The sequence below is a fragment of the Uranotaenia lowii genome, chromosome 2 (genome assembly GCF_029784155.1).
Source record: "Uranotaenia lowii strain MFRU-FL chromosome 2, ASM2978415v1, whole genome shotgun sequence".
Lineage (NCBI taxonomy): Eukaryota > Metazoa > Arthropoda > Insecta > Diptera > Culicidae > Uranotaenia > Uranotaenia lowii.
This window is the reverse complement of record NC_073692.1, coordinates 360331230-360403318: the sequence shown is the minus strand read 5'-3', so window position 1 is coordinate 360403318 and position 72089 is coordinate 360331230.

Here is a 72089-nt window from a genome sequence, read left to right as displayed (position 1 = left end):
TGGCCGTCGTATTTTGTTTATCATCGCGATTTGGAGTCACTACCTTCTTGTAAGTCGATAGTCCGGCTCGTTTTTTGGCTCGATGCACGGTTGTAGACGAAACACCCAGCTTATTTGCGGCATCTCGGAGAAAGAGGTTAGGGTTACGCTTGAAACTACCGGCCACCAAGGTTGCCGAAATCACAGAAAAATCTGTAATTTCACAGAATTTTGAGCAAATTTTCATCACAGAATCTGTGTCACAGAACACAGAATTTTGAAATTTTCACAGATTTCACAGAATTTTCGAATTTTGAATGGATTTCCAAAATCAAATTAGTTTTGGCCAAAATAAAATTAAGATTTCTTCCTTAGAATTAGAAAAGTATGATAAGATTGTTAATGGTAATTGATTGTTTCCGTCTAAAATGTAAAAAAGACTCAATTTATCATGAATTTACAATAAGATGAAAGGAAATAGCGTCACAAAATCACATCACAGAATTTTGAGGTTAAATAACAGAAAGTCAGAATTTTTTTTCTCAAAAACACAGAATTTTTTTCGGCAACCTTGCCGGCAACTCTCTTTGTCGTCTCAGCGGCTTCCGATTTTCGATTTCCCCCCGTCCAGATTTCCTGGCTGTCGATAAAAGTTCCCCAAACACTTTAATTACATTTGTAACGGTTGATTTGGCAACTTTTAGCGATTTTGCCAGCTTTGCGTGCGAGTAGCTCGGATTTTCGCGATGCGCGAGCAAAATTTTGATACGCTGCTCTTCTTCCTTGGACGGCATTTTGACAACTGAAGAGTGAATTCCAAAATCAAAATAGGAGCAACATTCTACACACACACACCTTCAAAATGAGGGGTATTCAGGTTTTTCAAATGCAACGTTGAAAGAAATACGTCAAGTTGATATTGACCAAATTTTGACCGTATCACCCTTTAGTTATCAACAAGTCACTCAAACGCAACCAATTTGCAAATCAGTTTTTGAGAAATCATTGGCCACCTTTATTTTGATGTTTTTAAACACAGTCATTACTTAAAATACATTTATCCTATCTGTAATGTTTTCTTATGCCAAATGAAGAGTTTTGAAAAATATTCTGTCAATTTAATTCAATGCGATAGAGTCGCACTTGAATCTTAGAGAAGGAATTTTGCCTAAACGTTCACGAGCCAGGTTTTTGAAAGCATTCGATCATACTCAACCCTCTTTTTCATTTCTTATCCAGAAATATAGAAAACCATTCAATTGATTTTTTTTATTTTATTTTTTATCATGAAGAAGTTATGGCGTAAAGAAAAAATTGGCCGATGATACCCACTATCCCATACCAAAAGCAGTGGTATAAAAACAAGCAGCAAAAATATGTAATTCATGAGGCAAATTAGCTTAGTAATTCTTGCTGCGCACTCACAATTGTAAAATATTCTTTCCAGTGAATCAAAGGTCTCACTGTACGATTGTGAAGCTGCAACATGAAGCTTATTGAAAGATGCTGCCTTATTTTTCTCTTGTTTAGGCCTTGTTCACAATGTTACTCTGTTTGAAAATTGTTTCCTTTTGTTTCTTTCGCTCGCAAGGCAGGGATTTTTTATCAAAAAAAAAAAAATAAATGAAACTGAGAATCAATTCTACTGTCATGAATGCTTGTATGTAGGTGTTTGGATGTGATTCAAACTACTGTTGTTGGCGTGATGTAGAATTTGAACATGAAAATAAGTCTAAAGAACTAGGAAATTCAATTACAGGCCTCGTTCGATTTTGGCAACATTCGATTTTGGCACATCCATATAAGCCAAAATCGAACGGTTATTAGAAAGATCATAACCTTATAGTTTTCGCCATAAAAGGAATAAAAAAGTTAGTCAAGCACCATACATTCGTTTTAACGTTTTTATATGGTGATAAAAAACAACAACAAAATCTAGAATTCAATTTTTTTTAAAGTAGGGGAGAGTGGGGTATCATGTGCCACTTTTTTTTTTCTTCATAACTTCTTTATTATAAAGATATAAAGAAAAAATAAATTGAAAGGTTTTCTACATTTTTAAGGTATCTATAGACATTTTTGTTAATTTTTTAAATACATGAATTTCCCGAGTCCTGACTGTTTAAAAAAAAGTATTTTTTTTGGATTTTGAAAAACTGTGAGGAAACGTGGGCCACCAAATCCAAGTTGACTTTGATAACATGTAAAGTTTATGAGTTGACCCAAAACTGGAATTTCATAATTCAATTAGTTATTTTTAAGCAAATTCAGATGAAGATATAAAAAAGACAGTAGTGTATGATCGAATAATTTACAGTGTTCGGCATCGCTAACTGAAAAATTAGCGCCGCTAAATAAATCGCTAACTCATACAAAGTTAGCGATCGCTAAATAAATTCGCTAAATGTGCCAAAAAAGTTATCGCTTTAAGCTTAAAGCGCTAATCGCTAATCGCTAACTGTTTACCAACAATCTAATTTTTCTTTAGTCACGTACTTCCGCTTTCGATTTTTCCAACTCCCCAAGGGCGAGATAATGAAGTTTCAAGTATTTAATTTAAAACTAGATAAATTGATCGTTTTTTCATAAAATTCTATGAGCAAAATCAAAACTCTCAAAGATAGGAGTTTTAACGAGTCTTTGTGTTCTATAAACTAAAACAAACAATTTTCGAACAATATTAAAGAACGAGCAAAAGAACAGAATGTGGAAAATGGGAGCTCTATCTCTCTTCTTTTTATTTAATTTTTGGTTAAATTGGTTAAGATTTATCACTCTGTTGTGGTATGAGCCTACTTGGTTGAATGATTCAACTGAATCAAAGCAATCGAAAGATTGCTTTTAATTCAACCACGGTAAATCAAAAGTTCATATACCAGTATTTCGATCGCAACTTACTACCTTCTTCAGTGAACGTTTTCGATGGATCGATCAATCGAAAACGTTCACTGAAGAAGGTAGTAAGTTGCTATCGAAATACTGGTATATGAACTTTTCATTTACCGTGGTTGAATTAAAAGGAATCTTAAGATTTATCGGTTTTGTGCAAAGTAGATAGTATGCAATTTAGTTGCAAATAATCTTTTGTGCAATTCATTTTTTTTTGTTTTGGCATTATTTTACATAATCCTCATTTAAAAAATTTAACCTGTTTTCCCCTTTTTCAAATTTGCAGGAGCATTGTCAAACGTGAACATTTATACAATTTCTATTTGAACTTGAAACGAAGGCTACAATAGTTATTTTATCTTATTTTTATATTAACTGATCTGTAAAATCTCAAAAAAAATGTATTATGAAAAGTAAATAGCTCAACCCTACTTCAAAACAAATGCTGTTGAAGAGATGTTGAAAATAGTTTTATATTGTTTAATGCCTTTTATTGTTATCTTCTTCTGTAAAAGTTGCTAAAAAAAAGTGCTTAAAGAGAGAAAAATGACACTAAATACATCTTTTCTCTAACTCTAGTACGCATTCCTCCAATGAATCCAATTAAGCAATCAGAATGATGTACAATGTCACTTTGACCTGATTAATGAAAAAAAGTTTATTCGATCACTAAGAATTCGAGAGATTGATACAAATATATGGGAGTTAGCGATCTTCAATTAACGGAACCAAAAAATAGCGGAACTTTTCAATTCGCTAAGTCAATCCAAATTTAGCGGCAAAATTAAACCGCTAACGAAAAGTTAGCGGACTAACTAGCGAATAGCGGATTAGCGCTTTTGTGCCGAACACTGATAATTTAATATTCTTGGCTCGCGAACGTTGCGGCCAAATTCCTTATAATGGATTTTTTTTGTCTCTATCGCATTGGAAAAATTACCAAAATATTTTTCACAACTTCTCATTTGTCATAAGAAAACTTTACAGATAGGAAAAACGTAATTTAAGTTCAAAATGTGTATAAACACACCAAAATATAGGTAGCCCAAGATACCCCACAAAATGTGCCCCACAAGCTATGATTTGCAGATTGGTTGCATTTGTGTGACTTATTGATGTTTCATAAAAATTCCTTTTCCACGTGAAAGAACATGACAAAACTAAGATCACAAGCATATCAGCATATTTTTGTTATGGTCTCCCACGTATGCAATTTTGCGGGTGCTTGTTTACTTAAGAAAGTACAATTTTTTAAGCTAGTTAAATACGTACATCAGTCAACAACATATAGAAAAACATGCTTACGCAAAGCGACGACGATGACAGTTGGATTGAAATTTTTAGTTGGATTGAAATTTAGGGTGACACACGTTTCCCCATGGCTCACATTACCCCACTCTCCCCTACAATTTTTTTTAAATTTCTACCATGTCTGATTTTTTTATACGTATTCTTTCGTATCAATTACTATAAAATAATCTTGATTTAAATTAAAAATAGAATTAACTTCAGAAATGACAAAAAGTGATGAGTTTTTTTTCTCGATACCTCAAACGTTGATTGTTTTGTTAATTGTCTTCTACTAAAAAAAATGGAAAAAACACAAAATTTTTCAATTTTCCTTCAGAATAGTTTCAAATTTTTCCTGGAACATTTCACCACATGCATACTTTCAGAATTCCGCTGAACAACAGTCAAAGTTAAATTGCAGTACAATCGCATTTGACAAAACCAACCCACTCGGTGCACTTAAGGTGAAGTACACATTCGAGAACACCTGTGGCAAATTTTTATGGTCCATTCCAACGAGACAAAGTTCTATATTTTGATGACCTAACCACAGGGCCGTAAATGGGTCCCAAAAGCTGGCGGGATATTTCTTCCTATCCTATGGCCGATTCTATCGATTTGACAAACTCACAAACATTTTTGAACACCTGTCCAAACGATTTGTTCCAGGATTCTGGGAAGGATTCTCGATTCGACGATTCGACACGGTGGACGACTACGGTGTTGATTTGTAAGGATGCAAGTTATGTCATGGTGTGCCAGATGTTCAAGTTGAGAATTTCGGAATGAGTAGCTCAGGTAGAGTTGGAATTTTCATAGAGGTAAGAGAAAGAGTAGAAATTTAATCCTGTTAGCGAGAGCATGCATTTTGAATTGAAATGAAAATTTGAATATCTGTTCATGGATGATTTTACCTTCATGTCAATATCTCAGAATGTAATAGTTATTAGATAAATTTATTTTTAAGCTTACTATCCGAATCTTACTAACATCATCCCAACTGTCATTGTGACTGAAAACAAATAATCAGCCATTTGAGTTTTAAATTTACCATTAACACAGATTCGAAACGAGTTTATAGAGTAGTTTTAAATCTAGCCTGAGTAGAAGTCATTTTTTTTCTAAATGAGCTTCACGACTATCTAAATCTAATGGATTCGTTTAAAGTTTTTGCTTTAAATCTGTTTAGGCATTATTTTGCAAGTTATTCAAAAAATTTCACCTTTCAGAAAGCACCACTTTCCATATCTGTGCCTCAAAACCCATAAATGTCGATTCCCTTCAGATTTGTAAAACAGTCGAGACATTTATGCGAATCGGATTAAGCTTCATAAAAACAAATCAATTCAAGATAAATCCCTCGTTCCCGTAAATGACCAAATAAACAGTTGGGAGTGTTTCTCTGTTTTTTTTGCTACACACCCATGTGGGAAGTTTTCTACTCTGCGTTGTTTATTCGGGCAACAACTTTCGAAGCCAGTTCTAGGATTTGGCATGTGAGATCAAAAAAAAAAAGGAAAAGGTAGTCCTCGATTCGAGCCCTAGGACAGAGCGCAAAAATCCCATCCCATGTCAGAAACCTGTGTAGCAAATCAGTCTGATGAGGATCGAGAGCAAGTTTCGTTACTTTGGGTCTGGGTCCTGTTGTTTCTGTAAATTCTTTCAATGGAGAGAAGGGGATGCAAACAGGCACCCTTCGAATGCTTCTGCGTTTTTTCCCCGGGAAATTCGGTTGCGTTTTTTCACAGCTTCACTGTTTTAGTACTTTGTTTGAACCTAATTTAATTATATCATGGGATCAGTTTGAGTGCGTTCTTGTAGCTGTTTTTTTCAGCCGATTGTTGTTATTGCTATTTCGGGATCGGCTTCTTTGAGATAGTTTTTCTGTTCATGCCGGATGAAAAAAAGGGATGTTGTGTGCTCTCAATTGGACCGTGTAATTTAGGTGAGATCGTAAATAATAACTATTTCGCACTCGGTTCTTGGACTATTTCCGGGAGCTACCGGTTGTTTTTTTTTCTCTCGCTTTCTTCCGGAGGTGAGTTTTGTTTTGTTTCTAATTTATTACGATACGCGCAGATTTCCGTGAACATCGGAATATGGAGCGAAGTATTTTTTGTGAAAATTTCCTTACGACTCTAAGAAAGGTTGCAAATCTAAGAAAACGGAAATTTATTTGACTACCGGTGTCATCTTTACGAGCTGGTTAATGATTCATTAAGGGGTTACTAGCTTCGCAGTTGGATGATCCCAAATGGTTCAAATCAAGCCGGTATTCATAAACCGCCAAATTTATGATCCGTATCGAGCTTCAGGGTTCCCCGGAACAGATCACGCGTACGAGTCCCTATTTTAAACTTAGAAAAGCCTTCTCAATTACCGTTAATCTTCTGCTTCAGTCGAAACTGGACTGGTCGATTGACCTCGATCGAAAGTTACCTTCCCCAACAAACAACGAAAAAGTTGACCTTCCGGATTGCGTAACGACTTGATTAATTTCTTGTTTTGAGATCTCGAGAAACCGGATTCCTTTCCCAGCCCAGAATGTGCCATCAACCCATCAAAGAATCATTTCATTCCAATTCGGGACAGCTTGGCACACAATGTTCACACAAAGTTAAACAAACAAATAAACATCATTTTCGGAAAAATCTCCAGGCGTATGTACGTATCCGGTGCTGCGGTGGAAATCTGCGGGACCTTCAGGCCAACTTTCAAACAGAGGAAGAAAAAATGACAAGCCCTAGAAATGCAAATAAGATAGTTGGATGTGCTTCGGAGAGGTGTCTTTCTAGGATGTGGTCAATTTGACTACCTGAAAGGAACAAATCATAAAACCCGAAGGGTCCTAAAGAAGAGTCACATTTAACTACAATTTGGTTTATCAGTTTGAATTCGGATTCATTTATCAAAAAGGCGGACACTTTTGGTGTGTTAATGATAGGGTTGCCAAAACTTGTGTGAAAAAATGTAGGTTTCAATTTATTTTTACATTTGAATTTTGCTTTGAGATTTAGACCTACAAATATTCATTGTGATATAGCTCAGTTGCATCCTAAGCCGATTTTCGCGACAAGAGTATACATCAAACGCAATTGTAACCGGATAAGTTAGATGTGTCAATTGCAACGTTGAAATAATGTTGCGGATTCCTTGAAGATGGTAAACCGACTAAAAGCTAAACCAATAAAAAAAATACAAGTTAGATGGTGGCCTGGAAAGGGTATTTTGGAATATTGTTGTAGTCATGTAATGGGTTGAGATAAAATATTTCAAAAATAATCTATTTACGTTTTCAAATTCCTAAAGTTTAAGTTTAAAAATATTAACCCTAGATTTTATGATTTTTGTTTTCTCGAAAAAATTTACAACAGTGCGCAATGATGAATAAATGAAAGGAAAATAATGAAAAAAATATTATTTTCACTTATCTCGGGTATCAATACCTTTTCGTTCTTCACACAAGACAATTAGAAATAAATGCTTGCTATCATTTTTTTTTTGCACTAATCATAGTTTAAGCATAAGAACCTCGCAAATCTAGTTTCTTGGACACTGTACAATTTTGTCGTTTTTCTGTCGGTCGAAAATTTTCTTCCGGAGAAGATACTTCAAAAATAAATTTGAAAAATATGATTCAATTCTGATTTTATGTTGGAATGACCTCAAGTGAAGAGAAAAAAAAACGTGAATTGATTTAATCGATTAGTTTTCTACGTGAAAACAATGTTTTTTGAGTGATGGAACTAGGGCTGGTGCTGGGCCCTCCAGACTATTATTGGGTTTTACTTGTAGAGTGAAACTTCGGGAAGGATCCGGTTTGATAATAAGCTAGGTAAGTGTTTTTCTTTGTTATTTTTCTCTAAACTTATTGATTCAGCATTTCAACTGTTATTATTGCAACTGGTTCATGATTGAAAGGAAGTTTTCGAACTATTTATCGGGAGCAGATTAAATAGTTTCATGGAAAATTTTCATTGGTAGGGTAAAACTGTACTAGACGCACCAGCTAAGCAAAATTGCTATTTACAGCGATACCAATCATTTAGGAACCAAATTGAAAGTTGACGACGATTCAATGACGAAATTTACGTATTATCGAAAAGAAAACAATATGATAAAAACACGATTCTAACTATATTTATTTAAAAAACTAAAACAGCTAGAGAACTAACCGCGGGGCAGAACGCCAAAACTAGTGGACAGAACGCACCAAACAGGAAGGGTGGTAAGAAATAGAAGAATGATTATACGGAATGTTATTATTGAAACACCAAATGTTTAATTACATGTTTGTCGTTATAAATAAAACGCCTTCAAGTAGGCAACGAAATTCAATTTTTTTTACTGATATACACCCTTAGAAAATCCTACACAAAAGTATGTGAAAGGAAGCCAAAACAACCCGTAAGTGCAGGAAGTCACCAGTATGTAAAAATGGTGGTACGAAAAAGTATGAAACATATGCTGGTACATACAAGTACGTAGAAAGTACGCAAAAGAACGCACAGCTCTGTGAACTTAAAAGTATGTTAAAATCACAAAAAATTAAAGAAAAATCAAAATTCAATTAAGGAATTAAGAAGCAGGAATATTTTCTTTCAAATTGCCTAAAATTTGGTTCAGTATGATAATTTATTGTCCATCAATTCAAAAACTAATGATTTTGAAGTAATTTGATTTCATCATTTCCGGCCAGTTTTTTTTGCAAACTTTCTCCGGTTCATCCAAGAAGTCCGTTTTTTTCGGGGATTGAATTGGCCATATCATGATGAAAATCAACCGGATGGGATGGGCACACCAGAACATCGATTTGTTTGCTTGAACAGGTGTCCTTGAGATTCAACTTCTGGGACAGGGTGTGATTCAACAGTCGACCGGGTGTTGAAGTTGGACATCCTATTAAAACAAAAATGGTTAGCAAAATTCTTTTTTAAAAATAAAGAAATATTACCCCTGCTTTTCAATTTGCTTGGTTGCGGCCGCAACTATGCTTGAATCATAAAGTGTGGAATCGTCTGATGATAGCGACAACTACCTAAAATTATGGAGATGAATTGAATAACACATATACACCAGAAATGAATGTTACCTAACTTACCGAGAGATACCGGAAAATTTCGAAGTTTTCACAGACTTACAGACAGTTCTGCATAAGTTGTTGCGCGCGAGTAGGATGTGAATAACAGACTGACTCCCTGGTGGTGCGAGTGAGAAGAAAAACGCCATCAACCACATTTTAACTGCAATTTCAGTTCTTTCTACAGAAAGGGTTTTGTAGAACAGAAAGAACTGATAAAGTATGTAATTTCTGGAACTCACTTCTACGTAAAAGTTGTCGAACTTCAAAGTATGTACTTTTTACATAACCAATATGTACAATTTTCTTAGAGTGTAGTGATATTGCGGCAAACATGGCGGCGGATAATTTTTTCGAGTCGAATATTGGTGCACCGCTTTAACTCGAACAAGGACAAAATATGTTATAATTTTGCATTGTTATCGTAATTTGGGAGTCAGCAAATAAAAAGAATGGCATTTTGTTTTGAAATTCGGGTTTTCTCAAAAGTTAACAGCATTCAAAATTTGAGCGTAAAACACGTGGTCTTTTGGGCATTCTGCCCCAATTTTCATATAAGTGATTTTTGATAAAATTTGTAAGAAGTTAATAAAATACAACAAAATATTTATAGTCTTCCGAAAGTGCACATGAGTGGAAAAACGCTAAGCTGTAGTTTGATCAGATTGCGCAGGCTATTTTACCATAAAACCCTATATGTTACTTATGAAAAAATAACTAGATTCACGCTGATTCCATTAACTCCTCTGTTTCTAAGAACTAAAGTAGATTTTGTGAACTTTTCATCTATTGAATGATGAAAAATCTTGTTTGCTACAATAAAAATGAATAATAACATCATTCGAAGCCGTAGGTTAGTGTATATTTGAGAAAGAATGACATGGGCCATTTTACCCCGCTGGTGCGTCTTGTACAGTTTTCCCCTATATTTTACAAAAACTTTTGTACGAGACTAATTTTAAAGCCGTAGGTTAAGGCGTTTTCACAGAAAACTCTAGAATGTATGCAAATATATTTTGGATGAACTTAAATTTATGATTTTTTTTCTCGTACGGCTCGAGATTTCAGCAACTGTGGATTTTGTGAAAAGATCTTAAAAATTTTATATTAATAATTTTGATCACTTAAAAAGTTTAGTGCTAGAGGTGAAATATATTGGCCCATGATCCATTGAATAAATGTTTATGGATGTATTATTTCTGCTATTTTTGATATTTGTTTTTAATAAATCTTTTCTTTTTTTACTAGGCATATAAAAGAAAAGATAATTTATTATTTTCATAGCTGTAAGTAAAGGAGAACAAATTTTAATAACTTTGAGTTTGACTGTTCAATTTTTAAAATAAATTAAAAAGCTGAATATATTACTCGAATTGGTGGAAAAAATCGGAAAAAGTAATAAAAAATATTGATTATTCAAAACATTACATAGTGCTCTTTAAGCAATGAAATTCTAGATTTTTTTAATGTGAGGCAAAGGAGAGCAAAGAATCAAAAAATTTTCAAAATGGCAATAATCATAGAAAAACTATTTGGAAAAATTTGTGTCTAAATATTCTAATACATTTAATTTTTATTTTAAATAACATTCCGTCTTCAACCATTTAAGCCCTTTTGCAGTGTTCGGCACAAAAGCGCTAAACCGCTAATCGCTAGTTAGTTCGCTAACTTTTTGTTAGCGTTTTAATTTTGCCGCTAAGTTTTGATTGATCTAGCGAATTAAAAAGTTCCGCTATTTTTTTGTTCCGCTAATTGAAGACCGCTAATCTCCCATATATTTGTATCAATCTCTCAAATTTTCAGTGATAGAATAAACTTTTTGTCATTAATCAAGTTGAGGTGACATTAGGCATCATTCTGATTGAATGATTGGATTCATTAGAGGAATGCGTACTGAAATTAGAGGAGAGATGTATTAAGTATCATTTTCCCCTCTTTTACCACGCAACAGAGGAAGATAACAATAAAAGGTGTTAAACAATATAAAATTATTTTTAACATCCGTTAATCAGCCTTTGTTTTTAAAGTGGTTGAAATATCTACTTTTCACAATACAGTTTTTAAGAGATTTTACAGATAAGTTCATATAAAAATAAGATAAAATCATCATAGAATGAATTGAAATCGTTAAGTTGTTAATAGTTCATAGTAGCCTTCGTTTTAAGTTCAAACAGAAATTGTAAAAATGTTCATGTTTGACAATACTCCCACAAGTTAAAAAAAAAATTGGGAAAACAGGCTCAAGATGATAAATAAATGAGGATAATGTAACAATAAAGCAAAAAAGGGAATGAATTGCTCAAAAGATTGTTTGCAACAAAATTACATACTATCTACTTAGCACAAAACCGATAAATCGAGTAAATTATTTACCAACATTTAAATAAATTATTCCCATCTTCTACATTCTGTTTTTTGTTCCGGTAGTTGTTAAAAAATTTGGATATTTTTTTTAATTTGTAGAACACAGAGAGAAGTTAAAATTCCATATTCAAACAGTCATGTTTTGCTGTTTGTAAGAAAACTCGATCAATTTAGCGATTTTCTCGAAATTAAATACTTTGAACTTTATTTATTCCCGCTTCAGGAGTTGAAAAAATCGAAAAGGGGAAGGGCGTAATAAAAGAAGAATTTGATATTTTTTCCGGCCTCAATGTTGTTCAACAGTTAGCGATTAGCGATTAGCGCTTTAAGCTTAAAGCGATAACTTTTTCGGCACATTTAGCGTATTTAATTAGCAATCGATAACTTTTAATGAGTTAGCGATTTAACTAGCGGCGCTAATTTTTCAGTTAGCGATGCCGAACACTGCCCTTTTGCAAACTCTTGCTTCAACAGGGATCACGGTTAGAAAAAAAAAGAGCTAGTTTATCAAGGGAGCAATTTGAATGGTATTGATTTGCCTTCAATATTTAACTCGATCCATTTTCATTGGACGTTTATCAAATGCCTCATAGGTATAGGAGTTTCCTTAAAAAATGTCTAGGAGCATAGGAGGTGTAGGAAACACTTGATCGCACCACTTACCAAAATGGATCCTAATCTCTACCTTTAACAAACTAACACAACTCCATCCTTGGATACTTGAATATGGATTCGCAGACGTATAGACGGTTTCCATAATTGGTGATACTAGCTTGTCTTTGGTTCTAACTATTTCAAAATTTTTTTGGAGTATGCAAGAGCGAGATGTTGCTAGTTGAACCTAAAGAGTATCTTACTAACAATCCTTCCCTTTTCCCCATAGGCTACTAGGACGTGGCCGGCGCCGTTATTAATCATATAAAAAAGGGAGAGCATCAGTTTTGTATAATGAGAATGGCTGTTAATCCCGAGCACCATTCTTTTGGACTTTGTGCAAAATTGATGGCCTCGATTAATCACGGAGAAGCAACCATTGGCGACGTGGAACTTGTTCTGCTTAGCCTCGCCAGCGATCATGGATTTCGAAATGTAAAGTTTGAAATCAAATGAAAAAAAAACCAAGTTCTATTTTAATAAAAAAAAACCTGTAAATGAAGCATTTCGAGTTCAATGATTTAAGGTGGATATGAGTAGTCAATAAAGCTAAGCTAAGCTAAGCACTGTGAGAGTTGAGAATTTAGCTGGGAGTAGTTATATGATAATAAACTCCCTACTCAGGAACTTATTCCTTACGTTTGCTTGAAGGTGCTACATGAAACTGGAGCTTTCCAATACAAGCTTTCCAATACAACTGTTTTGAGCATAATCCTAAACATATCGACACTTTCTTGCTTTTTTTGGTATAAAAATCAAGCTCTTCTTGCAGGATTTCAAAGTGGTTCCCATATTTTTGCAAATGAATGGTAAATGATCTGCAAGACAAGAAATGATAGAATTTCCCAAGTAACAATTTTAGTTTTATAACAAAACTACAAGAGATCTTTAAAACCTCGCCTTAAATCAACACCAAGTTTTTTTAGTTCCTTAAAAACATTTATTGGCCTTGTGCAATAGTTACATGTAAATTTAAGGCTACCGTTATTTCAATGAATAAATTATTATTATTATTAAAAACAAAAAGGCAAACTTACAGGAGGTTTTCCAGATAAAAATCAAAATACTTTATACTTACAGCCATAAGGATATAAAAGGGCTTTACCAAACTAATCTAAGACACTGAATTCACGTGACAGGAAAAAAAACTTTATTGAATCAATTCTTTCCAGTAGATGACAATTTTTCCAAAAATCTAGAAAGTTTTGATAAATTTTTCCAAAATTTCATACAATTGAAATAGCGAGAGTCTAACTGTAGAGAATGGGAATTTTAACACGTTTTGTATTCGAGATTTTTCCAAATTTTCGAACTAAAAAAAATCGGTTTTTCGATGTTGTGCGATGTATGTAGGTTGTATGAAAGTTTATTGCATGCAAGCCTTTGTCCAATTTGTTCCAATTTATTGAAAATTTTGATTATTTTTATAGTAATACTATTTTTATAGTAATACTATTTTTATACTAATGCTAATGAGGTGTCAATATGTTCGACCCCGACTACCACTCTAAAAAAATTGCACAATTTCATAAGCCTAACCTTTTTATCTTAACTCTTATCGAAATGTAGTCTTCGAATGAAATATTTGTCATAGTTTAGGCTTTGAGAAAAACCGTATTCGAAAGAAATCGACAGAAGGTAACCACAGCTATTGATGAAAAACTTGATGAAAAATCCCATACACAAACTTCAGGCTCGTTATGCGACCCCTTCTCGTGATCTGATCAAGCTTAAATTTGGCATGAGATCTTGTACTAGGCCTAGGATCAATTTGGCTTGCAGAATATTACATTTCACTGGTTTTGAATTTCCCACACCAATTTGGGGCAGTCTAATGCAAAGGTATCCTCGGTTCTGAATCACGAAATAGATCTTAAATACCTTTCTCTTTTTTCAATCTCAATTCATTGACTACTAGGACGTGGTTGGCCCCGTTATTGATGTTTAAAGCGAGAGCATGAGTTTTGTGCAGTGTGAATGAGCTGCAAAATTGATGGCCTCGGACAATCACGGAGTAGCAACCATTGGCAACGTGAAACTTGTTCTACTGAGCCACGCCAGCGATCGTGGAACTCGAATTGATTGTTATGATAATTTAATTTTGGAACAATGCGTACATTTTCTACAACCATGCATTTCGGGTATTTTTTTTTTTAATTTAGTGATTGTCCGAAAAATATTTTTACACCAACAGTGGTATGCAGGATAGTACAGGATAATAAAAGCAATATAAAGTTTGTATATGATATAAAGCCAATCCGTCAAAATGGGTACAGTTTTTCACACCATTGAAAAATGTAATAATCTGAACATCTTTTGCTGTTATATGCTAGCTTATATGCTAGCTTATGCTTATGTTTATGATACATAGACAGCCAGATCTTGTCAGCATCCCGGTGAGTAGTAATTGACGCAGCGACAACTGAAACACAGGGAGGAAGAAACGTGGACAACAGTACCATACGTTTCCATGGCTACTAATACTACCATCGGCAGGCGAGCATTCTACCATTGAACCACCGATTGCTTTTCGACGTAGTTCCACCTCCCCGTGGTGCAGAGTGCAAACGTGTCTACAGACTTGTCACCTGTAGGCGTACGGCCAAGAGAACTACACATCACACTTGGTGCAGCCAGCCCGCCGACGAGCTGCGTGCCGAGTGTGGCACAAACGTGGTTCGACTGGGTACCTCGGTACCAGTGCTCAGTTGCAAGAGGGAGGGGTCGTAACGTGTATCGGGTAGTCGCGACCCCGATATGCGGGACGACCAAATGTTTTAGCGGGTTTCGATTGATCTGCCTTTTGGGGAGGTTCCCCATTGGCGCCCATTGGATGGGCCTCAGGTTGAGTCTTGAAGAGTCGAGACGGAGAAATAGAGGGATGCGTGGATATCTCCAGACCCGAGGAGAGGCAAGTTGTTCTCGTCTTGAATTGGGTCAAGAGAAGTTTCGAATGAGGGCCCTCGAGACACGAGGAGAGGTTGGTATTGACGCCTCAATTTGTGTCAAGAGGAGGAATGTGAGAGGGTCTCGAGTCACGAAGAGAGGCGAGTTGTTCTCGTCTCGAATTGTGACAAGAGGCCATATGTGGGACTCGAGTCACGAGGAGCGGCGAACGAACTCGGGTGTTGGTCGAATTCGCGCGTCGGGTGGTCCTAGCCCCGATTCGCGGATATGACCGACACACGACGGGCAGAGGGGCCTTGTGCCGAAACATGTGGCACCCAGTGGATGGGCTTCAGAATGAGTCTCGAAGTGTCGAGACGGAGAACAGGTTAGGTGTGTGGATATCTCCAGACCCGAGGAGAGGCGAGTTGTTCTCGTCTCGAATTGGGTCAAGAGACGATTTGAATGAGGGCCTCAAGACACGAGGAGAGGTGGGTATAGACGCCTCAAATTGTGTCAAGAGGATGAGCGTGAGAGGGTTTTGAGTCACGAGGAGAGGCGGGTAGAGACGTTACGAATTGTGGCAAGAGGCCGTATGTGGGACTCGAGTCACGAGTAGCGGCGAACGGACTGCCAACCCGTGAGTCGTGAATCGTGACAAAGAGTGGATGACGATTGCTGGTGTAGCACGTATAAACGAGTATTTGCCGTGGAGCGCTTTGCGCGAGTATGGTCTCCCATCACGGGTATAGCCTTTGTTGCAGGTCCGGATGGGAAATATGGCCAGAGGCCCCAGGTGGACTTTATGGCGTAGGGGTACATAGTATCATGAGTCGTCCAATTGCACCCATGGATCCAGAGTAGCAAACTGGGGGGACGCGGTGGCTCGCTGTGCCTTGGGATGCAATCCGTAAAAAGGATTTACCACCTGGGTGATCAACTAATAAAAATAAAATACTACCATCGACGGGGGGCATCTGAGTAGTGTGCGTCCGATTCCTTGATCAAAGCTACAAAGATAACGTATCATCTTCTGCGTAGCGGAGGTCAGAAGTGCGCCGCGAACGTGTGTAGGATACCCCAATGTCGGGGGGTATCCGAGTAGTGCCGCTTCCTAAGGGGGATAAGACTTTACCTTCCTCGTAGCGAACCTCGAAAGAAGAGGTTTAACCACTGTCGGGGGATGCCCACGGGTAGAGAGGATCTCGATGCCGAGCGAGCCCCTCGAGTCGGTGTAGCCGTGACAGGCGCGAGTCCAGGACAAGCTGCTCACGATCTGGCACACATCGGGCAGAAAAAATCCGCGGGCCAAAAATCCTTGGGTTGCCAGCCAAGGGGAATAAAGAAGACCGGACAACGGTCGAAGTAGACTGACCCCATTGATGGGCTGTCGAGTGCGTTCGACCTCACGGTTTGAAGCTACAAAGATAAGGCAACATCTTCTGCGTAGCGGATGTCGTGGGTGCGCCGCATTTGTGCGTAGGGTGCTCCCCCTTCGGGGAGCATCCGAGTAGGGTGGTTTCCAACGATAGAAGCTGCGGGGATAAGACTTTACCTTCTTCGCAGTGGAAATCGTTGGGAAAGGGTTATTCCACGATCGGGGAATACCCACGGGTAGAGTGGCTCTCGACGCCGTGTGAGCCATTCGAGTCGGAGTAGGATGACGTTTTCTTCGGGAATCATCCGAGTCGTTGCTTTAAGTCCCAGGCATGTGCCGGCGACAGGCGCGAGTCTAGGATAAGCTGCTCTCGATCTAGCACACGACGGGCAAGGTGGCGAACCTCGAATCCTGGAGAAAGAGGTCGGGCTTCGAGTCGTTAGAGGAGAGGTCAGGCCTCGAACCTCCAGGCGGAGAGGTTTGTGTGGTCAACCCCGAGTCTTTCTGATAAGGGGTCGGGTCTCGAGTCGTTACGAGGAGAGGTCAGATCTCTAGTCGTTAGAGGAGAGATAAAGCCTTGAATCGTGCAGAGGAGAGGTAAACCTCGAGTCGATGCAAGGAGGAGTCGGATCTCGAGTCGTTAGAGGAGAAATCAGGCCTCAAGTCGCGAAGAGGAAAGGTTTGTGTGGGAATTTTGAGTCATTGCGAGGAGATGTCGGTTCTCAAGTCGTTAGAGGAGAGTTCAGGCGTCGAGTCGTAAGGATGAGAGGTTTTGCTGAAAGTGGTCTTGTTAATGAGTATTGCCTAGGAGCGCACTAGCGCGAATAGACCTCCCACTATTGAAGTATAGTGTGCTAAACAGTTCAAGGTGGAAACCTGGTCTGCGGCCCCAGCTGGAGTTTAGGGAGTAGGGGGTATACACGGATTATATCACGAGTCTTCCCATTGTATCAATGGACCCAGAGTAGCAAACTTGGGGGACGCGGTGGCTCGCCGTGTCTTGGAATACAATCCGTAAACCGGGATCTACCCCCTGTGGTTACCAACTTAAAAAAATAGTTAAGGTTTTAACATTGGAAGCACATATGCTAAGTTTTATGGGCACCTTGATGATGGTCCGTGTGCATTTGTCCTTTTGTGGATGAAAATGATGTTTTTCTGTACAGAAATCCAAAACCTCATTGTATAAGTAATATTTCCTTCCAGATTTCCTCAATTTTTTCCATTAACTTTTATTATTATCAAACAACGATTTCAGTATTGTCTTAACGTGAATAGTAGGGGAGATAAGGACATAATGACCACCTAAAGGAAAACGCTTATTTAACCATACAAAAATGCTACAATATGTGAATTACATCATTGTTTCGTGTTCGAACACTACAATACTCTATTTCCAATTGACTGAAACTTGAAAAACTAGATTAAAACGTTTAAAAATGCATTTAAAAAATTTGACAAAAGCTGGAAACCAGTCACTGTAGGGTTATAATGAGAACCCCCCTTGGGACAGTGTAAGCACCATTAATTGTAGCACTATGAGCGTTTTTAGCCGGGGAATCTAGCAGCGAATTCAACTCGATGAAGTCAGGTGAGTCGTAGATTCATCAAACAAAGCAATAACAAAATAATCTAGGTATGTGTGTAGAATACAAACAATTCACACATGCTCATACATTATGTTTATGGTGCTTTGTTTGGCGGATGATGCTTCTAGCCGTATAATGTAACAACAAAAAAAATCGATCATAAATGGTAAATAGAAAAAAATCACCTCGAACAGAAATCGTCTTCTGGTTATTTGATTGCCTCTACGACACCTTACCAAGAGGCCACATCGTCAGATGTAAACTAGTCAAACTGTAGCTCTGAAATTTAGTTGTTACATCGAGTTGAATTCGCTGCTAGATTATACAGCAGAAAATGCTCATCTCGCCCCGATTGATATTGCTCTGTTCACCCCAAGCCAACAAATTTAAGTAAAAACGTGTTTTATTGTTGATTAAGGTGAAAAATCCAAATTTTATGATGGTGAAAATTGAGAAACAGTGTGAACATCATGTTGCAGTGTGTATATTATAGATCAAGATGATTGAAAGATCATTAGAGCTTATTTCATGGTGATCGAAAATTATAATAATTTCGGCACTTAAGAACCTAGCTGTTTTATTTTTAAAATATCTCTGTAAAGATGATGAGGAGATTCCTTTTTTGTTGAAAATTTATACTATAGGAAGTACGAAACAAATTCTCATGAAAATTTATTTAAGAAAATACGGGCTTTTGTGCAAAAGAGGAGTGCTTTTTATGCCCCGGGTGCTCGTTATGCCCTTATCTCCCCTATAAATAAAATAGGAACAATTCACGGAGAAAAATATATAGAAATATATATGCATTCTTGGTTGATATTGCAGCACATAAATTTATTCCGGCCACCCTAGAAAATTTCCCAACAGAGACAAACAGACAAGACAATGTAAGAATATTTTTGACAGGTACTCAAACTTTTTCTAAACTTTAGCTGACGTTAAATCTGAGACTTTTTTAAGCATTAACAGTGCCATAACTGATTCTTTTTTCTTGGGCCCAAAACTTTAACGGAAGATTCGTGTTTGTTCCTAACCGGTCATCGGACAAATGAAGCCCGAAAAAGAAAAGAATAACAACCGAACTGAAAGGATGTTTTCTGTAAAGGGAAGCCAAAAGGTGAACCAGAAGTTGGTTTTTAATTAAAAATCTCGGTCCGGTTTCGGGAAAAATGCCGCCAATATTTGCCCTGCGTCCGGATCGGTTGCCTCATTCATTCCGGCCACTGGCTGGCTGGGAGCAAGCGTGAAAGAAAGGAATGTGTCGAGGGTCAAACCAAAAATCCAAAACAAATAGATCCCGGAACCGAACCCTCCAGGCGGGCAACTGTTAAATGCTAATGAATTTTGATGAGACCGGATGACTGGCTGCCTGGATGATTGGATGATCTCAGGACATCAAGAGATATGTTTTTCTACTGGTGTAAATTTTTTTGTGTTCCTAGATTCGGATTCAAAAGGTTGATTGGATGCGCTAAATTAAGAATATCTTTTGACAGCCTTAGGGTCATCCTTAATTTATCCTGATGGTTTTTTTGAATATAAATAAAAGGATCAAACTGCTTGTTTTATCTTACGCTCATATATTGAGCGTGACTACCTACATTCATTTGAATTGTATTGAAATTTTGTCAGAGGACTCAAAACTTTAAGCTAAGATCAATTTTTAAACCATCACTTCTCAAAAGACCCATAGAATAAGGTGTTCCCTATGGCAATTTATTAAGTCCTACGTTATACAAAATACATTCATGAACCCTGTCCTATTTCAAGACCCAATTTTTGAGAGGGACTCCCAACAATTTGTATCCAGAAAACAAAACTTGATTGAAAAAGCGATCAAAAGAATGACGGACAGTCACCTAGTAAAGCTGCCATCAATCCCATTCATCAACCCGACCAAATCTATTCAAGTGTGAAAAACGTCGAAACAAATGTCCGCTAAACGAGAACAAGAGAAAGATAAAATATGAACACACACTCTCCACAGTAATAAATGATTCAACTTTGGGAATCTGTTTCAAAGATCCGCAGATCGGTCTTTTTTTCGGTGATCCTCTCGGTTGTTTTGAGAGGGTGAGCGAGGGTGGAGATCGCTCGAATGAGGGTCTAATTTTGAGGAAACCGGCAAAGGGGGAAACGAAAAATTGTTTTATTATCATTTTGTACCTTTTGTTCCTGGGCCCGGTGTGTGATGATGGTGATGGCGTAGAAGATGGAAATGTCGGAATCATTCGGAATACTTATAGAGGACTTTATACCTACCTAATGCCGTTTTGTAAAGAATAATGCGCGAAGAAAGAGCGTTTAAAAGCGTTTTGTTTTCTTTTGTTGTAGCGTCGTCGTCGCTTTCGGAATGATGCTTGTTTTGCCCGGTGTTTTTCGAGGCCAACCCGGAGAAACACGACCGATCTTTAGTCAGTCTCCGTAAATTGATGGGCTATTTGAGGCGATGGATCGGAGATAGCCGAAGACGGCAGCCTCGAGGGAAATGAGTAGGTGCCAGAATGTCTGGCACGACTCGACCTTTTTTCGGTCATCCGAGGGCTCTATTTTTGGAACTGTTTTCATTTATGATTATGGAAAGCACTGTGATGGATAGGAGGAAGTCTTTCTCGAAGCCAAGTTATACCTTTGCATTTTAGAGGTCAATAAAGGTTGGGAATAAAGGATTTTTTTTTGTTAAGAATGTTAAAAATTAATTTAATAATAAATATTTAATCACAAGGACTTAATTTAAAAATGTAACTAAACATGAAACTGAACTTGGCTATCGATCGGTGGATACTGTGCAACATGAGGCCCCATAGTCATATCTAGAATATCTGTCCGGGATTTCCCGGGAATTTGAAAAATTCGGGAATTCCCGATTCCCGGGAATCATAGTTTTGGAAATTTGTTCTCGGGAAGCCTCCGGAACCATGCAAACCACACCAAACCAACAAAAACCCCCAACACTTCGAAAAATATTTGAAAATACGCGCAGCATATAGTGTTTTCTCGAAAGTAACTGGCTTTGAAAGCCAGAAGAATCTCAAAACTTAAAAATGAACAGGACATCGTTTTTTTATATGAAAAGAAAAAATGTAAAGTGTTCAGAAAAACGAGAAAAGGTTGGATTGATCAAACAATTAAAGAGATTTTTTTATTAACTCCTGATTCCATGAATGAATTATTCATTTGACTTGTTAAGAAAATTTTATGATTCGTTTGAGTGTTTATAATTAATCATTGTGGAAAACAGTTTGATTCATTTGCTTAAAAATAAGTTAAAAAAACACTATGAAAACTACATTTTGAACAAATTATGGGCTTGTTTGCACGAAAGATTCGATAAGCTTTACATGTTTTACATGTTGATGAATATTTCCCGGGATCTCGGGAATTCCCGGGAAACAGGCCACAAGATTTTCGAATCCAGGGAACAAGAAAATGGCCGGGAAATGGACACTCTACCCGCAAGACCCCACTCTCACTCCTACTCAAACATATAAGTGGAAGTCTCAGCTATCCAAACAAAAACTAATTGCCAATTCAAAAGTTATTCACGTTTTAGTGAAACATGTTTTGGACAATTTTCGTACTTTTGGGATTGCTTATCAAATGTCTGGTTCAATTTTCTAGCCACAAAATCGATCGAAGCGCCTCTGGTATCGAATTTGCTCGTTAATTTTTGAAAAAAAATGAGCAATTTGTGATTGTAGACTGTGAAAGATAAGATGCTGTGAGAAAAATAACACAACTAAAATGGAAACACTGTAGCCGCACAGATACATTATTTTTTGGGAAAAATAATCTTTGGCTTCAACCATAATAAGTTTGGACAAAGCTTTCAATGAAGGTAAACATGAAATTCTCATTCGCAGTCGCACAATGGGGAAAAAAAGTGAACAAACCGCGAAGAAATTAAATATCTTTCGTCCTACATGACCCAAATCTATGAAATTATACTTTCCTTTTGTGAAAATTTCCCGAGAATCGATAGTTTCAAACGTCGCATATGCTTACGAACGGAGATATAGTGCCATTTTAACCCCTAATTCCCCTATATTTTGTAAACATTCCAGATAAACACTGATTCGAACCAAAAAATTTTGAACGAAAACAGACCTCTCGTGTGTTATTTTTTCTGAGGAATCGAATGAAAGCTGTATTGGCCACCGCACGCATCAGAAAATGGTGTTGTTGCTGCTTTTACCCCCTATTCCCCTATATTTTCCAATTATTTCTGAAAAAAAAAACTTGTTCGGACTTGAAAATTTTGAACCAAATGGGTTGTATCTTATGTGGTTTTTTTTGAGCAATCGAATGAAGCCAATTTGAGCCCCCGCACGCTTCGGAAAATTAAGTTATGGCTGTTTTACCTTCAATTCCCCTCAATTTTTCAAATTGTTAAGAAAATGCATGTTCAAACTTGAAAAATTTGAACCTTTTGGAACGCATCTTGTGTGATTTTTTCCGAGGAATCCAATGAAGGCTGTTTGAGCCACCGCACGCTTCGAAACATGGAGTTATGGCTGTTTTTACCCTCAATTCCCTTACATTTTTCAATGATTTCAGAAAAAAATGTAGGGGAATTGAGGGTAAAAACAGCCATAACTCCATACTTCAAGGCGTGCGTTGGTTCAAACAGCCTTCATTGGATTCCTCGGAAAAAATTGCATAAGATAAGTCTCGTTTGATTCAAAATTTTCAAGTTCGATCATGGTTTTTCTAAACTTTTTGAAAAATTAAAAGCAATTGAGGGTAAAACAGCCATAACTCCTGTTTCCGATGCGTGCGGTGTTTCAAATAGGCTTCGTTGCATTCCTTAAAAAATCACACATTATACGTTCCATTTGGTTCAAAATTTTTAAGTCCGAACATGCTTTTTCTGAGCTATTTGAAAAATGTAGGGAAATTGAGGGTAAAACAGCCATAACATCTGTTTCCAATCTGTGCGCGGGCTCAAATTAGCTTCGTTGGATTACTTGGGAAAAAATTGCATAGGATACAACTCATTTGGTTCAAAATTTTCAAGTCAGAACATGCTTTTTTCTGAAATCATTGAAAAATGTAGGGGAATTGAGGGTAAAAACAGCCATAACTCCTGTTTCCAAAGCGTGCGGTGGCTCAAACAGCCTTCATTGGATTTCTCGAAAAAAATTTCACAAGATATGTCCCAATAGATTCAAAATTTTCAAGTCCGAACATGCGTTTTCTTAACAATTTGAAAAATTTAGGGGAATTGAAGGTAAAACAGCAATAACTCCATTTTCCGAAGCGTGCGGTGGCTCAAACAGCCGTCATTCGATTCCTCGAAAAAAACTCCACAAAATACAACCCATTTGGTTTCAAATTATAAAGTCCCAACATGCTTTTTCTGAGCTATTTGAAAAATGTTGGGCAATCGAGGGTAAAACAACCATAACTCCTGTTTTCAATCCGTGCGGTGGCTCAAATGGGCTTTGTTGGATTTCTCGGAAAAAATCACATAGAATACAATCCATTTGGTTCAAAATTTTCAAATCCGAACATGCTTTTTTCTGAAAACATTGAAAAATGTAAGGGAATTGAGGATGAAAACAGCCATAACTTTATTTTTCGAAGTGTGCGGTTGCTCAAACAGCCTTCATTGGATTCCTCGGAAAAAATCACACAAGATACGTTCCGAAAGGTTCAAAATTTTCAAGTTTGAACATGCATTTTCTTAACAATTTGAAAAATTGAGGGGAATTGAAGGTAAAACAGCTATAATTTAATTTTCCGATGCGTGCGGGGGCTCAAATTGGCTTCATTCGATTTCTCAAAAAAACCACAAAAGATACAACCCATTTGGTTCAATATTTTCAAGTCCCAACAAGCTTTTTTAAGAAATAATTGAAAAATATAGGGGAATAGGGGGTAAAAACAGCCATAACTCCATTTTCTGAAGTGTGCGGTGGCCAAAACAGCTTTCATTCGATTCCTCAGATAAAATAACACACGATAGGTCTGTTTTCGTTCAAAATTCTTTGATTCGAATCAGTGTTTATCTGGAATGTTTACAAAATATAGGGGAATTAGGGGTTAAAATGGCACTATATCTCCGCTCGTAAGCTTGTGCGGCGTTTGAAACGATGTCCAATCGATTTTCGGGAAATTTTCACAAAATCAAAATATAATTTCATAGATTTGGGTCATGCAGGACGAAAGATATTGAATTTCTTCGCGGTTTGTACATTTTTTTTCCCCATTGTGCGTCGTGTAAAAATACACAAGGATGTAAATTTCAAAACATTGTACCGTTAATATTACAAACCTTTTTCAAATAATCAGGTTTTTGGTGATGCTTATGAATAAATACGCCACATGTGTCATTTTATTTAGCATATATTTCCGATACTTTGCAAACAAAAATGAAAAAAAGCACCCACCATCACTGGCAGCTGGAATTGTGACTGTTTCCGATGATCCCCAGCAGGATGATGTTTTGCCGATCAGCGCCTGCAGCATTTTTGAATCCATCCGGAGCAAGCAAGAAAAATTCGTGTAATTTTAGACCGAAAACGATGCACGAAAACGGAACATCGATATTGATGTAAAATTCTATCACGATGTATTATTTTCAAGAATGTAATTTTTGAGGCGTCTAAATTTAGATCGAAAACAATGCACGAAATTGGATGACGAAAGCCATCGTGTAAAAATTCACGAGGATGTAAATTTTAATATTTATTATCGTACTAGCTGATTTTACCCGGCTTTGCTCGGGTTCACATAAAATATAAATCGTAATGAGTCGTTTGACTTATTGAAATTTTGAAAGCTTTTTGTTCATCATTATAACAAATTGGACCATGTTTGGCCATGTGAGCTTTGTAAGTTTTGTTAGTCTTCTTAAAGTTTTAATTGGGATTATTAGCGAAGTTTATCGTTTTCATATTGTTGAATAACTAATAGTTTTTAGGTTTGCTTATAGAAATTTGAAATAATTTCCCTTGAATGCTTATCCATTCTATCACGAAAAGGTTACCAGGTTGCCCGGATTTACCCGGATTTACCCGGATTTGCTAGAACATTTGAATCAAAATTTAAGGTAAATCCGGTCTGGCCCGTTTTCCCAGATGTTGTTGCAAAAAGCCCGGATTTTGCACGAATTTATTCACATCAATTTAAAAACGTAACATAAACTGAGATTTTATAATTATTATAATTTTTCATTTTTACGTTTAAAAAGAAGTTTTAAAAGGCAATTGTTAGAAATAATCATGACCCGTGTTTGGAAGCTTGATATACAATTTAAAATCTGCTGATGTGGTTTGTTGAATAAAATATTGCAAGTATGATTTTCGTTATTTTTACTGAATAATTCCGCGTTTTTGCCCAAGTTTGCCAAGATATTGCCAGGGTATCGGTTTTAACATTTTGAATTCAAATGCTGGATTTGGCCAGGTTTTTCAATAAAATTAGCTCGATTTGTCCGGTCCCGATACGGCAATTCTGGCAACCTCATTTTACACCCACCATTTTTCAGGAAGCTTGGAGTTACCTTTTTTTTATCAAATGAAAACATTTTTTTATCTTTTCCATGGGTTATCAAGTGCAAATCCCATGTATTAAGCTTGTAAACAAATGTTAACGACATCTTTTCAAGATCACCCCGTAGAATGGAATAACCATTTAAGTTTTATTTGTACTTAGAAATTTCTAAATAGATTTCCGCTGAAACCTCTGCATGTTTACAATGTGCTTTTTAAGCTTTCTTATAATTGGATGGTAGAATTGAGCACATCGATGATCAATAATAACTTAAAATTTGAAAATTTAAAAATGAAATTGAATTATACAAAACTTAAAACTTCTGATTAAGGGGGGGGTAGGGTCTAACGTGTATAAAAAACTCCATTTTCATGATTTTTTTTCTAGAGCTATCGTTCAAACAAATGTATTCAAATTTTTTGCATTATACAAAGCATTGTTAAAAGAACATTTAGTAATTTTTTCGTAGAAAAATATTGAAAAATGAGCCGGTAACGGAGCACTTTCGAGGATGCCTTTTAGAAAACAGAATTTGCGGTGGACACTGTATCTCAGCACAGAATCATCTGAAGTCAAAAAATCAGAGCAAAATATTTTTAATAGATGTTTTTCTGGACCCCAACGTTTTTATTTAACTTAAAAATATTTTTATGAAATTTTTGTGGCTGTTTGAAGTGAAAACTACGATTTTTCACGAAAAAATCCGCCATTTTTCACCTGTAAAATCTCCCCAAAGTAAAAAAAATCAAAAAAGAAAAACGTTGGGGTCTGGTATTTTATATGTAGAAAATATGTTCCAAATTTGAAAAGAATCGGATAAGTAGTTTTCAAATGACGATGTCCACGGACTTTAAAAATGTGCTTTCGAGAAAAACGCGTTTGAAGTTTCTGCTCTTGCTTTCTTGCAGTATTAGATAGGAGGAGATAAAGGCCTATAATTCCTACAGTTTTGCTTCAATTGACTTGAAAATTTGACACAACATTCTTGAAATGTTTTACAATAAGAAAATAAAAAAATAAAAAAATCGATTTTTTGAAAGTGTTAGACCCTACCCCCCCCTTAAATTACTAAAAGTCTCGTGCGTTGGATTTGGTTTTAATTTTTTGCATAAAATGAACGTTTAATTGTCTAATTCCTATTGTAAATTAAATTCCTACACGGCAATCAAAGTGTTGAGATCGCAGCCTTGAACCTACAACCCTCAGTTTGTTTAATTGTTTCCCTATGAGGAGTTCCTAAAATATGAAAATGGATGGTTCCTAAAAGCTGGAACATTAGTTTTCAGTCCAAATAGTAGTTCAACTGAAGAAGTCAATTCATAATGAACATGAATTAATGTATCCATACTTTACACATTGCATATTCTAGTAGATTCTCAACCACTGTTCTTCTCAATATATTTCTAATATGCGAGTAGTTTTTTTTATCCTAAACGAAGGCTCATTATTGCAATCAAATGCCTCGCAACGGTACCACGTGCTTTGAACAGTAGAAGGAAAAAAACACCCGCCAAAATTTTTCCTTTCAAATTTTTTAAGCTCAGCAAGCTTTGATGTGCTTTCGAGTACACGTGAACTTTGGATGGTCGTATCTAATACCTGGCCCATGGTGATGGTGAAAACAATCCCGCCAAAGGAAACGAAAATTGGTTGACAAATGGGTGCCATGACTTTCGGTTCGTGGGAATAAAAACGTAAGTTGTATGGGAGGGTCCCTTTTCTGAGGTGGGAGGGGCTCAAAACTATTACCTCGACCTTTCTCATGTCCGTTTACATCACTGTACCAATTTTCAAGCTAATCGGTTAAGCGGTGTGGATTTGTATAAGGTGCATATATATATACAAACATATATAGCCCAACTCATCTTTATATATTAGATATATTAGAAATCTTTGCTATATATTCAGGTTTATCAGTTGTCTATGAACGAAAATGCCGCTTTTAAATTTTTAATTTCGCATATACTTCCAAAAATAACCTAAAAGATATCACCCACCATCACGGACAGCGTCATGCAGCCTGGAATTTTTGTTTCATCCGATGATTCCCAGCACGGTGGTGCTGTACAGATGAGCGCCACCAGGATCCTCGATTCGTCCCAGAACATCATTATTTTTCGATCAGCGTCATCTCTGCTGACGAAAATTTTTCCGAAAAATCACTGCTGCTGCGAAAAATCTGATCTTGCTGCAATGTAGGGAAAACCGATTAAATTCAACAGCATTCTTTTTTCAATGACATTTTTATGAACCTACCAGCTTTTGAAGGATTCTGGAAGTGCTAGAACTATACGCCTACGACTCGTTTTCAATTAATTTTCTAACTTGTTTACTTTGTTATCCGACGCGCGCTATACAAGTTAAACATTTCCATTTAATTTTTAATAAAACATTCAATTTTACACTATTTGTGATATGAAATTCATTGACCGCTTGATCTTTACATCACGTAATTTAAAATTATTGCAAAACAATGTATTTCTATTTACTTTTTGAAAAAATACTAAAACTACACCAGAAGGAGTTGAAAATTACATCATCTACAATTTACACTCGTAAAAAATTAGACTACTCGTGTTTAAGATTCCGTATACTTTTAGAATTTTTTTGCTGTGTAGTTATCGGAATCTACCGTCAACTGGGGCAACATGCAACAATTTTCAACTTCAATGGCTTCTAAAAAACTTATGTTCACAATTAATCCTACCCCTTATGCATCAAAAGTTTTAAGGATGCTGGGGTATCAAATTGGCGTAGTTAGAAAAATTATAAGTTTCTCCAGTTTTTTTTAATTTTCTAAAAACATGCGATTTTCACCCTCCTTAGAAAATGGGGTAACTTGCAACAAACTTTGTTTTTAATGAAAAAATCTTATGAACACGTACGGAAATTTGTAGTTTTTAATATATTAGCGATGCCTAAAAGATCATTACGCATGACAACACCAATTGCAGTAGTTTTTGGATCTGTAATAACTAATTTTCACATTTTTTCTGAAAATGAAGATGCTGCATACATTTAGGGGTTAAATAATACTACGAAAAATTCTAAAAGCTGTAATCATTAAAATAAATGTTTGGATGAATGAAATTCCAATGTTTACAAACGCGTGATGCAAAACATTCATCTTCCAACACATGGAAACGAGATTTACAAGGTATTTCTTTGATTTGCATTTTGTTGCATTTAACCCCAGACACCTAACGGAATTTTAAAAATATTTATTTATAAAAATTGGGTGATTGTTCGAAAAATATTTTTACACCAACAATGTTGGTATAACATGAGGAAACCAGTAAAAAGTTTGTAGGTAATATTATCAAGCCGATCCGTCATACTGGGTAAAGTTTTTTTCGGCATAAAAAAATGTTAAAATTTGTACAATTATTGCTCGATTTTTCAAATTTCACATAAAAATAAAAAACTTAAGAAAACTAGCTTAAGATGTGAGAAATTATGTCATCATCATTTTGTGATCATTAAAAGATAACTTTATTACAATACATTAAATAAAAAATTGATTTAATTAAGTGTTATATAAATGTTGCATCGAACCCCGCTGTTGCATGATGCCCCGTTTGACGGTACCAAACATCAGACAATTTCGACATTGATTCGGCATTTGATCCTTTTATATAACTGCAATTTCTGTAATCGAAAGAGGATTTTAAATTCCATTTTTTTTTCAATTTTAGCTATAACCTACCATTTTTTTTATTCAATTCTGATAGAAGTTGGTCCGGGATTAATACAACATTAACTGTGAAAGCGATTTTTTTTCTTTTCGCACAATAAACCACCATCTCGAATGAAAACAGAAAAACTTATTCCGCAAAAAAGGAAAACAATGAATCTACCGTGTTTTAAATTGTTTTCGATGTAATTTTATTCTGAGAAATATTTTTTAGATCAGGGCGTGTAAACATACATCATTCAAAATCAAGTTTAAACCAACGATTCAAAAATAGATCAAAAAGAGTTTAAAATTACATCATTTTTAAATTACCCCGGATGAAAAAGTAGATCACTCGTGTTTTAGATTGCGTATACTTTTCGAAATTTTTTGCTGTGTACAATAAAATCATTGATTCTATAAGAGGAAGACCTTCAGTAAATTTTGAAGATTCTTCAAATCGTTAAAAACGTAGAAAAGTTACTGGATTGCGTAAATCTGTTCCAACACAGCAGCTGCCAATGCACACTGGTATAGAACATCAATCTAGCGGAACTAAATTAATAGCGCCCAGGGATGAAAAGATAGACTTTTGATGTCTTCGACAACATTGCATAATTTTACAAGGCGCATTGTTTGAAATAAAATACAGAGTCAAGGGGTCCACCAATCGCAAGATAAAAAAGCTAACTTTTTTGTTAAGCATTTTAGAGCTTTGGTTTTTTCTACAAAGTTGTTTATCTTAACAAAATACATAACTTTGCTGAACAAGCCAAAGTTCTACAATTTCATTCTAAGGAGTTACAATGAAATTAAAAAAATAACCTTGAAAAAACAGTTTTTTAAATCTGAAACGTTGTAGGTAAGACAAAACAATTTTCAGTCTTGGGAACAAAGTTGAAAAATGTTAAGATCTACAATTGTTTAGTACATTATGATGTGTTTTGAAATTGCTGAAGCGCTGTAGAAAGCATTTAGTGTTATATATTAACGATTTTCAAAGAAATGTTTATCAAATTGCGCAAATTTTCGCACCATCAGCCAATGTGGATTCTATTTTTGGTGTTAAGAGGAATCATTATCAAATTAAACTAGATTACTAGAATTAGTAAAAACTAGATGATTTACCCGGTTTTCCGTTTCAAATTTATCAAAATGGTCATAGATCCTCTACTAAAATTGAGTTTGTAATCCAACGAAAACTTATTATCTCAAAAGTGTTTTTATCGTTAAATGGAGCCAAAATTGGCCTGCCACCAGCTACTGAAAGTTGAAAGCTAGTTTACTTTTGGAGTTAAATCACTTTCACGTGTTGGTACAGATATCATTTATATAATGATGTACAGATTCTATTGGTAAATTTTAAACGGAGAACCGGGTAAATCATCTATTTATTTCTTATTCTCAAATTCTGCAAGTTAATTGCATCAAAGAAACTAATAAAGTGTCTAAAAAGTGATATTTGTGAACAAAATACTAGATTTTCAATCTTAAAATTGCTTCGAGTTCCACCGAGTTCCACGCTAGTTTAATTTGATAATGATTCCTCTTAACACCAAAAATAAAATCCACATTTGCAGATGGTGCGAAAATTTGCGCAATTTGATAAACTTTTCTTTGAAAATCGTTAATATATAACACTAAATGCTTTCTACAGCGCTTCAGCAATTTCAAAACACATCATAATGTACTAAACAATTGTAGATCTTAACATTTTTCAACTTTGTTTCCAAGACTGAAAATTGTTTTGTCTTACCTACAACGTTTCAGATTTAAAAAACTGTTTTTTCAAGGTTATTTTTTTAATTTCATTGTAACTCCTTAGAATGAAATTGTAGAACTTTGGCTTGTTCAGCAAAGTTATGTATTTTGTTAAGATAAACAACTTTGTAGAAAAAACCAAAGCTCTAAAATGCTTAACAAAAAAGTTAGCTTTTTTATCTTGCGATTGGTGGACCCCTTGACTCTGTATTTTATTTCAAACAATGCGCCTTGTAAAATTATGCAATGTTGTCGAAGACATCAAAAGTCTATCTTTTCATCCCTGGGCGCTATTAATTTAGTTCCGCTAGATTGATGTTCTGTACCAGTGTGCAATGGCGACAGAAATGAATTTTCAGAAGGAAAAACAGCAGAATTCAACTTTGTGTTGGAAATATTTCTTCTAAAACCTTCCCGAGCAAATTGTGCTTTGGAGCAATCTTGTCTTGAAGAAATCAAGCGCTACACTCTTACTGAAGCTTTGGCTTTGATGTTGGATCTGGATTTATCCAGACACCAATATCAAGTATTGAGATCTCAAGCCAAGAAAACAGGAATAGATTTGTATCCTTAATACAAAAAAAATCAGCATGAAAAAGCTATTCTATCCTTCAGCTAGCGTTAAAATAACATGTATTTCTCTCTTGACAAATTTCGATCCATTTGCATGATTAATTCAAGAGTTGTGTAAATATTCAGGTAACATATGTTTGGGAGCCCCCCAATCTTGTGAGAGAAGGGATCTCAAAACATCATTCAACTTTTTAACGATCCTAAAAACCCTCACACGAAAATTATCACGTCGCGACGGTCGCTTCCAAGTTAATAAGGAAAATCGTTAATACAAAGTTATCTAGATAAAATTTCACAAAATCAGATGAACAACATTTCAGAAGACTTCAAACCAGTAGGATTTGATTTGAAAAAATTATGAGGTTTTGACCATCGATTAGTAAGGTCTGTCCCACTTTGCGGCGAGTAACAACAACCAAGAAATTTTGAATCAATTTGATTCAGACCACAATGAGGTTTGAGGTGGCAAAAAGTCAAAAACTGAACTTTTTCGGATCGCTTTGTTATGTTTACGAGTTGATAACTTAATATTTGACTAAGATATCCTCAGTTTTTCAACTCATTATCTTGGAAACTGAACGCACCACAGATATCATACATTGAAAACTTGAAAAATTTATTTGATAAAGAAAAATAAATTTAATCACGTATATTTCTATGAAAACAAATTTTCTGTTCATTGAAAGCACACAATTTCAATGCTTATTTCAAAAGCTTATTTCAATTTCGCTTTTCGCAACACCACGCACAATTCTTCTAAAGTTTTAATTAAATTATCAAATAATTAAAGTAGTAATGAGAAACAACCCTTTGATTAGATCAAGAAAATAAAATCTGCATATTTGTTTGGTCCGTTTTACATCAAAATAAGGCACAGCGAACTCCAGAAATCCCTAATTGTGTGTTTTTCACGGTTTAAAAACTTCAGAATTTAACTTATTCATCTAATATAAAGGGTGATACGGTCAAAATTTGGTCAAGGGAAAACGCGTGTAAACCGGTGAAATCGTTTATTTAAAAAATATAAATTAAATATCTTTTCAAGTTTAGTTAGAAAAAAATTCAGGATAAATATTCAGTTAGGCTTCCGGGCTAGTTTGGGCTATTTATACAAAATACAATAGACACAACGCTTTGCACGGAAAAGTTTTTGATTGAATATTGTTTGACCTCTCATACTAATCGAGTGCAACTAGCATTACTTTGCTAAAATAACTCAACATGGAATAAAAACAAAACTTTTGCTTGTTCCACATTTGATTTTATTCTGTACTTAGAATTCAAAATACCCCAAATGCCAAAAAAGTCGTAGATTTAACACCTGATCAAATTCCATCTACCGGCGTCATAATGAGCCTGTTTTGTTCGGGTCACAACCGCACCAAATTCCTTTTCTCCAAACAAATCAACCGAAAAGGAACACCCCAAAAAAGCCTCAATGCACTAAATCCTCAGCTGGGTCCTAACAATGAAAAGTCAAACTAACTCCAAGCTCCGGTGATCTTTGTTTTCCCCTCCGAATCAAAAGCGTTAGGAGCAACGTTTGTTGTGGATTCGGCGGAATACCTTTTATGACCCCACCGCAGCGCAGATGTCTGAAAGCACCTTTTGCTGTTCGAGGAGCTATCAGATTGCTCATAATTTCTTCAAAAGTTTTTTTGTTGTTGCCTCAAATAAAAAGACAAGCAAGAATAATACCTTCAATGCGCGCATGCGGATATCACTTCGTTAAGCTTTCGTGACGAATCGGGGGAAGGTGGCCTCGGACATTCAAAAGAAGGAAGGCCCTTTTCGGGATCGGTCATCAGGCACACTTTTGAAGTAGGTATGCATACTTGCTTTTTTTTCTGCCTCCCTCTTTCTCTCTCTATACCACCCCTAAGCTGGATGTGGTTTTATTGAACAAGAATCACCTCTCATTTGTGCGTTCCATTTCGTGATTGATTCCGGACAATGGCCGTGGTCTGATCAATCCGTTCCTTTCATAATGCGCTCACGTCGTTCCGTCGTTCTCGTTGCCCGTTTGCGTTTTGTTGAGTCTGCTTAGCGGATCCGCCGCGACTGATTCCGCTTATTTTGCCCTGACTCCACAGGTTCGATCTCTTATTCGCGGAGAAAGATTTGCTCCTTTGATCAATACGCGTGCCCCTTGAGGCGGTTGAACAGAAATGAGTCGCACCGCGCTGATGACAAAATGATTGAAATTAATGAATGAATTTTGAAGCATTCCGCCGAGTTAAGTCGGGGCGGTTCAGTTGTATGACACTTTGATTGAATATGTGACTGGGGAGACACCCAACTACCATCAATGATACACTAAGATATGTGATGCGAGTACCTTGAAGTCCTTAATCTTCAAAAGGTGCCGTCAGAAGCCATTGACAATGTATGAGTGGACAACAACAAAAATCCACCATCGAGTTTTTGTTTTTTTTTTATCTTACTCATACCACAAGTGAACCAGTAGATTAATTTTAATCTTTTTGCATCCATCGGGTATGAAGCCTAAGACCGATATGATAAACATTACTCTTTTGGATGTGATTTCATTTATTTGTTCGTCATTTTGACGACTTTGGTATATACTTAGTCAAAACAACAGTTTTTCCCTTAAAGATTTGAGCAAATCAAATAAATTCTTATCGTATCTATGAGATGTAGAGTACGATCAATACGTATTGGATGCTATATGATAGTGTGCTATATATAGTATCATTAAAAAAACCTTAGAATTAATTTAACACTTTGTTATTGCCTGATCCAGAAGGGATCAAGTCTAAGCCCTCGAGTCCCTGATCGTTCCTCTGGATACTCAGTAGAGGATACTAGATCGCTGGAAGCTTTGTTTGAAAAATTTTAATTTATGAATTTATACACCTCCCATAACATTTTTGGTTATTTTAGCCACAGAAAACAGCAATAACAATTTTGGAAACGATTTATTCAGTCCTGAATTAGCGCAACGAGAAATATTCGATGTTATACAAAAAAAATTCTGAAAATTAAAAAAATCACAAAAAACTGCATAACACAGCCAATGAGTTTTTTGTTTTATATAACCTTTGCATTAAATATTTCATCAAATTATTGAAAGCCCTAGAAAGCAAAGACTACAATTTTTGATCACTTTTCAATGGAATCAGATTTTTTATTTTTAAATGAACATTTTTTCATGAACTTAAGGGTGTACACGAAAAAAATTGCCACACTATGAAATTACTCTAACTTCTTAACCGTTGAGTAGAATTTAATGATAATTTAGGTGGATTTAGTTCATAGTGCATTGTTTACATTCTGTAAGTCCTGTGATCAAAACTCGCGGAAATGGAGTCGATAGAACAGCTCGTGTGTAATAAAATCTTGCGCTGGGCCACATGACTATATGTCATTGTCACTGGCCCAACAATCTGGAGCAGTCACTCCAAGAAAGAGAGAAGAAGAAGAAGAAGAAGAAGAAGAAAATCTTGCGCATTCATTTCGAGAACAAAAATCTCTCGCATCGTTCCATCGCTAAAACGTTGGGAATCGCGAATTCCACGGTGTCGCGAGTGATTAAGCGGTTCGAGGAACGATTGACCACCGATCGGAAGCCCAAAAGTAAAAGAAAAAGTATTCCGTGCAACACCAAAAATCCCAACCGCGTAGTTGGGGCCTTTAACTGAAACCCGAACACCTCCGTTGGGGATGTGCCTAAGAAGCTGCACCTAAGCCGAAGTTTTGTCCAGAAGGCCATAACTAAGGCTGGGCTTCGAACGTTCAAGATACAAATGGCCCCTAATTGCGACGAGAAGCAGAACAAGACCGCCAAAACCCGTGCCAGGAAGTTGTACCTCAACATGCTGACGAAAGTTGAATGCTGCATCATGGATGACGAAACATATGTCAAGGTCGACTTCAAACAAAACCCCGACAACCTCTTTTTCACAGCCAAGGATAAGTTCAGCGTTCCGGACCATGTCCGCACTCAGAAGATGTCCAAATTTGCGAATAAATTCCTGGTTTGGCAAGCCATACTGAAGGAAGTATGGGTTTACATGCAAAAAACGGTTGATTCGAAAGTTGTGCAGAATCTTATGGCCGGGGTTAAGGCCAAGGTGCGTTTGCGTATGGACTGTAAATAAAATAGGGGTAAATTTTTTAAGATAAAATTTTATAGTTATTTTTCAAGCCCTGAAAATTTGATAGCAATCGGATGAAAACTCGAAATTTGCGAATGAATTTTATGTGTGGCAATTTCATCGTCAACACCTTTTAAACATTGGAATTCGGTTCGGAAGTATGAAGAAGAAAGCCGCTTTGTGGACAAAAAATTTGAGCGGAAACCCGGTCCGGTGGACAAAACTTTGGACCGGAAAATAATGCGTGTTTATACCAGTAAGAAGACTGCCTCAGTCCGAGATGTGGGGTGGGATTACTTCTCCGAACCGCCCATCGTACTCAGGTTAGGTTGGGTCTAAAGACATAATGGAGGCAGAAGAAGTCGAGACGGAGTCTAAAACGAGCTGCTTCTGTCAAACCAAGAGCCCCTAAATTATATGATCAACTGCTGTGTGGAAAATCGGTAAGCGTTCTCATCGACGACGAAACTTATTGCATGTTTCATTAAATACTCTTCCGAGTGACCAGGATTACACTGTTCAGGATTGCCAAAGTATATTCGAGACAGAGACATCAATTTTTACCGAAAAATTCTGTAGAAAGGTAAACATTTGGCAAGCCATATGTGAGTGTGGCATGCTTTCCGAGTCGTTCGTGCGTGGCCACTGACTTATGGAATACAGCTGTTTACGTCCGAGAGTGCCTGAATCATTGTCTGCTGCCCATGATCCACAAGCATGATCATTCAGCACTGTGTTAGCCGGAGTTCACAACTCAAAAGACATCATCGGTTGGTACAAATCCAACGAAGTCCAAATCATAACCGATTAAAAGTTTTCGGGCCCTTACAAAATCGTATTTGAGAAAACATGAAAAAAGTGGCCAAAATCATTGCATTTTTTCGCGTTTCAACCTGAAACTGAAATTTATAATCTTGAAATAGGTGAATCAAAAGTTATGTTAAAATAAATATAAAATCAAAAAAAAAACGAGTCATAGGGGTCCCCGAGAAAAATTGCCGCGGGCCCCTCATGGCTTAATCCGGCCCTGCTGAAAATTATAGTGGCACTTGAAATGAGTATTGCATCCAGATACTCATTTTGGTATTTCGCTGCTGCTCTGATTATCCGTTTTACTATGTGTATCAGCCAATGCAAGATGTGTGTAGTCACCCTGTGCTATGCTCAAGGTTCCGATACTTGTTCATGATTGATCCAATATAGGCGATACTTCCAAAGCCCCCTCAAATTGTATTACAATTCTCTTCCTTTGCTGTGTGAAAAGAGAGGATGTTGCGCGACATTTAATGTTAGCATCATCAGAGGGAATCGTTGGGTTGCGTGTTTCACAGTCGAAACAAATCCTATCCATCCACACGAATTGATTGTTTGCCCACAGGCCAAATCTCCGTTTGATGTATCAGTTGCTAAAAGAACTGAAAAGAGGAAATTGTTGGCTTGTTGCGTTCGCTTGCGAATATCTTCAAGTCAAATTTGAAAGTGAAGCATTCGAGAGCGAACGCTCTCTTTAACTCGCTCGTATGCAGATCACAAATGTCGAGTCTTGCGGGTATGTCATGTTTTTGCGGGAACGCGTGTTTTTTCAACAACTTTTTTCTGGCGTTGCTTGAAGCTTCAAGATAATAATGTAACTATTGCACCGGAAATAGGCAGCGAAAAATTTCATGTAAGATTGAAGCGTGGGTAATGGAAAATGTGTTAATTGAGGATTGTAAAAATAAAAAAAAATGCTCGAGGAATAACGTAATAAAATGTAGTCTTATGCACTGTTTAACGTTTTAAACAGTCAATATTTTGAAAATGCTTTTTTCACGTTTTGATAAGCAGATTTTTTGCGTTTCATCATTAACCATTCATCATTAATCATTTATCCAGATTGACAATTGCCTCTATTCACAAGGGGATAGAAATAGAACATTTGAAAATTGAAAGTAAAGATTTTATTTAATTTTCATTTTTTTATGTTGTTGAAGTAATATAGTGTACAGAATGATTTCTAAACAAAAAAAGTGGGTGTAACCGATCAGAGTTAGGCAAAATGTCACGAAAAACTTCAGACTCAAATTCTACAGCCAATTCAAATGTTAGAACCTAAACATTTGGTATCATCTGATAACGATTATACCAGTTCAGAATTGAGTTGATTATTATTTTATTTTATGTTGAATTTAATTATTTATTAATCGATTGAAAGGAACTGAAGTTCATTTGATAATTTTTATCAAATTTTCAGATTTTAAATTGTGTGTTTGAAAGTATTTTAATTTGGAAATTTTAATTCTATTTTTAATTCTGAAGCCTAATATGAGCTGCTGTTTCTAGATATTGATAGTGATTTATTATTGCCAAAAACTTTTATTTGAAAACTTTGATAAAAAAAACATTGTTAAATTGTCTTGGTCATTATCTTGATTTCAAATTCTTAGTTTTTATTGAGTGAACATTTGTAAAATTTATTTTTGTGTTAAGGCTGAGTCTTCAATTTTTGCAAATTTTGGGGATTTTTAAAATATATAGTAGTCTTTTAAGATTATTTATGACCATCTTCAAGGCCTCAAAAAATAAATCTATAGTTTTTTAATGTTTTTCCAGTGCATCACAGTACACATGTATTTAAAGTTAAAGCAACACCATGTTTAATACTAAAAAGGTAAAAAAATCTGAAAAGTTTGTCGCAATTTTCCTACACTAACTAGAATTTAAGAATAAAAAATACCTTTTTTGGCTTCAACAGCCAGGTATCATGTGAACTGAAATCAGTTTTGATTTACTTTATCATCCAACTCTTAAATACTCCATATCAATATAAAAATAAATCAGATATCCGAAAAATATTCCCAGAAATTCGATCTTTACTCAAAAATTGCTATTAGAAATAACATAAGATCTCGACCTTTTTTTATTTTTATAATTAACTCATTTAAGCACCAATTAAATATGATCGATGTCTCCGATTGCATTTTTAAATCCGATCCGGTTCTCATTCATCAATGGCAACACTTACGTTCATATTTAATTGATTTTTTCTCGAACTTCTGCAGAACTTGTATTTTTGTAAAAAGCCGATTTGAAAAAAAAATGTAAGCAATGATAAATTACTTTTAATGTTTCTCATTTATAAGCCAAAACAATTTTATACTTCCCCAGCTGAACACTACCGCAATTCGTTGGACCATCAAGACGAAACATAATTTAGATTATTGGTTCGCGAAGCACTTAAGTGAACATGTTCTCGACCGATTCGCTCAGCAGCGAACTGCAACAAGTTGTTTTTTGAATGTCGCAGTTCGCCAGTGAATGTATCGCTTGTCGGTGGATATTTGTTGCATGCTTCTGCATGAATGATACAAGAAGCTGTGGATTCGCCATAGGCATTCCTTCTAGCCTGAAAACAGTCACATGGAAATGTTGCAGGCAAGAGCAATGAAACTTTTGTTTCGCCGGAGAAATCTCTAACTGAACGATGAGTGGAAACGAACGAGTTTCAGATCCTTGGCTATGCTATGCAATGCTATGCCTTTTTTTAACGATTACACTATTTTACAGCATTTTTGAACTCCCTCAAGTGCTAGGCTGCATAATATTAGAATTATACTTCTCTTTTTAAATGCAATTACCATTTTATCAGATTTGCACAATGTCTTTGAAATGCAACATAGCTCTGAATCTAAATTTCCACCGACCGTGGCCTAGAGCAGGGGTTTTCAGATCATTTGCTCGGCGGAACACATTTTAAATCTAAAAATTTTGGCGGAGCACCTACATTTTTGAAAGAATGAAAAACCTGAGTTTAGAAAACTTAATAGTATTTATCATTTAAATAAGATATGTCATGTCATCGTAGTCAATAATATCAGTAATGAACGGCCACTCTTTGAAGATTCTTGTTTTTTTAATGATTTGAATAGAACAAATACGCTTTCTTCGATTTTTCGAGCTGTTACAAGTTTTGGTTAAATTTGTGTCAGTTGTAGCCTGACGTCTGTTTCCACGTTTAGTCGGGATCGGTATTTTTTCTTTGTTGCGATATACGTGGAAAATCCAGACTCACATAGATAAGTTGTGGAAAACGGCAGAAGAATAAGTTTTGCTTAAACGGACAAAATTTAAAATTTATTTTTCAGTTGACACCAATAATCCTCCAACGACTTTTTGGATACGAATCTTTCCTGAAGCTTTGCACCCGGTGTCATATCTATCAAACATTCATATTCTTGCAATGTTTGTGATTCTGGTTTTTTTACATAAAAATAGGCTGTTCCACGCATTTAAAGTCTTCGATCTTTTTATTATTTTATGATATTCTTCGGAGAATTTTGCTGGAAGCTGTTCAACAAATCCTGCGGCATAACAAATTAATTGTTATTGTAAATGACTTCACCAGACACGTGGACCTGTTAGTTTAAGTTCACAACAAGGAATGCAAAAATTAATTTATCAACGAAAAGTGTTGTGATTGTCATAATTCTTGGAAATCTTCGGATAATAACTACAAGGTTATTTCTGATTGAATGGTTCTTGAATTCGGAAAGCTGTCCAGGTTGCGCTTTTTGAGCGATTCTGCCTAAGATTTTATTTTACTTAACCTTGTATTGAAAGACTGAAGTCATTCTTAATTTAAACAGGCGAGACAAGGTTTTTCTACGAGATAAATAGCGATCTTCGGTATGAAGTAGTAACGTGGAATGTTGACTAACCATCTCTTTGCACAACGCCTTGAATAACCTTGAATTTTCCGGTCGAGCCTTGCTTAAGTTGATTATTTTTATGCTTTTGTCCAAGACTTCCTTCAAAGATGATGATAGTTTCTCCATAGCGAGTGCATGTCAATGAAGGATGAATGACTACTACCGCAAATTTTGGTCTTTTCTTTGATCTTGGCAACGACTCCAGCAGTATTTCCAACTATAACTTTCGCACCTTCCACCAATGCAATTTCCCCAAGGAATATTTTTGTCCATAACATAATCATCAATTTTTTAACTTGAAAATTTCAGCCCCCGACGTGGAAGTTGGCAAAGGTTTGCAAAGAAACAAATCTCCTTCGAAACATTCAGAACCTTGATAGCCAAGAAATATCATCAAAATTGCTAGTCTTGCTATATCTGTGGATTCGTCAAGCTGCATGTCGGATTTTAAAGTTCTCAATCGCTTTCAACATCATCTGCCATGTCACAAATTCGCCGAGAAACCGTGTCGTCAGACATGGGAATCGAATTTACCAATTCCACTGTTTTATAATCAACCATGATACGGACGACTTCTTGAATACAAGGTTTGATTAAGTTTTCAGCAATAGTTTGCGCTTCCCCCAGCTTTTCCAATCGGTAGCTCGCCAAGTACGGCTCAAGAATAGCCTTTTCATTGAGTGTTTTGCACACTCAGTCCTGCAACACAATGTTGTTCGATCAAAGCAGTGCATTTTGACAATCCACCATTCTTTGCGAACATCCCTGCAGGGGTTCCGCCGTCAGTAAAAACCAATGTGTGTATAGATAGAAGGTGTTACAGAATATCAAATTCCCGATTCAGCCATTTTGGCTATTTAGGCTATGCAACGATGGAACTCATGGAGTTTGTTTACCAACAAACCACAGAAAAGCTATGCAAATAATCTTATGTTTGTAAACAAACTCATAGAGAGCCTACTCTTCACCTACTTACTGTTAAAGTCGAAGAACCTCGTGTTTCAAAAAACCTTGGTAAAAACAAAGTAAACAAAATTTATTCGTTCGTACTATATGCCCTGTGAATTTTTTTTCTCATGTTTCGATGAAAATGAAACGATAAAAAATATCAGAGTTTTCAAAGTTGGTTTATTATCGATTTTGGTTGATATTTTTAGGTGAAAATTAAGTCAAATCCAAACAACTTCTTTACGTTTCGGCTTACTGTTTTGTTTCGGCCATCTTCAGAAAAACTGGTTTATGATATTGGAAAGTTGGTTTATGATATTCGTGGCGTACGTCGCGGAGCACTTTCAAAAGCTTCGCGGAGCACCAAGTGCTCCGCGGAGCACGATCTGAAAACCCCTGGCCTAGAGGATAGCGTTCTTAGCCAAAGGTCATGAGATCGAGTCTCCGTCACGGCGTACATACTACCATTTCTATGGGCTGGTGGGCTTATTTTTTTTAAAGATGCTAGCCATTTGAATGGCGTGTACGCCTTGAGTGAAGTATAATTTCAAAGAAACACTGTGTAATTTCACTGAGACTGTGTGTGGTGTTCATTTAAAAAAAATCAGAATAAAAATGCTATATTTTCCAAGCATTTAATTGGCAACAGACATGTTTGCTACACGGCTGCTAGAAATTTTTTTCAACTTTTTTTCAACTATTTAACGTGGACCTGATAGGTCCACAAGCAAAGCCACGGAAAAATGTGGGAGCCATAGATGTCATGAATTCAATTCTAATTAATTTCCAACAAAAAATGAAAAAAAAAATATGCGGGAAATTTCATAATACGCATAAACAAAATATCGATAAGAGGAAAATTCAGTGTCATGACAAAAAAAAATTACGCCAAGTGAAAATGAAAAAAAAAGTTTTCCTCGTATGTCGTACCTTATTTGGGCGCCATTTGCATTTTCCCAGCATTTTGCCCGCCTTAACGTTGGCATCAACCAATGCTAATATAGTGCTTTTATAGGGCTATACCAGTTTATGCACTAAAGCAGCAATTAATTTCGCCTAACCTGGCTCACAGAGCTAATAGGATGCACAGGATCAAGCTCTATAGCTGACGTTAGAGCAGAGTTGGTGCTAGTTTTAAGTGCTTATGGTTACTTGGGTAGCTATGGCTGGACAAAATTATTGATTTTAAAAAAAATGCAGTTTCCTAGTAATGTTTCGACACCATCGAAGTAGAGATATTAGCAGCCCCAAGGTGTGTATATAAAGTAAGTGTCAAATTCCCGATTCAGCCATTTTGGCCATTATGGCCTTGCAACTGCGAAACTCAAGGAATTTATTTACCAAACAAACCACAGAAAAGCTGATTAAATAATCTTATGTTAGTAAACAAGCTCATTGAGTAAATACCCCGCATACTCCTCGCCTACTTATTGTTAAAGTCGGAGAACCTTGTGCTTTAAAAACCCTTGAGCAGACCTTTATTGTGCTTGAAATATGGTTTTCCAAGCCATCGGAAAGGATCGCATAAACTTTGCACTTGAATTTTTAAAGGTGACTTTAACATAAACGGCATCGTTGGTTTGTTATTTTTCGAACACATTACATATAAGATAGCAACAAAGATAGACAGCAAGGAAAATTTATAAAATGAACTAGGATGCCGATGATATTGTGACGCCACAAAAAATGTTAATAACAAAGTTTCTGAGGTAAACCTGTGCATTTTAATTTTGGTCTATTCCCCAGGAAATACGGCCAGTTTATATGACTTAATTCCCTTCATAAGACCAAGTGCGAAGTCAGTCTTAGCAACATTTTGGTTTAAGGCGATGTAGACTTCTGTCCTATATAAAGTTCTCCGTTGCTTTTTCTTCAGTAGGAAGTTTTCATTAATGGCAGCAGCACATCTAAAAAACTCAAGTTCTCAAACTCGAGATTCAAACCTTGGTCTCTAAGTTCGTGGGCTACGAGTGAGTTTTCTAAATGCATCATTCTTTTTCACCGAGGCAGTTGATGAAAAAAATTGAAGTGAATACCTGCGTATACAAAACTTCTGTTTCAACGGTCTTATCATCAACACTTGCACCTATTCAATTCTGGTAATCCAACTGACCAAATAACGGTTATCCTATTTTTTTTCTTTATTATAGAGACTTTCAGCCTCGGGCTGGTTCGTCTCTTTTTGGTTATCCTATTTTCAAAACAACATCTGTTTATTTATTATCCTTAAAAGCAAGTCATTACTTTGTCTTAGCTGTTAAAAAAAAAGTACACTCATATTTTATTAAAATTTCTCGAATAAAATTCTCTGTCATTAAAATTCCCGTACACTTTTGTGCATGTACGAAAAATATACTTTTTGCGGAGAATTACTCCTGGTTGGAACAGAAGATATTAACGCGCCAGCACTAAATTTTACTTCGGAAGTCCGGACTTCCGACTTCCGAAAGACTTCCGACAAAGTTTCCAGCGACGTTTCTAAAACTTTCAGTAAAGTTCACAATACTTTGATTTTGATAACAACAGTAAGAAATAAGGCATCCGCTCTCAAAATAAATTTGTTGAAGCCACCAGTCAGACTTACCTAAGCACTTCATTGCTGCTTTGGTTAAAATGTTCACGAGAAGGAGATTTCATGAGACGAGCTTGAATTGGATTTTGAAAATATGATTTGTTTTTAAGGAAATGCTATTAAGTTTGAGACGACGACGATTAAGACGACCTTCAAGAGGAGATCTTCCTAATAATTTTACAGTAAAACAAAATCACAAAATCAAAGTGCTAATACTGAAGTCATCAAAGATTCGAAATTTATTAGTTCAAAGACTAAGACGTGCATTATTTCTTTTTTTTTTGTTTTTACCCGGATTGATTTCTGAACAACGACTTCCCATTAAGTTTCTTTGTCTAGACTGCCAGACAGAGAAATTTTCAATAAAAGATACCAAAGGACATTCGAGTTCTCTCTGTCAAGGTCTCACTGACAACACCCTACACAAATTGGATAATTAACTTTATGACACAAAAACAATCAACGAAGGAAGTACGAGACATTTAGAAATAGAAAAAAACATTCCGCCACACGTCCGGAACTCGATTCCCTCCCAGGGGTACCATTCGCATTTCCGAAACAACAAATCCTTGGGCAAATCTATTTGCACCCAGCAAGCAACGGTTTACGAAAGTATTCCTTGAAGATTCGTTTCGAGCGATAAGAAACCTCCTAAGATGGGTCTCGTTTCCGGGTTTTTGACGTAATGGATAATTTTTCGTCCTCCAAGCACCAAGGTCGACCGGTTCCCTGAAAGGTAGAGGAAACCCTCAAACGTTCTTTTGGTAGGATTTCTGGAACACTGATTTCTTTCACTTACGTTTTATTTGTTTCATTCTGAACTCTTTGGGTATATTTTCGGCAAACAAATCCAGAAACCAGTCCCCAGGCGCCACTCATTTAGCTCGATCGAAACATGTGTTGTCCTGAAGTCGGACACGGTTGGATTTCTTTCATTTTCGATTTGCTGTCGATCCGGAAGCCATAATACTACTTTGGGTTCATACTACCGGGTGGTGGGTAATGAAACAAATCCCAAAACTGAGTGTTATCATTTGTTCGATCTGTTAACTTTGCGAAACCTTTCTTATGCTTTGTGGCCATCGGTTCAAGGGTTGATGATGTTTCCCTTTTTTATGCAACCGGTTGGCGTAATGGCTTCCGAAGTCTTTCCAATTACGAATGGAAGTAACGACTGACTGAAGAATAAGTTATCCGTTAGATCATCAATTTGGAATATTCTTAATACAATGCATGATTCAAAAATCTTATAATCTTATAATAAATCAAATCATTCAAAACTCTAACATCGTCTTGAATTTTGATATTCAGTAAAATTGAAAGTAGAATTATGTATATTTGTGATTTTTTTTTTCATTTGTGTAATTCCGTTCAGTTTCAAGAAATTTTATGTATCCCTGTGTAGATTCAAGTAGTTTTGTGTTGTTCATGCATTTTTTTTTGTTTTTTTTTCACGCACTTTTGTGTTTATTCACGATTTTTTTATGTCCGTTAAATTTTGTGAATTTTTGAGAAACTCAAGTAGTTTTGTGTGTTTTAGTGTAATTATGTGTCCTTTTATGTAAATTTGCATAATTTTGAGCCATGGTAATATTTTATGAAAAGCTTCAAAGGTGCGTTTTAAACCCTTTGTCTTGCACCAATTAAATGGTTGTAAGAAGCAGGGGTGTCAGGTGTCCTGATTTTTCAGGATTTGTCCTGAATTCCGAGAAGCCGTCCTGATTTTTCAAAACGTTTTAATTTTATTGTCCTGATTTTTTTAAATGGCCCTTAAAATGTCCTGATTTTAGTAAAATATCTAAATATAACTAAATTTATTGTTAAATGATGAGAACGTCAAAAAAATCTTTAATCAACTAGTTTTACTAGTTAAACCAATGATAAGCTTCGGTTCAAATGATATTTATATGGTGTTTTCCGATATAAACTGCATGCCAGCCAAGATTGTTCTCGCTTCAGTTGCATAATTCGAGGCGTCTTCAGCACCTATATTTCGCCTAAAGTTATGCAATTTAAGCAGAAATGCATTTTATTTTCATCTATTTAGGGGTGTCCTGAAAAATCCTGATTTTTTTCTTCGGGATGTCCTGATTTTTGACAAAACGACCTGGCACCTTGGGAAGAAGTAATAGAGAGAGGCGCAATAATGTTCACCCATACATTCAACCCAATGAACAGTGTGATGGCTCCGTACAAAGGCTGGCAAAAAAAATGTAAATGTAAAAAAACATGCAGGTAGGATGGGTGTTCCTAATTTGGCATGTGCACCCAATGTTAACATACCGTTCGATTTTGACTGTTTGTGGCGTTATTTTAGACTTAAAGGGTGATACGGTCAAAATTTGGTCAATATCAACTTGACGTATTTCTTTCAATTTTGCATTTAAAAACCCCGAACACCCCTCATGTTTAAGGTGTGTGTGTGTAGAATGTTGCTCCTATTTTGATTTTGGAATTCACTCTTCAGTTGTCCAAATGCCGTCCAAGGAATAAGAGTAGCGTATCAAAATTTTGCTCGCGCATCGCGAAAATCCGAGCTACTCGCACGCAAAGCTGGCAAAATCGCTAAAAGTTGCCAAATCAACCGTTACAAATGTAATTAAAGTGTTTGGGGAACGTTTGTCGACAGCCAGGAAGTCTGGATCGGGGGGAAATCGAAAACCGGAAGCCGCTGAGACGATAAAGAGAAATTTACGTGAAAGAGTGTTTGAATAAACGTCTGCTGCCTTTCCTGAAGAAACACGGCTGTTCCGTACTGTTTTGGCCAGATTTGGCATCTTGCCATTACGGTAAAAAGGCCATGGAGTGGTACGCCGCCAACAACGTGCAGGTGGTTCCCAAGGACAAGAACTCTCCCAACACGCCAGAGCTCCGCCCAATTGAGAAATACTGGGCTATCGACAAGCGGAACCTAAAGAAGACCAAAAAACAGCTAAGGGCGAGCAGCAGTTCAATGCAAACTGGTGCAACAAGGTGGCTGTACAAAATCTGATGGCAGGGGTGAGCGTAAGGCCCGTCAATTCGGATTTGGAAAAGCGGAAGCCGAACTGAATATTTTTCCTGAATTTTATACTAAATAAACTTGATAAAGAAATTTAATTTGATTTTTTAAATAAACGATTTCACCGACCTACACGCGCTTTCCCTTGACCAAATTTTGACCGTATTACCCTTTATGTTAGATTCGATCAAGCGTTTAAATGTTGCAGTTGAGACTTTAAAGTCAAATAGAGTATAATGGGCCTTATTCTGCGAAGCGAATGAAGTGACTCGGAGTCACATTAGTCGTAGTCACGTGACTCTAGTCGGGGTATTCCGAGAGGCGACTCACGCCAAGTGACTAGTTCATTGCTTCGGAGGCGAATGAACAACACATGTGCATTTTGACGTTCTAGAGGAAATGAATCGATTTCATCGGGTTCACTATGCGAACTTTCGATCATCTAAGGTACATTCAAAGAAGGTAGTGTGATTTACAATTTCGTGCGTGACGTCACATTTATGAAAATTTTTTAAATTGATGCTGATTTAATGTATTTTTGTTCAACTAAACCGAATTAGGAAATAAATCATTTTTTACTATGCTGCTAACCGAAACCCTCAGCGGAATTGAAACTGATCAGGTTGAAGATTTGGATTTGCAATAACCATTTGTTATTTAAACGAGATTCGAAATGGAGTCGAAATTTTTTTCTTTACTCGGATTCTTCAATTAAAATCGAAAAATCAAATTCAGATTGAAAACTGAAATCTATTTTTTTTTAATAATCTAAATTTTTAAGTTAAATTCTATATTTGAGCTCCTTTTTTGAAAGACCTATTTTGCAAACTTAGCATCGCTTATTTGTAATATGAATGTCTGAAAAAGCGAATTTCGAATTTGAAACAAAACGCAGATTGAAAACAAAAATCTAAAATTCCATTTTCTATTTTCGATTGTGGGATACATTTCAAATTTTGCAATTAAAGGAATCAAACTTTAAAGATTGAAAATTGAAAACTTATAGTTTATCCCTCGATTAAAATGCATTCTTTTTTTGAGAGATTTAGGATTTCAAGTATGAAGAGTAATGTGAAAGTTCAGATTCACAGATTTCTGATTACATTTCAAATAAGAATTTCAGATAAATAAAGCCATATAATTCCGATTAAAGTTTCAATTGCTAGGATCAGACATCAGATAAAAAGTTTGGAACAAGTTTCCTTATAAATTAAACAAGTTTTTATCAAATATCAAAAAAATTAAAATAGAGTTAGAAATAGAAGATTACATACAATTATTGGCTCAATTGGGCAACAAATTTCGTTTCAATGATTTTAATTTGCATTTGTGTTGCATCTTCGTTCAATCATGTTTTCAGTTGAAATCAACAAAAATATCTTTTAATGCAAAACTCAAGTTAATCTTGATTTTTGAGTACCTTTTTCAACGTTTTCATCGTGAAGTATAAATACCATTATTCATGGCCGTAGGAACGGGGGGGGGTTTTGGGGGTTAAACCCCCCCCCATGAGGATCCAAAACAGCAAGAAATATATTCTAATCTACACTCAAAATTTTAAATTCAAAACCAAATTAGGTAGAGTAAGGTTGACCAAACGTAACAATCTACACTATAAACAAATGCCAAATCCTCAAAAACCCATCCCAAGTCCATAATTTTGCTACACTTTTTCAAAATTTTCTCACTTGGTTATTCAGGTCTGAATATGAAATTTCTAATTAAATTTGACCCATTTCGAAGGTTCTGATTCCATAATTTTCATAACCAAAAATGTATTCCTATTTTCGTATTTATTTCGGATTCTGTATCCAGTTTAGGATTCTTGATTTTCAGTTCGAATAATCATAAGAATTTAGAAATGAAAAGCTGCTTTGAAATCCTGGTTCGAATTTGGTTTTGCATTTCATATCAAATATGAAACATGTTTTTCAATATCATATGCATTTTCAATATTTTGATAAAAGTTTTTCGAATATGAAAAAAAGAGAAATTTTGTTTTATATTCAAACTCGAAGTACTCGAACTTAATTCTTAAACAAAATTAAAAAAATTAAAGCTTCGAAATGGCAATCCAAAATTTTAAAGTAAGAATCAGATTTTTGTAAATTAATATTCTAATTCTGATACATATTATAAATAAATAATTTAAATAGAGGATCTTAGATTAAACCTGAACTATAAAATTCAAAAGAAAAGATTCATAAATGAGGGCTTTAAAACTTGGTTTAGAAATTTCTGATCTGAAATAAGATTCAGAAATCGTTTTTTTTGTACATTTTAAAAACCGTATGGAAATTCAGATACAAATTCAAAGGGCAGTTTTTGAATTCAGTTTAACAATAGAGATTCAGAATGCAGATTCAAAATTCAGACAAATGTTCAGCTTGTAAATAAATTTTACAATCTACATAAAATGTTGGGGAATTCAAGAGATCATGAACTTAACACATTGCGAACCAAATACGAGATATCTCGTTTTTTCGTGCGCTACACTTCGAAGTATAATTCAAATGGACTGAATTTAAGTGTTAAACTTTATTAGACAAAATTGAACACAACATTTGCCGTTTCTTGAAAATGCTAAATTTGTTAAATTTAGTTAGGATATAGAATGCCAATTTTCGTTGTTTCTCGTCATACATCTCTTCGTGGTCCTTGATGTGTTAAGAGTTAAGATTGCTTCTCAATTCAATTTCCAAATTTCAACTTTTTAAACACAGTTAGTTTGTTTGGAGAGACGAACCAGCCAAAGGCTGAAGGTCTCTCTAATAAAAACAAAATAAAAGTTAGTTTGTAAACACAATTCAACTGAAAATCACAAATAAAAGGAAATAAAAGGTAGAATTTGAGTTTTTGTTTTATCCGCAAAAAACCAAATTGTATTGAAAAAAAATTATACACAGGATTTTCATTCTGGAATTGATTCTTTATGATGAATATTTACTGCTAAAGAAAAATCTTCACCTTAAAAAATCTGCAAAAAATTCTATATTTTCCCAGTGTATTGTTTAATATTACTAACACATTAAGGATACCAAAATTTGGTATTTAATGTTTCAGAAACCAATAGACAAATTACTGCTAATTTAATATAGATATTTGAGTAACGGGAAGTGTTGATTTACATTTTGTAGAATGAGGTTTTATTATTAGATTCATAAAATTAGAATCTAGACACGAATGCCACAAGGTGGTAAAGTGTATTAAATAAACCTTAAAAAAATAAAATTAGAATTATGCTTTTTAAGCTAGCAAAAAAAAACGATATATCTCGTATTTGGTCCGCAAAGTGTTGTTATTGCAGATTTTTTTAAAGCCAAATTATCATAGGTAAAAATCAGACACCGAAACCCCCCCCCATGAGTCGGTTCTTCCTACGGCCCTGCCATTATTTAAATATGCAGCCCCAAATGAAAATAAACAACTCAACCTATATTTTGTTCTGTTCTGGTTTTTTTAATTTATTTTTTTTTTAAATATGCACATCAAACTTTTTTTATTGGGTTTACTAATTCAAATGCAAAAACAGATTATTAAACCTTAGAAATCAAGATTCATGATCCTTGACTTTTTTTTTGAGTTCATCCGAAAATGTTTTTTTTTTTTTCAAATCTGTGTACCTAACCAGGTGATGCATATCATATTAATAAAATGCATAACTTTGTACATTCGGTTGCACATTTTTAACACAAATACATTTCATTAAACATACAAAGCCGTTACTCATGATTGTTTCCAACAAAAACTGTTAAATTAGCACTTTTCAACAACAAAAAGGTATCCTTTTTTGTAATTTCTATTTTTAATAAATTTAAACAGAAATTTCCGCATCACCTCCCCTTACAATTCCCTTAACATTTTCCTCTGTGTTCATTAGCTGGGCTGTGGGATGAACAGAACTGTCAAAACCGTCAACGAAAATCAGAATCCGTTGCATCGAAAAGGTAATTTTCTTTCATTTAAATTTAATTTATAATAAAATGTTGAATTTATTTCAGAATATGTTTCTTCCTCTGCTGCTGCACAAAACCATGCAAAAGAAAACGGCAAAAACGGCTAAAGCTTGGGGACCAAAACATCGACTGCCAGAATGCATCCTAAAGGCTAATCAACACGGTACAACAGCTTGACCGCCTCATTTCGATGGCGGCGAATCAGATTGATCCCTTCTCCCGGGATATCTTAACATCAGGAGTTATAACTACGGTCCAAATCCAGTCAACCAAAGTGAAATGTTCTTGAACCGTGGTGATCGCCCTCAGCAGGATTTTGGAACGGAATTGGCCAACTTATGCTTTCGCACTGAATAATGGTGCCCAGTGGAAAGCAATGAGCAAATAAAGTGGTTATTTAATAAAGAACTTGAGATCAATATAAACTGAAATAGTTTCGAAACAAAACTATTATTTTATCCTTGATATTCGATGATTTTTTTTTCAAGTTTCGCTAGTACTATTATCCTGGTAAAAATATTTCATATCTATTAGAATCTATTAAATATATTTTCCTTGAAAACTAAACACAGGATTATCAATGGAAACATAAATGAACTGAATAAATACATTTAAAATTGGCTTCTGGAGTGAAAACTATTTATTTTATTTTGATTTTTATATATTTTTTATCCAAGTCACTTACGAAATAGGCAACGACTAGAAAAGTCACTTGCGACCGACTTGAGTCACGCTATTCGCCTCTGAGAATACGATGACATCCCATGCGTGTTCATTCAAAGTCATCTGAATTCATCCAAGTCACGGCATTCGCCTGCTGGAATAAGGTGATTCTGAAAAACCAAGTCACTTCACGTCACTCGCCTCGCAGAATAAGCCCCAATGGCGTAAGAGGCTAATTTTTGCGGAACGTAAGGGATCGTTGCTGCCATAGCGTGTATTTCTCGATTCCAGTGAAAGACAGTCACGGTTTCGCAGAGCTCTTTCTGGGGCAAAAATATTATATGAGGCGCTTAGGATCAGAGGGGTGCAAGTGCCGAAATGATGATTTCGAGAAAACGGGTCTCAAAGTTTTTTTTCTAAATCAAAATTATCGAATCAATTTTTCTACTAAATTTTCGATGGAGTGTGTCTCATGAGGTCTAAAATGAACGATTCTGAAAGAAAAACCAAAGTTTTTGCGATATTTATGTTAAAACGGCGAACTACTTTTATTGATATTTTTCACTTGCACCCTTCTGATCCCAAGAATGACACTTGCACCCCTCTGACTCCAAACAATATGATAGCATCCTTTTGGGACCTGTATGTAACGAGTATTTTCAGTACGATACTAGATGTTATGTTTTTGTTCACACATTTAATTTTCTGCGTTTTCGGGCTTCAAATTTCTATGCAACTTATAATGAACGAGGTTTGCAAGTTCCACTATCATAATTCCCGGAACTTGTTGAAAACTTTCAATCTCTCTTTTTCCTTAATGGATACACAAGAATACCTGCATATGTGTTCATTCATTGAAATTAACTGTTTAGCTGGTCGCTTTTTCCGGTAGAACCAACGTACGCTTCCCCTTGGTTTCGTAGCTTTTTTCGCAAGATGAGTTTCCAGACTGCCTGATTTCGTTGGCGTTTTTGGGGTCTTGATGAATGGCCAGTTGACTCTCCAGGAATGAACCCATTCTCGCTAGCAACTGCAGCAGCAGCAACTTCTGATTCTCCAGAAGAACCGTGGATGTTTATTTTTTCTTTTTTTGGTCTAATTATACCAGGCCCCTTTCCTAAACAGTTATGTAAATATTCCTTAAAAGATTTAATGTAATTTTTTATAAACTATACCTGTCGCAACGACCCATCTGAACTTTTCGAAGTTTCATTTTGTTCCGTGCATGGGATAGTATGTGACATCATGATCAGAGCCTGTCGAAAACTCTGAATCCTCCTTTCATCCGAGAAATTTTTCTTAGATATATTTGCCAAAAAATTATTGTTAAGTGCGTTTTGTGTTTGCCTTTTATCCCTATTAGCATTGGCTAAATTTGCCATAAAAAAATATTTTAGAATTTTTTGTATACATAACAATGAGATTTTCATGCCGACGAAGTTACACCTGAATCTATTTTCATCACTTCTCTATCTGAGGACTTTGGATTATCCTGGTCAGAACCAGTAGAAAATCCTAGATGATGTTGTTTTCAACTGACAAAAATGTATACGTTCTAATTAAATTAGCCTAAAAGTATAATCCTTTGGTGTCAGAAGGGTGCAAGTGCACTTGCACCCTTCTGACACCAAACGAAACAGGATTTTCATTGACACGTTTTTTTATAAATAGCTTAAAAATATCGAAATAATTTTTCTTTTGACCTGTGTCTTCTACAGAATGTTAATCTATACTTTAACTATCCAAAAAACAGTTTATCTCAGTTTTGATAAAAAATCACTTGCACCCCTCTGATCCTAAGTGCCTCATATATGAAGCGCTCCCAAATGTGAATTATACTTAACTCTTTATTTCAACAATTGATTGTATTTCAAATTTTTCAAATAGAATTGTTTTCAAAAACATCGAATACAAAATCACTTGTATATAAAACTCGTTTGTAAAACTTAAAAACTTACCTACATATTTGAAGCAAACTGTTTGATTGGTTTTTTGCGTACAAGAAATAGAAACAACCTTGTACTAAACAACAATTGAATTCAATCAAACATTGCATCAAAGAAGTTACCATCAAACATTGTAAACATTGCCTGTCTGACAGTCTTTTTTAGACCTTGCTTACCTAAAACCTAAACAATGTCGCCCCATTGCTCGTAACGCCAAGTTTGAACAACAGTAACAACAACGAGGTGGCGCCTATTTGGGGTCGAAGAGCAAATATACACGCGATCAAACATTTGGGAATGGAAATACCACTCTTTTTTATCCGTCGTTTTCTCGCTGAATTCGGTGCTGCTTGATTTATGAACTCTTTTTTTTACGTTTGGTCGTACGTGTTTCCAGTCGAACAAAGCCACGTAACTATGAAATCGATTTTTCCTACCGGTCCTTGTTGTTTAACGTTGGTTCTTGTTTGGTTTATCTACTCTACATACACAACTTTCAAACAAATGGACGTCCAGCCAGACAGAAGCAGACGAAGCACGTGGCTTGGTAAATATCGATTGTTCGAACTGAAATGATTTACAGTGGCATGAAACAACACGCGGAGTCAATAGTCAGTTGATTTTTCCCCGGGATGTGTAAAAGTGCAACAAACTGCCAACAATGCGTGTGAGTCAACAATTGGAAAGCAAACTGGTTGCACTGTTCCTCCTGGTTGTGTTGCCATAGTAGCATCTGTAGCCTACCTATAGAAGATCGAGGTAACGCGACGCGACGATTATTTCCAGAGCAGCAAATCGGTGCTAATTGATTGTTTTAACAAGCAGGCAGCAGTATTTTTCGACTCATTTGGTTTGTATTATTGGAAGGATCAACAAAAGGGAACGTCAACGCTCAAACGCTTCGTCTACAGAAGCAGAAGCAAAGACTGTAAATATCAGTGTTGCCGGATTCATCTAATCCTATAATTGCGCCGGCAAACAAAACACATCAATTAACACGTTTGTTTTCGTCGCCGCTGTTTCGCCGAGGCTGTTTGAGAGTGGTTTCGAAAGTTGGAACTGAAGGTTCAGCAGTCAGCTTCCGAAAGCTGCTGTTGATTCCAGAAAAAAAATCCTACTTATCATTATTACCCGTTGAGAGCGATCCGGAACCGCAAAAATTAAGCATTTTAAAAAAAATTAAAAAAGCAGTACAAAACATATCAGAAACAAAACCGCCTTCGGTGTTGTTCTTTATATTGAAGTTGATCTTTTCGGTGAGTCACTGTCGGCGGAATCTTTTCACACCGGCCGTGACTTTCGACATTCGGATGTTTTGATGGTAAATAATAGAAGCAAATCACAGCTTGAGGCCTACGCAATAATATGATGGGTTTTGTGTCGATTGTTGTTAAATGCTTGAAAATGATATTCCGTTAAAGCTTTTTTTTTGTTGGGTGTTCGAAGGAATGAAAGCGCTTCTGATTTCTTTTATTTGAAATCCTGCTACCACCTTTCCGTAATAAGGTTCAATCGATCCCTATTTTCAAACAGTAATCAATAAAGAATGAGTTTTGACTTCTCATAAATCATGTTATTCGATTGCTTTCTCTGTGAAAGGGAAACTTAAGCAATAATGGTTTAAAATGATGAAATTTTTAAACTGAAACTTAAATAAAAATAAAAATTATTCAAATTACAACAAGCAAACAGTTCAATTGGTATGATTTATTGAAAATCACAAAAATGAAGCTAAATTAAGAGAAAAAAAAATAGACGTGAACACCAAAATAAGATTTAACATATTCAAATCGTAACCAAATGAAACAAAAGTAAAACAGAAATGAAGCAAAAATTTTCGTAGAAATGAGAACTAAATAAAAACATAACAAATCATAATTTGACAAAAGAGAGTACAATTTTACAAATTCGAAACTGAACAACCAATCAGGTAACATGTGACCACAAAATGAGATAACAAATATGAAAGGCATAGAAAATAAATTAAAAATTAGAATGCAGATTGACGAATCAATTAAATTTAAACAAAAAAACAACGAAAACACACAAGAAGGAAGCAGTCACCTAAATCCAAAAATATTATTAAAATCCAAAAATCATATCAATATCAAAACGGATAAACTGGGAGATATTAGACAAAGAACTTATTTACACAAAACTAAGTATTTTGTGTAATTGTTATTTTGAGTACGTTTGAGTACTTCTATGTATTTTTTGTAATTTTGCTTAATTTTGTGTGATGTAATGCAATTTAGTGAAAATTTGTGTAAATTTGTGAAAAATTTGTGTACTTTTGTGTATTTTGTGTAAATTTGTGTAAATTTGTGAAAAATTTGTGTATTTTTGTGTATTTTGTGTAAATTTGTGTAAATTTGTGTAAATTTGTGTAAATTTGTGTAAATTTGTGTAAATTTGTGTAAATTTGTGTATTTTGTGTAAATTTGTGTATTTTGTGTAATTTTGTGTAGCTTTGTGTAATTTATTGTAATTTTTTGTATTTTGTGTAATTTCGTGTAATTTTGTATAATTTTTTGTAATTTTGTATAATTTTGTGTAATTTTGTGTAATTTTTATTTTGTGTAATTTTGTGTAATTATGTGTAATTTTGTGTAATTTTGTGTAATTTTGTGTAATTTTGTGTAATTTTGTGTAATTTTGTGTAATTTTGTGTAATTTTGTGTAATTTTGTGTAATTTTATGTAGTTTTGTTTAATTTTATTTTAACAAACTTTGCAGATGCTTCAAATTATTTACAGAGATTAAACAATCTTATCCTAGATTTAAACACAGATTTCGACAAATTAAAATCAAATTCACTAGCAATTTCGTTGAATTTTGCACAACATACATATGAAAGATTGTTCGTCGGTGAGAAAGTCTTAAAAATTCCTGCGACCGGGTCGTTCTTAAAGGAGCATTAAACGGCAGGAGCGACAGCAATTCCGTACAATTCAAGTTATTCTGAATTATATCGAAAATAAAGAGGCGTTGTAGGAAAACGTGCCTTGATGCCAGCGTCGGTAGATTTAGTAGTTAGCACCGTTGTTCGTAAGGCGGAAGCTCAAATCCGTTGTTCCATGGTAGCTGACGTAATGCGCATCTGACGAAGCATCGTTGTACTTTTTCGATTTTCTTTGATTGTATCGCCTGATATGGTGCCCAAATTTGCACTCCAAATTCTAGAATGCTGCGCACAAGAGCACAATACAACGACTTCAGACTATAAAAATCACTGAAATACTGTGTGTTCCGTCGTATGAAGCCAAGATCCGAAAAACCTTTGCCTACTGTCGTGGAAATATGCTGAGAAAAACTGAGCTTGCTGTCCAAAGTAATACCAAGGCCCTAGACGACCGATGTGCGGTTCAAGATAGTCGTTGACATGTTGTACTCGAAACTAATAGGCCTTCGTTGTCGAGTGAACGTAATGGTAGTACATTTGGTTATGTTGGGAGCCATACCGTTCTGATTACACCAAGTGAGAAGACAGTCAGTGTCCTTTAGGAGCGCGTAGTAATCGACTAACGAGGAGATTGTTCGGAAAATTTTAAAATCATCGGCGTATAGCAGTTTTTCCGACTCAAAAATAGCAAAAATAGCAGCAGGTCCCAGATGACTCCCCTGGGGCACTCCCAAGGTTATTTGAAACGGAGACGAGTTAACAGAGCCCAGTCGTAGCAAAGCAGTTCGACCTACGAGGTACGAGTTTATTCAGTTGCAGAGCCAGTCCGGAAACCCCAATCGACGCATTTTTTCTACAGCCAAATCAGGCGGTACCTTATCGAAGGCTTTACTTAGGTCTACATATATGTCATCGACTTTTTTACGTTTGGCAGGCTAGACAACTAATTTCGAAACGTACATCATGAGATTGGTGATCGTTGATCTACGTTTCATGAACCCATGTTGATCTTCAGAGATGGTATGTTGCACAGTTTGATACAACACATCGTAAACGAGGCTCTCAAAAACTTTCGGAAAACAGCTCAGAATTAAAATTCTTCGATAATTTTCTGCTCTATTCATGTTTCCTGCTTTATGATTTGTGGTTATCGAGACAATTTTCCAGGTCCCAGGAAATACAGCCCTTCAACGATTTGTTGAAGATGATCGAAACTGGTGCGGAAAGAGAAGCAGCACATTTTTTAACCAAGAGTGGTGCAATGCCTTCCGGTTCAGGTCCTTTCGACTCATACAGCGCAGCCATCTTAATTTTGTGTAGTTTTGTGGATTTAAGTGTAATTTTGTGTAATTCTGCAAATTCTGTGTAACTTTGTGTAATTGTACTTTTGTATCACTTGGAGTTATTTTGTGTTATTTTGTGTAATGTTGTGTAATTTTGTGTTATTTTGTGTAATTTTGTGTAATTTAGTGTAATTTTGTGTAATTTTGTGTGATTTTGTGAAATTTTGTGTAATTATGTGTAATTTTGTGTAGTTTTGTGTAATTTTGTGTTATTTTGTGTAATTTTTTGTAATTTTGTGTAATTTTCCGTAATTTTGTGTTATTTTGTGTAATTATGTGTAATTTTGTGTTATTTTGTTTAATTTTGTGTAATTTTGTGTAATTCTGTGTTATTTTGTGTAATTTGTATTACTTGGAGTTATTTTGTGTAATTTAGTGACATTTTGTGTAATTTTGTGTAATTTTTATCACTTGTAGTTATTTTGTGTAATTTTTTGTAATGTTGTGTAATTTTGTGGAATTTTGTGTAATTTTGAGGGATTTTGTGTAGTTTTGTGTAATTTTGTGTAATTTTGTGTAATTTTGTGTAATTTTGTGTAATTTTGTGTAATTTGGTGTAATTTTGTGTAATTTTGTGTAATTTTGTTTTATTTTGTGTAATTTTGTGTAATTTTGTGTAATTTCAAGTAATTTTGAGTTGTTTTGTGTAATTTGTGAAAACGAAAGTAAGCTGTAGGATTTATGGTAATTTTGTGTAATTTTTTGTAACTTTGAATAATTCTATAGAATATTGTGTAATTTTTTAGAATTTTGTGTAATTTTGTGTAATGATGTGTAATTTGGTTCAGGCCCGTGCGAAGGACGCGTCCATGGGGGGAGGGGGGGGGGGGAGTTCGAAATGCAAATTTAGCTAGAAATAAAAACAATACCAAACATTCCCGATCAGGAGGGAAAAATTAAATTATATCAAGATGAGATATTTTGATACTAATTTTTTCCTATCCAAATTAGTTATTATTCAGTACTCGTAGGATGTTAAAATATCTCAAATTATATCAAAAAATCTATGCAATCATAGCTAAATTATATCAATTTTAGATATGCTCCTTTCAAGATTATATCTCATTCAGATAGCATAGTTTGATATTGGACAGAACAAAACCTATCAAATTTATAACTTATCAAGATATGAGTGCTTCGAGAAAAATTTCTAGTGGAGTGTCAACAAACCACATTAAATGCTTAAACCACCCGATCAGGAGGGAAAAACTAAATTATATCAAGATGAGATATTTTGATACTAATTTTTTCCTATCTAAATGAGTTATTATTCAGTATTCGTAGGATGTTAAAATATCTCAAATCATATCAAAAAATCTATACGATCATAGCTGAATTATATCAATTTTAGATATGCTCCTTTCATGATTCTATCTCGTTCAGCTAGCATAGTTTGATATTGGGCAGAACAAAACCTATCTAAATTATAACTTATCAAGATATGAGTGCTTCGAGAAAAATTACTAGTGGAATGTCAATAAACCATATTATTTGCTAAAACCATGTTCCATTTTCGGTTTCCCAAAAATTGGATCCAATTTTAAGGATCTGTTGAGCGAAACTCATTAATGTACGGTTTGGGCCGATGACTTCGATGTCCGTGTTTCAGAAAAAGTTGTACATATATCAAAATAAGATATAAACATTTTATTTTGGGACAACCCGTAAAAATTCTTTATCATTGAAAATTATCTCAACCCCATTCAAGTCTGTCAATCAGAATAAGATATAATTCAGATTGGAGAAACTTAAAATCTAAATTTTTCAGTACTTAATTATAACTGAATCAGATGTAAATATCTTGGTGAGATACGTTTGAGTTATTATTTTGATATGCTCTCCTGATCGGGCATGCTCCATTTTTGGTTTCCCAAAAATTGGAATCAATTTTATGGATCTGTTGAGCGAAACTCAATAATGCACGGTTTGGGCCGTTGACTTCGATGTCCGTGTTTCATAAAAAGTTGCCCGTATATCAAAATATGATATAATCATTTTATTTTAGGACAATCTGAAAAAAAAAAATCTTTATCATTGAAAATGAGCTCAACCCCATTCAAGCCTGTCAATCAGGATAAGATATAATTCAGATTGGAGAAACTTAAAATCGGAAATTTAGAGTACTTAATTATAACTGAATCAGATGTAAATAACTTGGTGAGATACGTTTGAGTTATTATTTTGATATGCTCTCCTGATCGGGTTCACAATAAATTATAAAATTGATTATTAAATCCACTTTTTATACCCATAACCATCACACAAACTCACAAAATTAATAAATTTTACTTCAATTTTCGTTTGTTTCGAAACACCAGAAAACGAATGCAAATTTATATTTCAAATAAAACCAAAATTTGAAGCTTCGGACATAAAAATCAAAGCACAGAATTAGAATACACCAAGTATAACGCCAGATTAAGAAAGAGATTAAAACCGAATTCTTAAAAAATCAGACCATTCCGAGATTAACCACGATTTAAAATTGTTCAACAGAATGATAAAACATTTTAAATTTTATCATAGTTATTTATGTTTTTTTTTCTTCATTTTCAATTGAAGGGTTGATTGAAATACTTCTCTGCATTATCTGAAATTTAAAAAAATTAAAAATTCTTTTTTCTTCTATTTTGTAAGAGATATGAAACTGATAATACATAAAATAAGGAATTCTAAGTTTTGTTGTAAATATTGAAAGCTCAAAGGCAATACTAATTTAGTTTACATCGCGCGTTAAACTTAATCTTTAAAATTGCAACTTCGAATAATTTTTTGAACTTTTCAAAGCTTAGTTAAAAAATGATCGATAAAAAATACTATTTAAAATAATAAAAATAAGTTGAACGTTTATAAATTTTTAAGCGCATTTAAAGTTCGAAATTTCAAGCTCTGAATAGTTTGTATTATATAAATTAAGATTAATATTACATATATAATGTTTCCAGATAACAAAAATTTAAAGATGAAAAACAAATACATACATTTAATAGTTATTTTTTTAAAAAAATTTTTGTTCGACTATTAAATTTGGTTTAATCATTTGAAAATTCAATAAAAGAAATATTAAATTTGTTTAAAAATTCAAATTGAATGCATTAAATTTTTCAGCCTTATCAGTTAAAGTAATGCTCTTTTTGCTAGAACATTTCTAGATTATGACATTTTTTTTTCTTTGAGGAACTTGTGATTAAAATGCTTCTCATCAAATTTTATTCGCTTATTTTCAAAATGTATTCATTTCTTCAAACTTTCTATCCGCATATAATTTTCGTTATTTTGAAATAATCTTACTTAATCAACGTAATTTTCACCAGTAGGGTCAATAAATTAAGTTAAAAAACAAAATCACAGTGACTTCAAAAATTTGTCTGATTATATGAAGATAAAAAAAATGATTTTAAAATTCAAAATTTTAAGATTTTCTTTTTTAAAAACTTCTGACAATTTCAAAAACTTATTTATGGCATTCATTTCATAACTCAAGAGGCAGCACTTTGATGTCAATTTTTAATTGATTAATTTAGTAGGTATTGGTGTCCTGAACTCGAACATTTGTAAATTTTTGTCTATCACCTCTCGTTTTGGTGATATGGTAATTATTAATTTAAAAAATAATCAGTTATGAGTGAAATCAACCATTGATAGCTGATGTGCTCACAAATCCACAAGAAAGAAAAAAAAACACATTCAGAATTTGTTAACTAAGCTTTACTTAATCAAGAAATTATATTTTGATAGTGATGGATGATGATGAAGATTGATGAAAAAAAATCGAAATCTACAGTTTTTAAAAATTTGAAATTACAAGTATTTCCCGACTGAAGAAAGTTTTTAAAAACAAAAGTTTTATTTCATTTAACAAGTTTGATGAAATTTGCTAAACGATTTGATTTTTGATTTTTTAAATATCTGAGATTCAATGTAGTTATTACTTCTTTGAAAATACGTCAAAAATCAATTATTTTACAGATTTGGGAAAATAAAACAGATATTAAAACTTCTTTAACAATTTGTCTATTTTCAAAAACTTCAGAGTGCAAAAATAATTCAAAATAAACACTTTAATTCATTTCACCCCAGAAAAATGAAAATTTTGTGACCCTAAGTAATTTGTCAAAATCCATTTGAATTTGGAATTGAAGATTTAGAAAAACAAAAAACACAAAATAAAATTGTGGCTGAAATTGGTTTCTTCAAGAATATTATTCATATCCGCATGAAACTCGTAATGATATAAACGATTTAAACCAATATAAACTAATTTTTAAGACGAGATAGGGTTCCTAACACATAGATTTGAGATTTTAATACAAAAGGTTTATTAAATTGAAAATTTAAATGGAGAGTTAAAATTTAGCATAGAGTTAGATAAGATAAAAAACCGCCGGAGGCGAGTCAATTTTTTGACATGTTTGCTAACATTGTGTTTTGAACACATTTTCATTTCTTGAACTGAAAATTTCACATGTAAATAATCTCCATGGGGAGGGGTTAAACCCCGAACCTCCTCCCCCTTCCGTTTGCACGGCCTTGATTTGGTTCAATGATGTGTAATATTGTGTAATTTTGTGCAATAATGTGTATTTTTGTGTAATTTTGTGTAATTTTGTGTAATTTTGTGTAATTTTGTGTAATTTTGTGTAATTTTGTGTAATTTTGTGTAATTTTGTGTAATTTTGTGTAATTTTGTGTAATTTTGTGTAATTTTGTGTAATTTTGTGTAATTTTGTGTAATTTTGTGTAGTTTTGTGTAATTTTGTGTAATATTGTGTAATTTTGTGTAATTTTGTGAAACGGGCCATCCATAGAAACTGTTCACTGTTTATGGTGTTTTCTAGGACGGGGAAGTTATTTTTGGTGTAAAATATTGATTCAGGGGTGAGAAAAAGGGTTGTCCATATTAACGATTTGTGATATTCTAATGACTTTACATAGGATTGAGACTGAATTTGTACAAGGAGGTTAAGTTAGATGCCAATGGATAAGAGTACCTGGATTTTGTGTTGAAGGTCAAGAAATGGGTTTTAGGACAATTTATCCAAAATTTTGTCTTTTGTTCGTTCAATATTTGCGTAGAAGCGGTTACTAGCTAAATTCGCCATTTTACATGAATAGATAATGGTTTTCGACTGGTGAAATTGTACAAACGGGAAAAATTTTCGACTTTTTCAGTCAATTCGCGGATCCAAAACACCTTTGTCTTTTGTGTTCAATGCCAAAAAGGGGTTGATCATAAAAATAACTTAAGTTTGTGTGATATTTTTCATGATTATGTATTAGATTGAACTGTGAGGTGGTGGTTTTAGCATTTGCAAGATGCTTGTCATCATATCCTTGATAGATGTTAGCCTTACCGTTCCCCTGTTTCTATATTTTGGAACTCACCGCCTTCTAAAGGTATTTTGGAATAAATTTGTCCCGAAATGCAAATGAAATTGGCAACTTCGAGTCCTTCCACTGCTCTCTTGTTCGCTCTCAACGCCCCCTGGGGGCAAAAGGGACCCCTTTGAAAACTACTGATTTCAATCAATGCTAAGATAAAAACCTGTTGATAAAACCCGTATAGAATTGAAAAAAATGGAAACTCGCGATAAAAAATCGATTTAAAAACCGATGAGAAAACTTTTACTTTATAGATCCTACAAATTCAACAATTAACATTTTTGGTCTGAAATGAAGTGTTTTCTGCACCTGTTCTAGACTTTCAGCGAGGGAACTTAATTTCCACAATTAGCATCATGTTTAGAGACAACAGCAGGGGATTGAAATCGTCACAAAGTTAACACGCAGTCCAAACACAATCCATAATAGTGTTTCATGCATTAACAAACGTCATCCCACAATGATACACCATTTATCGAATTTAATTGAATCAAAATATCCATTAAATTTGAAGAGCACCCACAAAAGTGTCTCTCAACTCACCCAATCGTCTCTGTCTGTCTGTCTGTTCTGTTCTGTTTGTTGGCATTGTTTGGATGTCTGGTTTGTTTGTCTGTTTGTTTACTTGCTTGTTGGCTAGAGAATTGAGTTGGTGCAGAAGATTTTTATTCGATTCCCTTGTTCTGGTTCGGAAAAGATGTACCTACTCACCCAACTACTACAGTATGGCACTCCCCTTTGTAACGGGAAAATCGTTCGTTTAGTCAATTCGATGGAGGAGAGCCGCCGTTGTCGTCGGAAGCACTTTTGCAATTTACGGCTTTGTCGCAGTACGCCTTCGGATGACAGCTTCACTTATTGCCTAAATGGTAGCAAAATTGTGGAAAACGTGGGCTGCGCTTTGGAATGACATCCGAGTTTTCTCTTCTTAGGTTTTCCTCATTCACGAATGGCGATTTTTCAAAGAAGAAGACGCCATACATTCGATCAATGTGGACATTATCAGCTTCTGACATTTATGATTAGATAATATACATAGCTTTCATTTGTCAGCCGAGCAGCTGGTCCGAATATTGATTGAGTCATCATCACAGACTTCAACGGAGGTCTGTCACGTTTTTTTTCCTCCCGTTGAGGTCATTTTCAGATTTGTTTTGCCCTCATCGCTGCTCTGCCCATATTGCGAATGCAATGAAGAAACGTGTGAATGTGTTAACAAAAATAATGACATTTGTCGGTTCCGAAAAGAGCAATAATGAGCATCAACAACTGACTTGGGCCATTGGCATTGGCTAAAATTTGAAGGACCGTACGATTTTCTGCTAGACGTTTTGCACAAGAAGTTCATCATTTACCTATTCAGAAAAAGGCCACCTGGATTGTCCCTAAGAGCGATATGAACAAAAGCTTTGTTTACAGTAAATAGAGGGATTTTGTAAGGAAAACTTCAATTTAATTTTGTCAAATCTGTTTTGTGATCAAGAAAAGTGTCAGCTTTGGTACCTTTTGACAATGATGGCTGGACCTTAGAAGAATAGGTAAACAAAATTCCTTCAAATTGAAACTCCAATTCCAATCGGTGTCCCAAAAAATTCTAATATTAACTCATATATCTTCTATTTAAAATATCAACTTTTAATATGCAGAATTTAGAATAAACAAAGGTGAATTTTTAAACCGGATTTAGAGCATGGGTGATAAATTTTTCCACCAAAATAGCCTAGTTTTGAAGCTAGGAGACAGCTGAAATTAGTTTTCTTATGGAAATATCACATCATGGATCCGCAGGTGGGCTGTATATGTAAAGTGATATAAAAAAAAAATCTTTAGATGAAGTTGATGGTTAAAATCAAAAGCCATGTGGCCCGCGGGCTGTAAGGTTTTCGGCTCCTGATGACCCCAGAATGTGCAATTTTTTTGATCTTTCAATGTACCAAAACCGGCAGATCCCTAATGCGAAATTTTTATAAAGAAATTCATTTCATCGAATATTAGAGAATTCCAATGAATAAGAATAAAAATTGTTTCCCTAGGTTTGATTCGAGCTAGAAATGCATGTTTAAATTGAAACGCACCAGTTTTACAGCTCAAAACATGTTTGTTAAATTGTCTCATTGAAAGTAACGCGACGCTCAGGAAACCTTTTTTTTAAATTAATTTAGGCCGGAACAAATTTTAATTCCTTCTTTCATTCATTTCTAAATTCTTTAATTAAAAGAAAATTGAAGTAAATTAACGTTTAAAGCGTTGTATTTTAATGAACAAATTTGGGATTTTATTTTTGCAATTTGATGTTATTTTGTGTTTTTTTTACACAAAATTACATAAAATTACATAAAATTTCACAAAACTTCACAAAATTACACAAAATTACACATTATCACAAAAAAAATACTCAAAAATACACAAAATAGCACAAAACTACAAAAAAAATTCCCAAAATTGCGTAAAACTTCACAAAATTGCACTATAAAACACAAAATTACACAAAATGACACAAAATTGCACAAAATTACAAAATAAACAACACAAAATTAAACAAAATAACTCAAAACAACACAAAATTACACAAAATTACACAAAATTGCATAAAATTTCATATAATTGCATAAAATTACACAAAATCACAATAAAATACACAAAACTACACAAAAAATTCAGAGAGTCGCCCAAAATTACAAAAAAAATCAACAAAAATACATCAAAATACAAAAAAATTCACAAAATTGCACAAAGTAACTCAAAATTGCACTAAAGCACACAAAGTCGAACGAAATTACAAAAAAAAATCACAAAATTGCACTTAACTACTTAAAGTTCTTCAAAATTATACAAATTCTCACAAAATTACCCAAAATTCAATAAAATTACACAAAATTACACAAAGTTACCCAAAATTACACAAAATTAACCAAATATAACAACTAACCCAACGATCTAAATAAACTAAATTGTTGATCCATATTCAAAAACAAAATACTTCAAAAAATTAAGGAATAATCAGTCGTTAAATTAACTTAACGTTAAATATTGAATTAAATAAACTATATTGAATGTTGCGGGGTAAAGTATGGTGTACGTTTATAAGTTTTCCTCGCAAAAATGCTCTTTCGCTCTTTTAAACATCTGTAAAATTTTCTCCTTACTTTTCTATCCATCTTTATCAATTTCCAATTGTGATATTCTTTCTCCAAGAATATAAACATTCACCGATATGCCGAAAAATAAATTTACCAAAATCAATTAACGGTGATTAACTTGTCTTGAAAAAATATTTTATTAAATTCGCCCTTTTAATGCAAACGATTGTTTAAGTTTAAGTTTTGAAAACTCTTCACCCAAAAGTTTCCAGCAAGATGCGTTAAAATTTGATTTATTCAACTTGGAATGGTCAAAGAACTTTGGTCGGAATCGGAATTGCATTTTGATATTCAAATTTCGGTTCTACCGAAATCGAATTCCCCGCGCTGCGGTTCGCTCAGCATGAGGTTTCACGCTTTCGGGCTCGAAATAAATGCCTTTTATTTCCACACTTTCCTGGCCAGACTTCCAGAAAAATCTTGAGAAGAGAAGAACTTTTAACTCAACTGCCTTCCCTGCTGCTATCTCAGGGAGCATGATTGGAACAAATTCGGAAGGTGCCATTGCGGCACATTTTACGGATATTACTTATGATTCAGGAGAATGCCAAAATAAACCACTGTTTTGGCGAATGGCGAAACTGTTTGGCTCTTTTTTTTATGTTCATTCTTTCTCTGAACGACGGCTTTCATTTCTTAGCTGCTGCTGCTGTTGCCGTTGCTGTCCACTTAATTGCCGATGATTGGTTTGCCAGGTTTTATTTCTTGGGATTTTATCGGTATCGGCAACAGAAAAGTTCGGATAAAGGCTCCCAGCTGCTGCACGCGAGAGCTGAGGTGCTTTTCTGGCGAATAAATTCAACTGTCAGCCGCATTTCGGTGGCATTTTTGATTGAAATTTATACTGCTGGTCTTACTGGAGTTTGCAGTTAGAAAGACTAATATCTTAAAGTTGTCAGTTTTCAGTCTTCAGTTTTCAGTTTTCACTATTCAGTATTCAGTTTTCAGTTTTCAGTTTTCAGTTTTCAGTTTTCAGTATTCAGTTTTCAGTTTTCAAATTTCAGTTTTCAGTTTTCAAATTTCAGTTTTCAGTTTTCAGTTTTCAGTTTTCTAGTTTTCAGTTTTCAGTTTTCAGTTTTCAGCTTTCAATTCTCAACTTTCAATTCTAGTTTTCTAGTTTTCTAGTTTTCTAGTTTTCTAGTTTTCTAGTTTTCTAGTTTTGTAGTTTTGTAGTTTTGTAGTTTTCTAGTTTTCTAGTTTTCTAGTTTTCTAGTGATTTGGTTTTAGTTTCCAGTATCCTGTTTTCAATTTTTTTTTAATTTCTATTCTTCCAATTCGATTCAATTAAGTTTTGAACTTTAATACGAAAATGAGCTTATGGTCAACAATTTATAGCTCAAGCAGCAATTAGAGTGTTAATGTTAAATCGTAGCAAGTAATTTCCCGATTTACTGAAGCGCAATGCACAAATAAGTGATAATCAGGAGCTGTAATTGAAGAAATTAATTTTCCCAGCTCTGATGTAGAGTTGAGAAAAACATATTAGAGCACATATTCCGAGGGAACGCGAAATGGTCGCTTATTACGAACTGGCAGCAGCCAGCTTAATTAGAAAGCTAGAAGCCCACTCGAGTGACGCCACTTTTTTCCAGAGTGATGGAGCCCGAACGAAAAAATTATGCAATTATGCGCCTGTTTATTAGAGTCTCATTATAATTACACACCTTTTACCTTTATGCTAGCGAATGGTGCGATATGATTTTACTTTGACATTTTCAAACGGGGGAAAAAATGAAAGCCCCCAGCAAGTACCCCTCTTTTATCTGAAGGCATCTGAACCGTGGGCCACTAGCTTTCTGGTTCCGTGCACATTCTGGGCTCTTCACGTCCTAGCCGTCACTGGATCTGGGTTCACATTTCACGCTACGCCCGCTGACTTCGTTTGTATGATACCTTCTTTCTTCAGGGTGAACTGAAATGGTGTCGCTGTCAACATCTAAGTAAAATACAACACATACTAAACAGTCACCTTTTGCTTCTTTTAATGTTTACGACGTCAACATGCTTTGAACAGGTGTTTCATACATGACGAGGTGATTTGATAAGTATAAAAGACTGCGAGGCGCTCGGTCATGGAAATTACCTTAGGTGCCTGTATGAACTCTAAGCTTTGAGCACAGATTTCTGAGTTATGTGAGTGAAAGAGGTCAATATTTTTTTTATTCATTTTCAATTTAATTTTGAACGAACAGAGATTTCAATCAATATCTACGACAAATCTCATTCACAAATTTAATTTCTAGTTTTTTTTTGCATGCTTCTTAACAAAAGCTAGGTTTTCTATCACCTTCTTCTCTCGGTCGAGGCAGATCCAAACTCGTCGAATGATGATATTCTATTTAATCTGAGCCAATAATGAACCTCAAACCTATTCAATTTTCTAGAAACAAGTTTGCGTTTTAATGGTCTTAGGTTTTGAGGGAATGGTTTCATTTTTATTTTCGTAGTATTCCGTCTCACGACATAACTTGACGAGCATAATTCCAAATTCTCGGACATCCCACATTCGCCAGATCACGCTCAACTTGGTCTAACCACCTCGCTTGTTGCGCTCCTGCTCGTCTTGTTCCTACCGCATTCGTAGCGAACACCTGTTTTGCAGGACAGTCGCCCGGTATTTCCGCAACTTGTCCTGCCCAGCGTATCCGGACAGCCTTAAGCACTTTCTGGATACTGGGTTCGCTGTAGAGTCGCGCGAGTTCGTGGTCCATCCTTCGCCTCCACACTCCGTTCTCCTGCACTCCGCCAAAGATTGTTCTTAACACTCGTCCTTTTTTTATTAGTTGGTAACCACAGGTGGTAAATCCCGGTTTACGGATTGTATTCCAAGGCACGACGAACCACCGCGTCCCCCCAGTTTGCTACTCTGGGTCCATGGGTACAATGGGAAGACTCATGATATACTCCGTGTATACCCCCTACTCCCTAAACTCCACCTGGGGCCGCAGACCTGGTTCCCACCTCGAACTGTTTAGCACACTATACTTCAATAGTGGGAGTTCTATTCGCGCTAGTGCGCTTCAAGCAATACTCATTAACGAGACCACTTTCAGCAAAACCTCTCATCCTTACGACTCGTAGCCTGAACTCTCCTCTAACGACTTGAGAACCGACATCTCCTCGCAATGACTCGAGATTCCCACAGAAACCTCTCGTCTTCGCGACCTGGGGCCCGATCTCTCCTCTAACGATTCGAGATCCGACCCCTCCTCGCATCGACTCGAGGTTGACCTCTCCTCTGCACGATTCAAGGCCCGATCCCTCCTCTTACGACTCGAGACCCGACCCCTTAATCATAAAGACTCGGGGTTGACCACACAAACCTCTCCGCCTGGAGGTTCGAGGCCTGACCTCTCCTCTAACGACTCGAAGCCCGACCACTTATCTCCAGGGTTCGAGGTTTGCCAGATCGAAAGCAGTTTAACCTAGACTCGCGTCTGTCACGACACACGCGTGGAACTTAACGCAACAACTCGGATGGTTTCCCGACGACGACGTCATCCTACTCCGACTCAAATGGCTCATACGGCGTTGAGAGCCACTCTACCCGTGGGTATTCCCCGAACGTGGAATAACCCTTTCTCAACGATTTCTACTGCGAAGAAGGTATAGTCTTATCCTCGCAGCTTCTGCCGTTGAAAACCGCTCTACTCGGATACTCCCCGAAGGTGAAGCATCCTACGCACGATCGTGGCGCACCCACGGCATCCGCTACGCAGAAGATGATGCCTTATCTTTATAGCTTCAAACCGTGGGATCGGACGCACTCTACTCGACAGCCCCCCGTCGATGGGGTCAGTCTTCTCCGGCCATTGTCCGGTCTACTTTATCCCCCTTGGCAAGCAATACTAGGATTTTTGGCCCGTTGTGTGCCAGATCGAATGCAGCTTGTCCTGGACTCGCGCCTGTCACGGCACACGTTTGGGACTTTGAACGCTTTGACTCGGATGCTTCCCGACGGTGACGACATCCTACACCGACTTGAGAGGCTCGCCCGGCATCGAGAGCCTCTCTACCTGTAGGTATCCCTCGACAGTGGTTAACCCTCTTCCGTCGAGGTCTGCTACGAAGAAGGTATAGTCTAGAGTGGCACTACTCGGATACCCCCCGTCATTGGGGTATCCTACTCACGTTCGCAGCAACCCTTGACCTCCGCTACGCAGAAGATGATGCCTCATCTTGGTAGCTTCGATCAGGAGATCGGACGCACACTACTCAGATGCAACACTCGTCCTCGAATACTCTGAATGTACGCAGGTCCTCCTTGAGCAATATCCATGCCTCGTTACCGTTCGAGACAGGTCTATTGAGTGTTATATACAGGTTAAAATTATAGCAGTTACTTGAAGAGTCCATAGTAGGTACGACTTCTGCTGATCATTCCCTGTCGTCTTATTCCCCCGGCCATGAAATTTGGTGCAAGTCTTGATCCACTGCTTCAGGTTCATATTTTTCGACGACGTCTAAAACAGCTTATTTCGAGGCTGCCTTTCGGATAGCTTTAATACCCGAAGTTGTTCGAACTACGGCTTCTCTAACTCGGCCGTCACGTCTAGGAATTACTTGCTCCACTCAACCTCAAATCCACCGGTTCCGTATCGCACCGTCAGGCATCATGACCAGATCACCGACTTCCAGATTCTTGATTTACTCAAACCATTTAGTTCTACGAAAGATCATGAGCAAATGTTCCTTCAATCACCTCGTCCAGAATTGATTAGTTATATACTGCGCCAGTTTCCAGCTGCCATGGAGCGCTGTTCGGTAATCCACCGGCTCCGTTGGTAAAATCTTCGCTCCAGTTGAACTGTTCAATATAAAATGGTTTGGAGTCAACACTTCTTGGTCGGCCGACTCCAATGGAATGAGGTGAGCGGTCGACTGTTGACCATTCCTTGGGCTTCGCAGGGGACCTTGACTGAGTGGACCAGCTTTTCCAACGCCCCGACCATGGGCGGAGTGGCAGGTGGGATGAACTTCCAGCTAGTTTCTGCGCTGGTAAACGTGAGAGCCAGGGCGTTGGTCTTAGCAGCGATTTCCTCCTTCAGAATGTTGCTGGCACCTTTAAAGCAAGTAGCGTTGTCCGAACTCCAGTTCACGCTCGGACGTCGATGCGATCACACGTGATATAACTTGTTTCTCTGTTAAGTGAGATAATATTTTTCTTTCTTTAACTTCAACGGAATCGATTTCGGAGTCTTTCGACATGGATAAAACGCGGAAAAATACCATTAAAATAGCTTTCGGTGTATCAGCTAAGCCGCCGGCTTACTTGGACGTCTTCGTTTTTGTCGGGAACACATTGGAGATACAGGTTTCAACTGTCCATTCATTGTACAAGGACGAAAACGAGCGTTGCTTCTTTGTGAAGTTTATGGATGAAGCAAGTTTCAATAGCTTTGTGAGCAAAATGGACGTCGAATATCCATTTCTTTACCAAGATGGGACAAAAACTACGGTCAGACTGGATGTTGCCAGCAGTATATTTCGATATGTGCGTGTTTTCAATTTACCGCCTGAAATTGAGGATAAGGAGATCGCTGCGGTGTTGGGGCAATTCGGTACGATTCGGCAACTAGTACGTGAGAAGTTTACGGCGCACTCGGGCTTCCCCGTTTTCAGCGGTATTCGAGGGGTACATATGGAGGTCGCCAAGGAGCTCCCTCCAAATATCTTCATCGCGCATTTTAAAGTTAGGTTGTTCTATGAGGGATTAAGAAACCGGTGCTTTTTCTGCAAGTGCGAGGGCCATCTCAAGGCTGAGTGTCCCAAATTAACAAGCCTTAAAGCAGGAGAAAAAAATACAAATGCACAAAA